The sequence below is a fragment of the Nicotiana sylvestris genome, chromosome 1 (genome assembly GCF_000393655.2).
Source record: "Nicotiana sylvestris chromosome 1, ASM39365v2, whole genome shotgun sequence".
NCBI classification, from domain to species: domain Eukaryota; kingdom Viridiplantae; phylum Streptophyta; class Magnoliopsida; order Solanales; family Solanaceae; genus Nicotiana; species Nicotiana sylvestris.
This window is the reverse complement of record NC_091057.1, coordinates 138,148,812-138,220,900: the sequence shown is the minus strand read 5'-3', so window position 1 is coordinate 138,220,900 and position 72,089 is coordinate 138,148,812. Positions and strand designations below refer to the sequence as shown.

The window sequence follows — 72,089 nt, the reverse complement described above, 5'->3', positions numbered from 1 at the left end:
TTTGCACACAAGTCGCATTCAACACAATGGACCTACTCCAACTTCCATAATCAGAATCCGACCTAGATATAAAAAATTCCACTACCGGTCCAAAACTCCAAAATTTTGACTTTCCCCATTTCAAGTCTAAATGAGCTACGGACCTCCAAATCACAATCTGGACACGTTCTTAAGCCCAAAATCACCCAACGAAGCTAACGGAATTGACGGAACTTCATTTCGGCGTCTTCTTCATACAGTTCCGACTATTGTCTGAATCCTAAGGCTTAAAACTCTATTTAGGGACTAAACGTCCCAAAACCCTCCATAAACCAAAATAAAACCTCCCGACAAGTCACAATAGCAGAAATGGATACGGGAGAAGCAGTTAATAGGGGATCTGGGCTCTAACACTCAAAACGACCGATCGGATCGTTGCATGAAAGAAGAAGGATATTGCTTGTAAACTATGTGGAGTAAGGTTTCTCAATTATGAAATTTGATGATGATTTTTTAATAATTATCAAGGCAAAAATTATATTAGTTGAGAAATTCATGATGCTTAAAAACATATAATTTGTGTGTATTTCATGGACAGACCAAAAAACTATATATTCCCTAGTTGTTTCTTATATCTTCTTGAGCAATATATATTTTTGGTGTCACAATTTAGGGGATTATTTTTTACTATAAAATCTATTTTCGTAGAATAATTGATATCTAACCAATCTATTTTCTTTAAAATTCTATTTTTTTCCATAACAAAATTTGATCGTAGAAAATACTGCTCAATGTATCTAAATTTAATAAAGATATTATATTATCTCGACTAGATTTATAAAAAATATTTTTTTTAAAATTTAATATATTTCACACACCACATGAAACATGCACTATTATACTAGTTTTATTTTAAAATATAAAGTTTATTTGACTTGATTCCAAGAAGTCTATTTAAAACCTTGTCGCTTCCGCATGTCGGACACCGTCGAGGCCGATTCTTTTTTTTTTCTCTTTTGCTAACTTCCAACTTTTTTCCTTTACTGGTGCCTTATGATTCTTTTTCTTTTATACTACAATCCTCTGAGTGATTTTCTTTTCTCAACTAAAATCTACAATAAAAATGCAAAAACACATTTCAAATTTAGTACTTGAATGATGCTTTAGAGATGAACTATAAAGCAAAATGACAAAGCTAAATATTATGTAGTCTGATTTAATATTTTTAATGCATCTACTCATTGAAAAATATTATTTACTTTTTAAGTTTGAACACCTTTAGCCAAATTATAGTGTGAGAAATAATCTGATGAACTACTCTGTGTAGGTTTGAAGGTCCTCAAGCCTTTTGAATCTCCTTATAAGTAGGTTGGAACTTTATTGCCTGTATTCCGAGAAAGCATATTCCTTCTAAATATATACGAGATTGTGAATTTTCTAAATAAGTCCAAAATCCTTGATTATAAGAGATATGAGGAGAGAAAACTTTCTTGACACTATTCACCAGATACTTGAAAAAAATTTCATCTTGAGCCCCAACAGTCAATGGTGGAGAAAAATATGATTTATCTAAAGAGAAGAGAGATATTATATGGACTTTGGGCCTAACTCAACCTCAAAAGCTAGTTCAGGAGGTGAGCATTGCCCAAGTCCATATAAGGAGACCACACATCCCCTTCATTATCGATATGAGACTCCACACCCTCTCACGCGCAGGACTGGACATCCGGAGCATGGACAATTATGGTGGCCCAACATTAGAAAATCGGGATGGGTCCTGCTCTGATACCATGTTAAATGGACTTTGGGCCTAACTCAACCCAAAAAGCTAGCTCAAGAGGTGATGATTGCGCATGTCCATATAAGGAGACCACTCATCCCCTTCATTGTCGATGTGGGACTCATTTTTTTTTCAAGTCTGATTGTCAATCTTTTTTTAAAAAATTTGAATGAGAAAAAAAGGAATGTGTTTACAAGTTATCTTATAAAAAGACCGGTGGATTCACCAACCACCTAAAAAATAGGAAATAACTTCCTAAAACTATTGGAATGAGAAAGTGGCCTACTACTAATAACTACTCAGAAATTATATGAAACATAACTAACAAATGCTAAAGTCATCTACTCCCTTAACTTGCGTCGTTTGTAGACTTCATCAAACTCCTTAACCTGCATTCCTTTTTCTCTATCAGGAAGACTCAATCTACAACCTTTAAGTTTCCAATTAGACCCCTTGTGATATACAATAGGATAGACCAAATGCATTCGGACCCGATTTTCAACATGGAATATAACCCCCAGTTTATCACAATTATTGACATCAATGTTGCTCAGATCAATTTTTTCTGTGTCACTTAGTACATTCACGGTCACCTTATCATTAGCATTTTTTCATCTGCGAAACCTCCACATCCAGGATGCACATGATAATTCCACAAGCATTGCGCCCTTTAACTTTTCTGAGCAATAAAGACCAATAACAAGAGTCTGCTTGTGGCACCACATAATGATGGTGTTGACCGTCTTTCAACTTATCTAGATTGATGAATCACTCACTAGTAATATCAAGAATCATTTCCCATTATACATATAACTTGTTATGTGAGGAGACCTTATATCCTTTAACTTTTTTGTAAGAAATTTTATGATGCTGAATATGTTGAGCTTGTTTTTTTCTTTTTGCCATTTGTTTTAGTGAAAAATTTATTTGGGTTAAGTCAAAAAAGAATAATTGAATTACATAGACAGTTTTCAACTTTCAAAAAAGCTATTCTACAAACTTTGGAGAGAATGGGGTCAATCGAATCGGTTTTATAGCTTGTTTTGGTCTCACTTCAGTTGATCAAGAATTTTGATTCTTCTAAAGAGTGTTTATTGAAATAGTTTCTTTAACTTTTAATAATAAGATTCACATATTTTTTATCAAAACTTGTTTATAACGATGGTGTTCGAGCCATCTTACAGGCATCTCTACCATTCATAAAAATTTATGTAATATTTTATAAAATATTCACTGTTAAATTATTGATGCACTTCTCACCAATTTCTTTGACTAACTTATTTTTTGTGCACTTCATTTTAATTTTAAAAAAGAGCATCTTCCTTTTGTGTCATACTTGCTTGCTCCCTTATAAAACTACAATTATTTTGCTTGTGTCTAATTCTTTTACAATTAAAATACTTGGGTTCCAATAAAAGATTCATCATGATTGTTTTTCTTGAATATAGCTCTAGAAAGGCCTCTTTAGTTATTTTGCATTTCTAATTGTCCTTATGTACTCAATAGTTGCACAGCGTTGATAAAATTATTAAAAAAATTATTTGATAGATCTTTAAAAAAAATCTAAAACTTTTTTAATAGTTCTATCTTGCATAAAATTGATAAAGATTTCAAAAAAACTTTTGAATTGAGAGGACATTATATAGTTGATGTTTTCAAACTCCTTAAAATGTACTACTATTTTCAAAGCAATATTTTTGAAAATTCTCACAACCTAGCAAGTTTAGTTTTTGACCACAGTAGAACATCAAAAATAATCTCATATAAAAGACACATGTCTCATCATTTAGTTAACTCAATTTTTCACCACTAAGTAGAATGTGTACATCAATATTAATAAATTACTTAAAAAGAACTAGAGACTATCTCTTTTTTTTTTAAAGCTCGTTTTAAATCCAATATATGCTGACCAACGCAAAGCACTTACCTTAGTTTATTAATGCAAAATTTATAGCCTTTATGTGGATGACACACTTCTAACATACTCTAATGCCATAAATTAACACTAGTGGAAGGTACACTCCCTTCTATTCTTAGTGCCAGATAGAAGATAGCGAGGTGCTTCCTATGCAACAAGCCATGTTTAAGGGACCTTTTCCAATGCGTTGGCGAGGCGAAGGACATGACTTTAAGTGGTGTCTTTCGACACTATTTTCTCGAAATATTTTTTATTATATATACATCTACTAATTTTCATGTGTTAACCTTCCAATGTCTCAATTTTTTTTAATCCAAAAAATCTTCATTCTTTCAATAAAAATAATTGCTAGTTGTTCTAGCTCACATATATGAAACAAAACCAACTAGAATATGAAATTTAGTTGATTATATTTTTAGTAAGGTCTCTAAGTTGACATTGCATTTCCTTTCAGCTAACCTTCTATGTTCATGTAAATACAAAGTTAGTTCTATACTTACTAGGGAAAGCATTTCAAGTTGCGTTGACCATGTTAATAGAGCTCATATTCTATGATTTGATATTCCAAAAACCATGGTTATAAGACTTCAATTAAAAGATGGAAAATAGTAAGATCAAAATACTTCCTTTTGACACACCAATAATGTTTTGGCCAAATGCATAAGCAATCCTTTAAACTTGTCCAATTATTTTAGACACATTCTTAACATGGTACTCAATTCGCTCAAAGAGAGTGGAATACCGTCAGCAAAATGTGTCTAATTGATATATTTTGGAAGAGTTTAGGTGTTCAATATGCACTAGCTTAACTTTAAGTGTCTAAATAAAATAATCAAACAAGCTTAAGGGGATGTGTATGTATTTGGTCTAAGCTCTTTGTTGAATGCGCAATGATAATTTTGTCGTCGCTACTGTATTGAAACAGAAATTAGAAAACTATTAGAAGAAACTGGAAAAACTGTAATGATAAGAAATATTCCGAGTCCACAATTTCCTTATGCGTCCTTAAGAAATTTTAACCCCCTCACAAGTTGCCAAGGTAATGGATTAAATCCTCCCAGGATGACACGGAATAAACCTTCCTGCAACAGTGGCAATACAAACTGCAGGATACCAACGAACTCAAAGAACGGAGCAAAATCACACCTACGAATTTAAAAGAGAAACTGCGAAGTAGAATGCTGGATATTCAGAAGGAAGTTCTATGTTTTCTCAGTATGTGAAAAAGGAAGTCATGCCTCGAAATTTATAGGCAATTGTCAGAGGTGTGATGTTTGTTCATAATGTGAACAGAAGGGAAAGCAGCGTTCAACATTTTTGGATTATACATTCCAGTTAATTCCGTTAATGAACTGACTCGCACTTTATTAATTCTTAAATAATCAATTAAATAAACTTTGTCCAAAAAATTAATCTCATCGATCGATCATTTGACAAATCCGAATCTGAAGCCGAGCCAAGCGACGACGACGGCGCGAGGCTTCATTCTCTTCAACTCCTTTAAGAGCTCTAAGAAGTGATCCTATATTTATACACACAAGTGTAGTTGTCTCTCACCAATGAGGGACAAAGTTCATTTGTCACAAATAAAAAAGCTCACTTAATTCAAATTTTTCATTTCCTTCCATTTTATTTCTCACCATTTCCCAATTCACACTTCTAGTCTTTAAAGCCCAATGGCTTAAAGTCCAATAATCCCCTACATGAATGGGAATGACTGTAACAAGAATGAACATATATGAAAGCTGTGTGATTTGTAAGTAAGGATTAATTGCATCTGGATAAGTAGGTTCCCTTTGAACTTTCCTTAGTGAGCATATGTCGGATATACTTGGTCAATTGGTAGATTTGATATCTTTGAACCGTCGAATGCTAGTGTATACCTAGACAATCATATGTCGCACAACCAACCCTTAACAGTCTTTTGGTTCTCATTGTTGTGTTTGTTTTAGCCATGAACACCGCCTGGTTTCATAAGTGCGTAGAGAATTGGCCTTACAGAATTCTCATTGAAGCGGCTTCCACTTCACACTTACAAAGGTGATTCCTAAATGTGTAATCCTTTAGATTAACACTATTTGATAAATACCACATCAAACTTAGGTAATCATTAAAGAACGTGTAAAGTTCTATCCTTGTTACTGAACATTGTCTTCATCACGAGAAGGGACCAAAGATTTTACTTTGACAATGTTGAACCGGTCAATCACAACTTTGTTTGAGCTCCTTGAACCTAGATCTCGGAATATCCAAAATTCTAGGTAGAGATACTGCCATGATGACTTGTCCTCGGCCATAGTCCCATTCCCTTAGATGATTTCTCAACTTCGTCTCTAGTTAGGCCTTCTGTAAGCGGATCTGCCACATTATCCTTTGATCTTACATAATCAATAGTGATAATTCCACTAGAGAGTAGTTGTCTAACAATTTTATGTCTTCGTCGTATATGACGAAACTTTACGTTATGCATAACGCTCCCTGCCCGTCCTGTTGCAGCCTCACTATCGCAATGTATGCATATAGGAGCCAAAGGTTTTGGCCAGAATGGAATGTCTTCTAAGAAATTTCGAATCCATTCAGCTTCTTCGTCGGCCTTATCCAAAGCTATAAACTCTGATTCCATTATAGAGCGAGTGATGCACGTTTGTTTGGAAGACTTCCAAGATACTGCTCCTCCACCAACAGTAAAAACATATCCACTTGTGGACTTTGTTTCTGTTGAGCCGGTTATCCAATTTGCATCACTATATCCTTCGATAATCGCAGGATATCTATTGTAGTGCAAAGCGTAATCTTGGGTATATTCCAAATATTCCACAACTCGTTTCATTGCCAACCAGTGATGTTTGTTGGGATTACTTGTGAATCTACTAAGTTTACTTATTGCACAAGCTATATCAGGATGTGTACAGTTCATGATATATATTAAGTTTCCCAACATACGAATATAATCCAATTGAGACGTGCTTTCACCTTTATTCTTGACAAGATAATGGTTTAAGTCAATTGGAGTTCTTGCACTTCTAAATTCCAAGTGTTTGAATTTTTCCAGTACCATTTTCACGTAATGTGATTGAGACAAAGCCAAACCCTGAGGAGTCCTCTGGATTTTAATTCCTAGAATTACATCGGCAACTCCTAAGTCTTTCATATCAAACTTACTAGCAAGCATACGCTTAGTAGCTTGAATGTCGGTAATGTTTTTGTTCATTATTAGCATATCATCAACATATAAGCAAACAATAACTATATGATTTTGAACGTTCTTAATGTAAACACATTTATCACATTCATTAATCTTAAAGCCATTTGACAACATTGTTTGGTCAAATTTCGCATGCCATTGCTTGGGTGCTTGTTTTAGTCTATAAAGGGACTTAACAAGTCGGCACACCTTCTTTTCTTTTCCCAGAACCACAAATCCTTCAGGTTGGTTCATGTAAATTTCTTCCTCTAGATCACCATTTAAGAAGGCTGTTTTTACATCAATTTGATGGATTTGAAGCTCATACAAGGCGGCTAACGCTATTAGCATCCGAATGGATGTAATTTTTATTACCGACGAGTATGTGTCAAAATAGTCAAGACCTTCTCGCTGTCTAAATCCTTTGACAACAAGTCTTGCCTTGTATTTGTCAATAGTACCATCATCTTTTATTTTCTTCTTGAAAATCCATTTAGAACCCAAAGTTTTGTTACCTGGAGGAAGATCAACCAATTCCTAAGTGTGGTTGCTCAATATGGATTCTATTTTATTATTGACAGCCTCTTTCCAATATTGTGCTTCTGAGGAAGACATTGCTTCCTTGAAGGTTCGAGGCTCATTTTCTAGCAGGAAAGTCAGAAAATCTGGACTGAATGAAGTAGATGTTCTTTGACGTTTACTTCTTCTCGGATTTTCCTCATTAGGCATACCATATGTTGTTTCCTCCCGAGGTCGTTTTGACTTTTGGTAGGACAATTCACTTTTCTTTTTATACGAATAAATAGTTTCAAAGAATTCAGCATTATCTGATTCTATTACCGTATTAACATGGATCTCAGGATTTTCTGATTTATGAACCAGAAAACGATATGACTTGCTATTGGTTACATATCCAATAAATACACAATCAACCATTTTTGGACTATCTTAACCCTTTTAGGTTTAGGAACTTGTACCTTAGCTAAACACCCCCACACTTTGAAGTATTTCAAGCTACGCTTCCTTCCTTTCCATTTTTCATAAGGAATGGAACGTGTTTTACTATGAGGTACACAATTGATTATTCGGTTAGCTGTAAGTATAGCTTCCCCCACAAGTTCTGTGGTAAACCAGAACTTATCAACAACACATTCATCATCTCTTTCAACGTTCGATTCTTTCTTTCCGCAATTCCATTAGATTGTGGAGAGTAAGGGGTAGTTGTTTGGTGAATAATGCCATTTTCCAAATATATTTCTTCAAAAGGAGATTCATATTCTCCACCCATATCACTTCTTATCATTTTGATCTTTTTGTTTAGTTGTGGTTCAACTTCACTCTTGTATTGCTTGAAAGCATCAATTACTTCACCTTTTACTATTAAGTAAGTAAACATAGCAATATCTCGTACTATCATCAATAAAAGTAATGATATACTTTTCCCACCGCGAGATGGTGTTGACTTCATGTCGCAAATATCTATGTGAATTAAGTCTAAAGGACTTGAATTTCTTTCAACAGACTTATAAGGATGCTTAGCATACTTTGATTCCACACATATTTGACATTTGGAATTAATGCAATCAAATTTTGGCAATACTTCCAAATTTATCATTTTTCGCAATGTTTTGAAGTTGATGTGACCTAGGCGTGCATGCCATAAAGTGTTTGACTCAAGTAAGTAAGAAGAAGCATTAACTTTATTGATAGGAACTGCTATTACATTTATCTTAAAAAGGCCCTCATTCAGGTAACCTTTTCCTACATACACATCATTCTTACTTAGTACAACACTATTAGAAACAAAAATACATTTGAATCCATTCTTGACAAGAAGTGAGGTAGACACAAGATTCTTGTGAATTTCTGGAACATGGAGAACTTGGTTTAGAGTCACAATTTTTCCCGACATCATCTTCAACGCAATCTTGCCAACTCCTTCAATTTTGGCTGTAGACAAATTTCCCATGAAAATTGTCTCGTCGGGTCCTGCTGGGGCATAAGAAGAAAATAACTCCTTGTTAGCATAAACATGGCGGGTGGCTCCAGAATCAATCTACCATTTTTTAGGATTTCCTACCAAGTTGCATTCAGACAACATGGCACACAAGTCCTCCATTTCTTCAATATTTTCAACCATGTTAGCTTGATTCTTCTTATTCTTCTTCTTTTGTACATCAGTCTTTGGTGCACGACAGTCCACGGCCTTATGCCCAGACTTTCCACAGTTGTGGCAATTACCTTTGAACTTTTTCTTGCTTGGGTAATTCTTTGGTCTAGAAGCCTTCTTACTCTTCTTATTTTGTAGCGCCTCCTCAACAATGTTAGCCCTTATTATTATCGAGTTGTCATGTGACTTCTTTTCAGCATTTTTGTTGTCTCTTCTATCCTCAAACGAACAATCAAATCTTCAAGTGTCATTTCCTTACCCTTGTGTTTTAGATAGTTCTTAAAGTCCTTCCACAACGGAGGTAACTTCTCAATGAAAGCGGCGACTTGAAAGGCCTCATTTATGACCATACCTTCAGCAAGGAGGTCATGCACAATGACTTGTAATTCTTGGACTTGAGTTATGACCGACCTAGTGTCAACCATCTTGAAATCCAAAAATCTTGCAGCCACGAACTTCTTAAGTCCGGCATCCTCAGTCTTGTACTTCTTCTCAAGCGCATTCCATAACGCTTTTGAAGTTTCCATAACACTATAGACATTGTACAAGCTATCTTCCAAACAACTCAAAATGTAGTTTTTGCACAAGAAATCAGAAGGTTTCCATGCTTCAGTTACAACAAATCGTTCGTCATCCGGAGTGCCTTCAGCCACGACCGGAGGATCCTCCTTGATAAATCGCTGCAAACTCAACGTAGTAAGATGGTAGAGCATCTTCATTTGCCAACGTTTGAAGTCAATACAGGAAAACTTTTCGGGTTTTTCTGCTGGTGCCATAGCATGAGTAGGAGTTGAACGGCTCAACGAGGTAGCAACACTCGTAACAGTAACACCCATTCCATTAGCATTAGTTTGGTCCTCATTTGCCATTTTTCTGTAAAGTTGGCAATAAACAAAACTTTTCAAAATCAGTGAAGGTTTTATATCTTCAAACTGAATACCAAACCACACATTCAAAACATAAATGGTGAAGTTTATTATATTCTTCAAACCGTATTCAAATTTAATACCCCGGTAAAGTTTTTATGTTCTTTAAGCTGGAGTAAAAAATATATCAGAGTAGAAAGCACCAAGGCTTTAGTTTCCAAACCAGTATACAAAATATATATCGCAGTTCAATATAGATTTCAACACAGAAACATTAATATAAAATTCCTTAAGCTTGTCGTCGCTACTGTGTTAAAACAGAAATTAGAAAACTATTAGAAGAAACTGGAAAAACTGTAACGATAAGAAATATTCCGAGTCCACAATCTCCTTGTGCGTCGTTAAGGAATTTTAACCCCCTCACAAGTTGCCAAGGTAATGGATTAAATCCTCTCAGTATGACACGAAATAAACCTTTTTGCAACAGTGGCAATATAAACTGCAGGATACCAACGAACTCAAAGAACGGAGCAAAATCACACTTACGAATTTAAAAGAGAAACTGTGAAGTAGAATGCTGGATTTTCAGAAGGAAGTTCTATGTTTTCTCAGTATGTGAAAAAGGAAGCCATGCCTCGGAATTTATAGGCAATTGTCGGAAGAGGTGTGATGTCTGTTCATAATGTGAACAGAAAGGAAAGCAACGTTCAACGTTTTGGATTATACATTCCAGCTAATTCCGTTAATGAACTGACTCGCACGTAATTAATTCTTAAATAATCAATTAAATAAACTTTGTCCAAAAAATTAATCTCATCGATCATTTGACAAATCCGAATTCGAATCCGAACAACGACGACGACACGGGGCTTCATTCTCTTCAACTCCTTTAAGAGCTCTAAGAAGTGATCCTATATTTATACACACATGTGTAGTTGTCCCTCACCAATGAGGGACAAAGTTCATTTGTCATAAATGAACAAGCTCACTTGATTCAAATTTTCCAAATTTTTCATTTCCCTCCATTTTATTTCCTACCATTTCCCAATTCACACTTGTTGTCTTTAAAGCCCAATGGCTTAAAGTTCAACAAATTTCACTCGAGCTCAACAAAGAAACCCTGACTCCATCGTGATGGTCGCAGGTTCCAAAATTTTCAAAGCAATCAGTGCAAAAAAAAATATTCCATTACACAGATACTAGTTCAATTTTTTTTTGGAATCATGATAATTATCTACCTAAATTACCTTTTGATAATTGAAAACTCAATAATTAGCCATTCTTAAATCCCAATCATGATTTAAAAGAATGCAATATCTGTTCAATAGGGATCAAAATATCAAAGTATATTTTCATCAACTTCTCTACCATCTCTCTTTAAAATTTTTAAAACCTATAATTAATCATTCTTAAATCATAATCATGTCTTAGGAGAATGCATTGCATCTGCTAATTAGGGATAAAAACCTCAAAGTATATTGTCGTCCACTTTTTACTACGTAGCAGCACATACTAGGGTGAAATAATCGTGAAGGGAAATATAGCTTTTGCTATAAATAAAAATAAAATATTAGGTCGGTCGTTTATTAGTAAATCAGTAAAGGGCATGAGAATGTATAACTTCACAGGAAGGACTTAAAAGTTAAACCAAACTTATGTGGGACATTGATTTTCAAGTGAAACATAGAAAACAAAAAATAGCTTATTTCCTACTCTAGTTAACTCAGTTGACTTGTAATATACACCCCCGTAACCCCGTCCTTGTTTTCTGCCATAATGCCGTGGCGCCACCTCTACTTCGTTAACCCATTTTACTGTGTTAAAGCGTCAAGACTCAAGAGCAACCACTACCTTTCTGCCATTATCCCATTTTCTCGGGGATTAGATACAATTTCGTCATGAAATTAATATATTGTTCTGAAAAATAGTTTAATAATCAAGAAGTCACAGCTGAAATATTAAACTAAAAAATCAAAAAAATAAAACCAAACTTACCAAGTGGGCTCTTTCGAAACGATTGATACTATGTAAAAATTGTGTGGGATAACTACTTTTTAAAGTGGTATTTACTTTTTATCCAACATTTTTAATGCTGAGCAAAAATAGCCACTAATCTACTAAAATTAATATAAAAAGATAGTGTTACCCTTTCTTCTGTCTCTTTTCTGTCCATGTTCTCTTCCTTGCCAGTCTCTCCGTCTCCCTTTTCTCCGGTGAAATCTTTCTGCTCAATGCTAAAAGCCCTAATTTTTGTTTATCACTTATGAGCTAGGCACATGAACCTTTAAAATTTACACATCGTCCATCAAAAATGCAGTTCGTGTAAATTTATTTCATGAAAATATTGATTGGCGATAAGTTGACACCCTAAAGAATACATAACAATCTTAAAGCAAGAGGGAAAAATTGAAAATACAGGATTTGTCATTTGTCTCAATTTTATACTTCAAAAAATAAAGACATGTAGTCTTGAACTTAGAGTTACAAGTTCAAAAGTTAAGGACAGGTATGTATAGGTCGAAATCTGAACAAAAGAATTTTACTTAAGGAAGAACGACCAAGAGTCGACCAAGCCGAGGCCACGTATAGGAAGCAATATACCGGTGAGTGATTCAGCTACGGCAGAGGTCGAGCCCTCAATACGGCCCGAACGGCTAGTTCAACACTTAGAGATTTTAGGAGAATATTCTACAGGATATTTCAAGAATTTAGGTACTCCGGTTAAGGACCGCTGGGTAAGGAAAGTGTTTGGTATAAATATCACGAGAGAGTGTAACTGAAAGGGGGGATAAGAGGAACACACGCACAGACATATACAGATCTCTAAAGATGAAAATGTATCCTTATCTGAGTCTCCTCGCCCAAAGGAGGAGAAAAGTGCTTAGAATCTCGGTATTCATCTGTAATCCAACTATATCAAATGTATGGAGGTCTGCCTTGTTCAAGAATGGTGACTCTTTTCATTTATGTATTCTTCATTATCATTTAATGTTGTTGGAGCAATCATCCTTTTCTTACATTATGGAATTCAATCGTAACTGTAATCAAAATTTATGTTAACCTATGCTTGTTCATTCTTATCTTCTATCTCAGATCTAGGATAAATTATCTTTGGCTAGGATTTGCCTCAAATCTTCTTATTTAATTAGTTTCACAAAAAGGCCTAATACTTTTTTGTCAAACAATTTGGCGTCGTCTGTGGGAATTTTCTAGCCAAAGTTTTAGTTCCCTCAAGATCTAAAGTCAGTCAAAGTTCCACTTCCCATTTGTCGTAGCTTCGCCCTCTCGCTACAAACACCAACCTGAGAAATTTGTAGGCAAGCTCTTGAAATAGCCGAACCAACCAAGGTCAGATCTTTGCAGGAAATTGAAATTATGTTTGATATCTACACGAAAGCCATGTCTTGCTGTAGGGATGGGTCTGGTATGTCGTGATTGTGAGTTGTCAGAGTAGGATTATGGCCACTACGCACTGAGAACGTTCGCAATCCTATTGCAATATTAAAGTAAGATAACAATCTATACTTTATGCACACTGCCCTCTCTTTCTTAGGAAGGGATGATAGCCTATTGTGTAATTCTTTGAAATAACAAGCTTGCCCTGCCCGTATGTTTGCGGTATGACTTGTGTTTACCTTATTTTTGTGCTCATGGGACTGAATCGATTCGGGACTCAAACTCAAGATCCCAACGGGCGAAGTAAATTGTCAGCCCGTAAGATGCCCAGATTTGACTAATGACGAAGTTAAGCACGAGGCCGAGATCAAATCTGAAGCCAACATTCGAGTACGGGGCAAAACGAGTCGTTCTACAGCGCCCCTCTCCACTCGTCAACAATTCAGGTCGAGGTAACAAATGATTTCATTGGGGTTTAACTTGCTATTTTTCTTTTTAAGTGGGATAGGAACATGAGCATTCTCCCAAATACACGAACAGGGAAGAAACGCCATCAAAACAACACACCAAGAGAACGTTTTGTGCCATATCATCCTGCAAGCAACGGTCAAGCGAAACCCCCCAATAAGTTGGTACTTAATGCCATAAAAGGAAAAGCCTGTATAGACTGGGATTGGGTCGCCAGTTCGAAAAACATACAAATCTCTCCAGCACGCAAACAAAACACAAGTGTGTGAAACTCACCCACGCGCTCGCCAAAGCATCTATGCGATGACACAACTAGCTAAATTTGATCTTGCCCATATATTAGGACGTCCTAAAGCTTGCGCGAGACATTCATCATCTGGTTTATCAATTGCCTCCCCAGGCAGAACAATGAAGGGATTAGATAGACTGGAACTTCTCGAATGTATGTACGTACCGTACAACAACATGTAGTCTTCTCCAATAAATGAGTAAGCAAAGCAGCATACAGAATTCAAACGTAACTCCATCAAGTTTACATATCACGCCAACACAAGAAATGTACATTCGACCTTGTCCGAATTCATTAAGAGTTAAATTCGACTTCGCTCGAATTGATAAGTCAAATTCGACTTCGCTCGAATTAGCAAGATAAATTCAACTTCGCTCTTCGCTCGAATTGACAAGTCAAATTCGACTAAGCTCGAATTAGCAAGTTAAATTCGACTTCGCTCGAATTAGCAAGATAAATTCGACCTCGCTCGAATTGACAAGTCAAATTCGACTTCGCTCGAGTTAACAAGTCAAGTTCGACCTCGAATTAGCAGGTCAAACTTGACCTTGTTTGAATTAATAAGTCAAGTTCTATATTGCCCGAATTAGTAGTCAAATTCGACCCCACTCGAATTAACTACCAAAAATCAGGGACTTATTGCGAGAAGATCCAAGAAATACAAAAAAAAGGAAGGAAAGGCCAAAGACATACAATCAAGGATGAATCGACTATTTCATTCAAAGGAAAAAATAACGTCTTACAAAGGGCCAAAAGAGGCCCCCACCCAACTAACTAAGTCCAAAAAACAGGAGGAAAAAATTAAATACGAAAGTACAAAAGCTTCACTCAGCATTATCCCCATCCACACCATCATCTCTCTCACCACTTGGTTCAACGACTTCACCTCCACCGTCACTCTCTCCGTCAGAATGTTCATCATCAAAGGTAAGCCCGTCCTCAGCCCCATCGTCTCCATTGGTCTCCGGTGTCGTGGGGTCATAGCCGTAGGCAAGCCGGGCCTCACGAGCTTTAACACGAACTTCATCAAAAGTGGCTTCGGTAACATTTCCTACTGCCAACAAGCCCTTATATATATCCCACCGAGCCTCGGCATGGATCCACATCTTGTACAAGTGGCGAGGAACGTCAACAGAGGCGCACACAAGAGGATTCAAAGCCAACAATCGCGCCCTCTCAGCCTCGATAGCGGCAATTTGATCACCCAGGCTCGAGACATCTCTTTCAAGCCCACCAATCTGCTCATCAAGCCGCGCCTCCTTCAGAGTGGTCGTTTCCATTTTAATTGCCCGTTCAGACCTGAGAACGCAGATAGAATCTTCCAATGTCGCGGCCCTTGCCAAGGCCGCTACTTGGGCTCCCTCAGCCCTCTCTTGCTCGGCCGCTTTCCTTTACAACTCGGTCACCTTCTCCGCCAATTCAACACTCAGACCAGCGACTCTAGTGGCACTCTGCTCAAGCTCCGCCCGCAAGGCCACCACCTTCGCCTGAAGATCAACGCACTCAGTTGTAACCCCCTTGCCCACCTCGAGCTCCTCTTCTTTAGCCCTAAGCAGCCCCTCGAGTTCACTGCATCTGCCAATGGACTACACCAGGTCATTGTCCTTTCGCTCCAAATCCTCCCTAAGGGACTAAAGATTGCCTCCCTCCCTAAGTCGTGCATGCATTTCGTGGCACTTGTCACGGTATCAGCAGTACTTCGAAACCATTTTCTGGAAAACGGCAGCCCGCCTCTCCTCGCGACGGATACTCTTAGTCTCCAAAATGGAAGTTTGAAGAAAGAAAAAGGGCCAAAGAAAAGTCAGTATGAGTAGAAGACGTAAAACGAAGAAAGCAATAAAGAACTCACCCTCAAAGCCATTCCGGCTATGCCCCATGACAGGCCAGCATCGCTAATCTCTTGAAGGGCCCTGTTTTCAGTAGCGTAACAAAGAAGGGAAAATTGGGGTACCGGGCTCACTGTGTACTCCAACAAATTGCAATCGGGGGAAATCTCGATCATGCGGGAGGAACTATCAGTTCCCGCCTCAACCCGAGTGAACCCCTTCTCAAAATTCTTATGACCTCGGGGTCAATATCTGAATCGGATTCATAGTCATTCACAACCACGCCCTTTGCCCTCTCGCTGGCCGAAGAAGGAGCACGTGCCTGTTGCAAAGTCGATGGACCACTCGGAATGATTGCAGCGGCCTCCGAGCTCTACCCCTCTTTTAAGGAAGCCATCTCCACGACCGAAAGAGGCACGGTTTCCACGCACAAACCAGTACCCCCGTCCGATTTGGACACCGCCAACATGGGTTCACCCCTCGAAGGCCCCTCAGTCTCAGCCACTATCCTCCGTCTCTTTTAGGGAGCCTCTTCATCTTCGTCCTCCAACGACTCGTCCACCAAATGAACTACGGGAGCCGGAATCCCCACCAGGGGAGCAACATCTGGGCAGCCAAGCCCGCGTGAGGCTGTAGTCTGCGAGATAGTGGCGGCCAGAGCAGACTCACTTGCAGCCACAACAAGTACGGGCTCGGCCGAGATACCCAACTAGTGAAAAGCAGGCGTATGAGCCATCACCCTCCTTGTTTCCCTCCGACCTGTAAACAAAGAAGAGAGATAAGAATATAGAAATGACGGTATAAAAGTCAACAATTAAAGCCAAAGGTGACTCACCGGCCGCAGGTCTACGCCAGAACCTCTCATTGAAGTGCAACCACTCGCGAATCCCCATAGAATGGGGCAAAACCTGACTCACCCAGTCGCGAATGTCAACAACTAGTAAAGGAGGCTCCCGCTCGGCTACTAATGTAGAAAGAGAATGATCAGATTACCCCAAAATAAATAACGGTCATTTTAGAAGGGAAACACTTACGAGCATAAATCCACTCCTCGGGGAAACCACTGGGGTTCGATACCACGTGCGTTGTCTTCACGTAGAAGAAATTCTCCTAAAAACGACAATTAGTTTTATCGTCCATCTTCACCACCAACCCCTTGGTCCCCCGATGGCGCATATGAATCATCGTGCCCTTGTGAAAACTTGGGGCGAAGAGGTGAAACACGCGGCGTAGAGAAATACCACGGCTGGATAGCTCCGCATATTTGATAAGCATGAGGAAAAACTTGTATATGTACGGAGAAAGCTGATCCGGGCACACATTGTAAAAGCGGCAAAAATCCACTGCCAAGGAAGGAAGAGGAAGCGTGTAGCCGACGACAAATGGGTACGCATAAAATGCGCAGTATCCTGGGCGATGTATTTGTACGACATCACTACCAGCGGGAATGATTTCAACATGGGTCGGGATTCGCCACTTAGTCCTAAATGCAGTAATCGTCGCCGCATCTATCGTAGAAATGACGGGTTCAGATTCATCCTCAGGTAGATTTTTGAAATCTGACCTAGCCTTCCCGGAGCGTGGGATTATCTCGTCCACGGTGAGGAAGTTTTCATCTTCCACCATGGCCACGCCTTCCTCATGAGGAAATGCATTCGCAGCCAACGTCACAGGGTCAGAGGAAGCACTGGCCATTTTTCTGATTGTGTGCGAAAATGAAATACAAAGATGAAGGAGATGACAATAGTAAAAGATACTGAAGGGAGAAAGAAAGCACAAAAGCTTGGAAATCGAAGAAGAAAAGAACTCAGGCTTCAAAGGCTCTAAAAATGCAACAATTCAATGAGGAGTGCTTATCCCTATTTATAAGAATATAGGCACCCCAGTCGAGAAAGCCCAAACGCCGCCTCATTAATTTTGAAACGGAAGAAGCGAGGGAAATGATGTAACGTATGGGGAACGTGCGTCATAATGACGCATGATGAAACAATGTCATTTCAAACTAACGTAATGGTCAGGTGTGGCTCTTGAAGCGTCACATCGCTACCTCGCCGACAAAAGGGAATCACTCGTAGGCCAACGTGCTTAGATTTCTCAAAAAGTGCAACTAGCGATGTCCGCCCACCGAGCTCTCCCACAGAAAACCCCGACGGGCGGAAGGACTAACTATATAGGTCGAAATCTGAACAAAAGAATTTTACTTAAGGAAGAACGACCAAGAGTCGACCAAGTTGGGGTCACGTATAGGAAGCAATATACCGGCGAGTGATTTAGCTACGGCCGAGGTCGAGCACTCAATTCGGCCTAAACGACTAGTTCAACACTTAGACATTTTAGGGGAATATTCTACGAGATATTCCAAGAAATTAGGTACTCCGGTTAAGAACCACTAGGTAAGGAAAATATTTGGTATAAATGTCATGAGAGAGTGTAACTGAAAGGGGAGCTAAGAGGAACACACACACAAACATATACAAATCTCTAAAGATGAAAATGTATCCTTATCTGAGTCTCCTCGCCCAAAGGATGAGAAAAGGGCTTAGAATCTCGATATTCATCTGTAATCCAACTATATCAAATGTATGGAGATCTGCATTGTTCAAGAATGGTGACTCTTTTCATTTATGTATTCTTCGTTATCATTTAATGTTGTTGGAGCAATCATCCTTTTCTTACATTATGGAATTCAATCGTAACTGTAATCAAAATTTATGTTCAGCTATGCTTGTTCATTCTTATCTTCTATCTCAGATCTAGGATAAATTATCTTTGGCTAGGATTTGCCCCAAATCTTCTTATTTAATTAGTTTCACAAAAAGTCCTAACACATTTTAGTCAAATAAGGTAGTCCTAAACTTAGAGTTACAAGCTCAAAAACTAAGGACAAGTAGTCCTTAACTTAGATTTACAAGCTCATAAATTAAGGACAAGACAGCCAGTCCTGAACTTACAGTACCAAGCTCATACGTTAAGGATACTTGGTCCTGAACTTAGAGTTGGAAGTTCAAAAATTAAGGACATTTGGTCCTTAACTTAGAGTTACAAGCACAAAAATTAAGGAAAGATAGTCCTTAACTTAGAGTTACAAGCACAGAAATTAAGGACAGGTAGTCCTGTACTTCGAGTTCCAAGTTCAAAAGTTAAGGACATGTAGTCTTGAACTTACAGTTACAAGCTCAAAAACAAAGGACAAGTAGTCCTTAACTTAGATTTACAAGCTCATAAATTAAGGACAAGACAGTTAGTCCTAAACTTACTTTAACAAGTTCATAAGTTAAGTACACTTGGTCCTGACTTTATAAGCAGAAGAGTATTTTCGTCCGGGCGGGTAAAAATTTATTAAAGCAGTAGCTAAAAATTAAAGACATTTTAAACAGTAGCTTAAAAGTAAATACATGTCTTATTACTGGCTAACTGTGCACTTCCCGTGATACTATGGCGAACAACCGCAATACAGTATTGGGTCCTAACTTGGACCGACCCAAAAGGTCTGAAATTAAACTCAACCTTAACAAGAGGTCAGATGAAACCATAGACTGTTCTGTATAAACTTGGCCGGAGAAGAAGGTTCAAAGACAGAGTACTCTAACAGCTGCTGAGATTGTGAAAACTCCTATGGTGGACGGAGCTGAGAATAATCAAGGATACAATAATCGGAGCTCGAAACTTAGCTTTCCAAGGATTTTTCCTAACACAGTATGAATTAGGCGAAACATCTCGCCCCTGTGAACAAAAGGAAGAGGTTGGTGTTAAGGTGGCTCAAAGAAAAGGAGGGACTTAATTCTTTACAGTTAGATGAACATAGGGAAATACAACCAATGTCCAGCATTTTTTTTTTTTTAATCTAAGGAGGCATTGACACTTTCAAGGTTCGGGAACTGAAACTTGGAAGAAGTTTTGACTTTCAATAGGCAGTGGAAAAAATGATTTACGCTTCAAACTGCTTTTACTCCAACAGGTGGAAGCATTTCATTTTGTGCATACAAAGGCTTGTATATCTCTCTCCTATAAGGTTTCCCTTGTAACTTCATATATTGCATGTTTAACTCACTGTCATATGTTGCATGTTAACTCACTGAATGCCTGTCATCCTAAAGAGAGAATGACCAAGAGACTATGCGTCAAGGACAGTAAAATGGTTAACTTTTGATGGAAATTTTAAGCTCATGAACATTGTAAGCTAGTTGGAATTAGATCAAACTATATACAAGCAAATACAGAAACAAAGCATGTGCACCAAAGCAAAGTCTGTTATAATATCTGAGCTCATGCAGGTTTTTGGTAAATCATGATCCATTCCTCAGAGTCTGCATAATATGTATCTGCACCTGTGCTACATACAAGTATCTTCTCCTCGTATGAGGTGTATACTATACACTGCAGAAATGTGCAAATTGGTAAAGTTCATTAACCCCTAGATAGTAGTACTTTTTTTTCCTAAGTAATCAGAGCCCCTAAATAGTAAATATTTTTGCTCTGCTAAATCCCTAGGTAGACACTGTCAGATATGAATATTGCCAAAAAGGAATTAGGAGCCTAACACTAAACAGCACCAAGAGAGGAGCCGCAAAAAATAGAGGGTGGGAGAGATCAGCAGAATCTTCACTGGCCTATAACACTGTCGGGGCTTTTGTTAGTGTTTTTCTGTTCCGTTTTCCTATCAAACTTTTCTGAGGAACTATCAAACACTATAATCTCGGTAAATATGTCACACTTCTTTACCCAATGTTTAAATTTGCACATCTGGACAGTAATTCCTGTAAGAAAATCCAAAATAAGTAATGTTATAAAAACTGTACTGCAGAAATACCAAGAAAGACCATGCAATTAACAATAAATCAAAATTCTGCAAGATCTTTGATATGTTGCGAGGAAAGAGAGGTTTCAGGCATGGTAGGATAATGTAGCATTTAAAAAGCTGTTACAGACGGTATATTTTGTCCTACAGCCCACATCTGTTATTGTTCTCAAAGACGCATCACGGCACCAGAACCAGGTCATACTGATGCTATCTTGCCTATTTGCTTTAGATAATCATGTGGGGGGAGAGAAAAATAAGTAAATGGAGGGAAGGAAAAACATCCAAAACTGAATAAATATATCCATGAAACACTTAGCAGCATATTTTACCCTAGACCCCACTTTGTGGGATTTTACTGGGTAGTTGTTGTTACTTAGCAGCATATTTTGGAAAACAAAAGAGAGAAGAAGATCAGAAACCAAAGGCCAAGGTGGAACAAAATAGCTTAATCATTCACAGTACTAAAATAGAACATTCTAATAGGCAGTTCGACAAAAAATATGTGAAGGTCACTGCAAAGTTGAGCCTAAAGCATTACGGATTCTACAGAGAAAAAGCTCACATGTAAAGTAAAATTGGTTCTGAATCTTGCTCAATCTGTCAATTCTCAAGTTATGATCACATTAAATATAAAGTCATTTTTTACTTAAGAAAAGAATCTAGGTTCACTTTTTAACCTGGATTAGGTTGATTTCATTGTCTAACCAATTTGCTTTAATCCTCATTTGGTTCCACTTGAAGGTTGATTATGACTTACAGACTTGGAAGTTACTAGCTACAAGGATCTTTTTCAGACATTCATTAATATAGATTAATTACAGACTCCTCATTTGATTACACAGTTTAACGACTTCATAATGTATGCTACACAATGAGCATACATTATTCATGCACTGAAAATTCAAGTACATATAAAGAGTATGCTGGTTTATGCACTAACTTTGATCATTTTTAAGTTTTCTCAAAGGATGCCTTCAAGAAAAACCAACCAGATGTAGTCTATACTTCAACAAAGTTGATCTCCGAAAAACTAGATATTTTTTTCCATCTTGCATTGGTAGGATTAAGAAAATAGAATATAACTTCTCCTAAATCTCATAAGTTCAGAAACGCTACCTTTTAAATTTCCACATTAAAAGATAGTAAAGAAACAGAACAATCCATCTTGATTTTCTCTAAGTAAAATATAGACAATAGTGGTGCAAGTTGTGATGTTTTGCATATTCAGATGCAATATATATTTGTACGAGGTATGCTATTTACTACCCATGCATCAAGTGTCTCACTCTTACCTAAAAGCAATAATTAACTTTATAACTAAAACAATTACCTAAAAGCAAGATAGTAGAACTAACATGGGTCACCTATGTTGCTGGTGATGGGACAAGATAGGTATGAAAAGCTAAAATCTATTGAGAGTGCATTTATATGTATTGATCTTTTAGCATATAGAGACTGATAAAAAGAAACAACCTGATATCTTGTTGAGTTGAGGTTGTTCTCAGCCTTCTGTTTTTCAATCAGCTGGCTTGTCATTTCACCAATCAACTTCAAATGCACAACCTAAAAAGAATTTTCAGTCCAGAATCACCAACTGGTCCACTAACTTTTTTTAGTTAAGTAGTCCATTGGATGGCATCAAGTAGATGAAATGAGTGGTTCACCAACATATTTTGTTAAAACGAAAAAGATTAGGTGACAGAAAAAATCACAGCAACCATTCTCTAGAAAATTGACATTTTTCAGAAGGATAGTGTTAGTTATTGGTTTCTAAATCAACTGCAGCGCATATGTATGAGAAGCACTTGGAGAAGTTATTCAAATACCATGGGTGTACACTGTTTCGCATGGTTTGGTCCATTTATGAAGAAGGTAAGATAAGAAGTGGAACAAGAATTTAGGGACATGGGTTAATTTCTGACATTTAATAGAACTAACAATTGAAAACGCGGATGTAAGGTCAGGCGAAATATGGTTGCTTGAGATCCGGAGATCAAGTGACACCGTATCATTAATATAGAAAGAGTTAAAACATACAAAGGAAGTTGGAATTGACCCATTAACATTGTAGGTTCACATAAATTTAAATAGCTACAAACATTTTAGAAAGATATATCAACTGCAAGTCTGCAAGACATCAGCAGACCCAGTTTTAACGAATAAGAGTAGTCTGCACAGACATAGAGCCAGAGACCACAAAGCCTATCTGAATATAACATCCACGACATAATTTACAAAACTGATAAACTCCCGTGCAGCTTCACTCACTTATTACTAACATAGAGAGGAAACAAACAACCATTCTTCCACCAAGTGACATTAGGGCAAAAGATACAGCTAAAAGGTATTATTCTTCTGAGACAAAAATATACTTGATTAATGGAATTGACAGCAGTACCTGAAGTAGCTTCTCTACAGAGGAAGGATAGAGGAACTGACTCAACCTTCCTTTTTCATCATTCAAACACCGTTCGACCTAACAGTAGCACCTTGAATTAGAATGATAGTAGAGAAGAATGGTTTATTAGATATAAGAAATTAAATGAAAGAAACAAATTCATGCAACACAAAGCTATTTTTTAAGACAAGATAAAGTATAGAAGACCTTCAATATATAATCTGCTGAAGAATAGCTATGGAGCCACTCCGAGGCAATTCGAGCATAGCAACTGGATGTATCTGTAAGCAATTTCTCCTCAAACATGTGATAGTAAGTTCCTTTTTTGGGCCCATCATTTTCCACAAAAAAGTTAGAGAGGCCCTGTAGCAGGCTCCTGTCAATTGGTTCCTCCCTTCGGTCTTGGCTTATCTACATGTGGCATACTGTAAATCACTAACAGCATAGTTGGAATCAACAACAAACTTGACATGCTACTTAACAGTACCAGTAAAAGTGCAGCATCAAAAATTTTTGGAAGGAGATCATTGCAAACCTGAAATGAACAAATGAAAAATCAGTATATTACGAAGTTTTTGTGTCTACAAATAATTAAAAGAGTGATAATTTCCTGTAAAATATACAGAGACATTTACCCCATTCTGGAAACAGGAAAAGGCAATCTCTTTAAGGGGTGCAGATCTTTTCTGATCGGTGCATTTTTTATCAAGGTAAAGGAAAAACCCTCCAAGACACTTTAACATTGCTTTGTAATTTGTCCAGATACGTAAGAATTCAGCTAACAGAGAGGTACCACTCTTATCTTTCAGAGAAGGCAGAACCTAGAAGCAAAGTAAAAAGTGATATTCAACACTAGGCATTAGCAAGTGCTAGTAAAAGAAGATGCAAATAATAGATAAACCCACATTCATTGCATTGCTTTACTGCCGTTGCAATTGAAAACTACTAAAATTGGATATGATTTTCAGGTTAGCCTGCAATGCATGGCCAAAGCTCAAGAGACAAGGACCAATATGTTTTCTTTTGCAAAAATAACCTCTGATCCTGAACTCATCATTGAGAACAAAAAGTTTTTAAATATTTTGGCACTCTCTCCATTACATACTGAAGAAAATGTTGTATAGGCCAAAGTATACAGAGGTAACTCAAATCACATTGTTATAACAGAGGCCGACTGTGTCAATGAGCACCTTAGATCACTTATTAAACCCTACCACTGAGTGTATTCTTAAACATAAGCTTAGGCCAATCAAATGGAACAGTGTTCTTTGAACAGCTGAAGCTCTGATATTAATTCTCATATTATTTCTTTTGTAAAAAAAAGTTTTCCTTAGCCAAGTCATCTTTGTAATTACAGAATCTTGGTTGCATTTAGTTATAATATTAGAAAGAAAATTCAATTTGTGAAGCATTTCATATCCAAATTAACCTGCAAATAGAAATGAATTGTACATCATCAGCATTCTACCCGTTTAAATGTGAGTGAAACCTATTACATAATCAAATGAAAGACAATAATACATACCCAAATGAAAGACAATAATATTTACATAGGCTAAATTCAGCATATATAGTTAAGACAACATTGAAGTGAAAACTTTGTTAGAGAAAATATGATCCCACTGTTGGTCCGTAAATTCTCACCTTCAAGTTTATACTCTCATCCAAGGTAGCATGATACCTATTAAGAAGTTCTGCTGATAAATCAAATGGGGGAGGTTGAACGCACAAGAGATAAACACAGCTATCAAGAGTTAAAGATACAAATTGCATGGGAATATAATAACACACTAAAGCTTATGGGGCTATAAAGCTTCCGAGGAATTAAACAAACAGGACAAGTAGAATGGCAGAATCAGAAATAATAAAAGTTAAACCTCCTTCTCTATAGTTCTTTCTTTGTGATTCACACTCCTTTTTCTTCTTATTTTTTTTTTGGGTGTGGTTGGGGGTGTTGGAATCAAAACTAACATTCACTTCCGGAAGCTATGCTAGCACATTACTTGGCACATTTGTCAAAAGATCATAGTCTTAGATCTAATTATTTTTGTTAGAACTCCAGCGTAACTAAAGAATATAATTGAAAATTTGACTTTCATGGTAGTTTCAAGTTAAATGACAGTTGCAAAAGCTGAAAACATATCTTAGCTAATATGATGGTAGAAGCCAAGCTGACACTGAGATACTGAAAATTTGGATGAATGCACATGCACAAACTTCTTTTGCCTCTCTGTTGTCACATGCCATGAAAATCAAAATGGTAATTCAGATGTAAAACAGCAATATTATTTTGATTAAACCTGTATGCATTTAGTTGAACAAGCCATTGTTGTTGTTGTACTCTCATAATTACCATCACATTTTGATGCAAACAGATTCTGCTAACTATAAAACAAATTAGAAAACCAATAAGGAAATACAAATAGAAAGGATCCTAATAACAGCGAAAAGGAAGGAAACACAATAACAGTAAACACAAAACCCAAATAGATCCTACAATGTCAACCCATGATATACGTCCAAATTGATTCACATAAAGAGAGAGAATATTCATCTTTGGTAATTAAAAATTCCAGCAGAGTTCATCAAACTAAAACCAAGAAACGAAAAGATTTGAACCATCATTAGCTGATTAAACCATCAGTTGCTGGGAACTAAGAAATCTTTTTGCAATTGAGCTACCAGAAATCTAATGCTGCATTTGGTTGGAGTAAGAAGATGAAAGGCTGGAGGACTCAAAATTTAAGGCTCATTGTCATTGTATGGCAAGGAAGTAAAAGAGAAAACGTGAAGTAAATGGGATTATTTACCTCACAATCTCAGTTTTTTCAATCCATCCAATATTGGACCAAAGAAGGAAGTTTATCACTTTTGCTTCCTTTAACCATACCAAACAACTAATTACCAATAAATCAACCATCTTCTTTCTCCCTAAAACTCCCCTCAAAATGGTCTTCACTGCTTTGGTCTAGTGGTAAGAGCATAACTTGTAATGTGTGTTAGGCGCACGTCATGGGTGCTAACCTTGCCGCAGATGAAGCCTGGTATTTAAGTGAAAAAAGTAGAGGCGCAGGCTCATTATTCACCGAGTTTTGGACCATCCACCACTTCCCTCAAGGATTCTCAGTTTGAAGGAAAAAAAAAGTATCTCCCCTCAAAACATAGAGTAATACTACTAGCAATAATGAATAAGGGGCAAAAAGCAAAGCAAGCATAACAAAATTGAAGGATACTCATAATATCTCATGTATTCTTCAGACGCGAACAGCTTACAGGCAGGGTAACCATCCAAAATAAACTTCACTTTCTTAATACCCTCCTCCAACGTCTTCATGCTCTCTTCCAGCTTCCCTCTGTTACTCATTCTCTCAATTCTTCAACCTATTCTTCCAATTTCTACAAATCAACAAAACCACAGCATTCAACTAAAACAAAATATGTAAAACACTAAAAAATACAAAAAATCACGCACAGGGTACTACATCGACACTTATCACCCTACACGATCATTCATTCATCAGTCCAGATACACCTCATTCCATTCAACACATAAATACTTTTATACGCTAGTATTTCACAATTCAACGTGCTATATAAACCTATACATACAACTGTATTATATTTATACATCAGTTTATACGACCATCACCGTACACATGTCATTTTTGGTTTAAAAAATTCACTAAAAATACAATGAACGATGAATCCGAGAAAATTTTAAAAGTACGTAACTAAAACAGAGAGGATTTTTTGCCGAATCAGTGTCTTACCGGTTAGGGTTTATCAGAGGGAATGGGAGGAAATTTTGTACTTTCCAGCAACGTCTGTTTCTATGTGATGAATGCATGAAAACTGGGGAAAAAGCGAAATATAAGTAAAGTTGAAAGCTGCCTCAAAAGCTGAATTTTCCAGTTGTATATCCGACGGTGTCGTTTTAGTAGTTTCATTCTCTGTTTTATGTTCTTTTTATTACAGCATATATTTGGTATCCTCATAATTATGGGATTTCATTGGAACATCCGGCGCATGCTAAAAATCTGTAATTAGATTATGATTTTGTTACACCTTAAATGAAGCAAGAATTATTCAAATAGATTAGCATGTTATCTCTACTCTATTGAGTACTAGTTATGATTATACCTGTATTAATGCATATAATGTACGTGCAGCATTTCTACTAAGTATAACTTATTGAGGTAAAATGTATTTTAAATAAGAGTACGTGTGGGGAGAGTAAAGAAAACTGAAAACATTAAGATTTTTTTAAGAAAAGGAAAGAACCCCGAATAAATGGAAAGTCGAAACTGAAAAATTATTTTATGATGGTTTGATTTAATTTACAGATTTGACAAATTGAAGAAATTAACTCAACCAAATCATGTGTACCACTAAAGATCGTACACAACTGCAAGTAAGTAGGCGTTTGGACATAAAAAACATGAAATTTAAAAAAATATTGAAGTTGAAAAAGAATAGTTAAAAATTAAAATTATGTTTAGATATGTATTTCAATTGAAAAAATATTAAAATTTTGTGCGAGAAAAATATTATTTACTTGAAAAAGAAGTGAAAACCACTTTTTCAAATTTGAAACTCAACTCCAAATTTTTCGAAACTCACCTTCAAATGTATAACCAAACAATATTTTAAAGAAGAGTTTAGAAAAAAAGAAAAAAATGTACACGGACAAAGAATTCCTAAGTTAATTGTTTTCGTATGTTTTTGAGATATTTTATTAAGTACTTATAACTATAGTTATTAATCTTAGGTTGAGTTTGAATTTGGTATAATACTAGTTCTATATAAATCTTGTTATGTTTTTACCCCTCTATCACGGGATTTCATCAAGAAACGCCTAGCTTACCAAGTGTAACGAGGTAGGAGTAAGCTGAGGCCCATTCCGACGTGTAGATCAATGTAGTTCTTGTAGAAAGAGACATCATGTAGCCACTTTAAGGACTGCTTTTCAAGAATTAACCAATGCGCCCTGAATTTCAATTTTTCAGTTCAAATTTTCAGGAATGATAGTCATAACAATAAAAAATCGAGAATGAGACTTGCAAGAAACAGTGAAAACTTCGATTCCACCTTCCATTCTGGTCCATCAACGAAAGAAGAAAACAAGATTTTGGTACAAAACCGCCAGAACAGAGAAAGGAACCAGATTTTATCAACAAGCTAAAATTACAATTCATTTGCAAAGAGTGCTAACGACAGTGCAAAGATGGGGGCACTTCCTTAAAGAACTACATCGTCTTCCGGCTTGACTTTGTCTAATAATCTTGATTCCACTAGCAAGTGCGCATAGGTACGTTGTGCTTCTTTAAGCTCCTTCCGAAGCTTATTAACCTGCAACAAACATATGATGATTTTCCATTTGAATCAGGTACTGCCTTCAACTACTGATGATTGAATAATTGACTTGCAACACTGAAATTTACTTAGGCAAAACGTTATTTAATTACCTTCCCATGAAGTTCTTCCTCCCTCTTCTCAAAATCCGAGCACCTGGGACAAGAACAAAGTAGTTACACATTAATAAAATTACAGGGGATACACAATGGTGCTGCAAACATAATGACACACACATTCTCTCTCTCTCTCTCTCTCTCTCTCTCTCTCTCTCTCTCTCTCTCTCTCTCTCTCTCACACACACACACACACACACACACATATGTATTTGACTTGATTGTAATTGTATTTTATATATTTCTATGAGATAACACATAAATATCCCCTATATAACTTGTTCCCTTTTTCAACTACACATTTCAACTTGGGGACCTATTATACCCCCCATAAATTTGTCTGAAACAGAGTTATTACCACCTAGAGAGACCAAAACTGGATCATCATCATGGCATTGAGACCAGAACTATTTTACCCTCATCTTCTCCTGCTTCCATCAACTTCTACATTGATTTTTCTGTAATAGTCATCTTCTTCACACTCCAGTGTTGACCAAATATTTGAAGACCAATCCTTAATTCTCTCACCTTTTCCTAGAAAAACATACCCTTTTATCCCTTTTTTTGACCGGGGAAACACCATCATTGCGGTGAAAGAAATGGTCTGTAACTCTCAAATGCTTAGACCTTGACCAAAGCTCTTCATGGTCGCCATACCCACGGCTTCTCGCTGATGGGTATGTATTGTGTTTTTTGGTATTAACTTGTAGTTTGAAGCAATGGGTTCTCTTAATTGGATACAGTGTTAAATGGAAAATGATCTGTGAGTTAAATGGATGGGTCTTTGGGGAGAGTGGGTATTGCTTGGTCTTTGTGCTTAAGAACTTGATGAGAACGTTAATATGTACTGATGTCACATACTGGCATGTTATGGAAGTTGAATTGTGTATCTTCAAATGATTTGTTTAAGACAAAATCAAGTGTACTCTAATAGCTTAATTCTTTAGATGAAAGAGTCACACAAGGTGTTAGAGCAAGGTAGGGGTCCTCACTGTTACCATCAACAAAAAAAGGAAAAAGGAGAACAGGTCCATATTTGCCCATGAACTTTGCAAAATGGTTTAAATTTGCTCTCATAATAGTTTGGGGTCAGATCTACCCTTGTCGTTATAAAAATGGGTTAGATTTGCCCGACTAGTGAGGTCAGATCTATCCTTGTCATCACAAAAATGGGCTAGATATGCCTTAATTAACTAACAGGAAAGGCGTTCCAAGTACATGAGCCTTTTTTACAAGGAATATCAAATTTGCCCCTGAACTTTGTGAAATGGTCCAAATTTTATTTTTCTCAGCCACTGTCCTTCATCCATCTAAATCGATCGCCACCAAAATAATTGATTCTCTCCGTTCTCAAGAATACCACTGTTACTCCACCACTTCACCCTAAGACAAGTGTAGAAAGAACAAATGAAAATTTCACTTAGAAACTACTCCATTCAGGCCACCCTCATCTTTACCACTTCCCCCGTTATCATTTTACCTACACTAGGAGACCACTAGCTCATAACCATTACAACTCCACCTTGACCGCCATAATATTGCTGCAAATGATTTAGGAGCTGAATATTGTGTACCTGAGTTTGTTTTAGCATTAGGGGATCAATTTGGAGATTTGTCCTCGTTATTGGTTATCTAAGAAGGATTGGTGATGGAATTGTGTCGATAGAGTTCCGGCAAAGGTAGGAATTCAATTTGATGGTGCAATTGATCATTGGTTGAGTTGCATTTGAGTTGATTTGAGGCTTGATGGTGGTTAATTTGAGCTTGGGGGATAGAGAGACCTCGCCCTTGGAGGTTCTGAGTGTTGAAGAAGACGATGTTACTGCACCGGAACTGTGATCTTCTTCTTCAAAGTGCAGGGAAAAATCTGGAGCATTTCACATAGTTCAAGGGTAAACTTGACCCTTTTCCCTCATAAAAAAGGCCCATGTGCTGGAAATCCTTGGTTGTTATCTAGCTCATTCTGGAATAGCAAGGGCAGATCTAATCTCGACTATTAATGGAAGGCAAATCTGAACCATTTCGCAAAGTTCAAGGGAAAATTCAGACCTTTGCCCAAAAATAAGAATTCACGTGTCTGGCCCATAAACAATAATCGAACTCAGACGTTTGGGGCGTGGAGGAAATAATTAAGTAAATAAAGTGTGCTTTCTCTAACAACTTAAGCTTTTAAATGAGATTGTAAGACACTTCAATAAGAAAAGCGTGGTTTTTCATGGCTTGGTACATCAAGTTTTCCTACTACTGTCTTAAACATCTCATTGCACAAGGAATTCTCTTCTAACATTCTTTGCTTATCTATGAAAAATGCTAGAGGAGAATTTCTCATTGGAAATTATATTTGAAAAAGACAGAGAGAGGTCACAATTATTGGAACAGAATTCGGGGTGTAAAAGTTTAAGTACAAAGACAGGAAAAAACAGGGGTAAAAGCTAGAGGAAAAAGTCAAGTGCCCGCTCCATAAGGAGAAAAAGCTGATGGAATGAGCATGAGAGTGAGCTGGAAGCCAAGTGCCTGTAAAATATGGAAGTTCCTTTGGAACTAACTGGGTGTGCATTTTCTTTTAAGGAAGCTTTATGTGTGTGTGTGTGTGAGAGAGAGAGAGAGAATGATACGTGAAGACGTGAAGCGGATGGCCGTTAGTCACGTGATGAAGAGGAAGTGATGAAGCACAAAGTTACTGGAAATGACTTTTTCCTATAGGACTATTGATATACTTTTAACCCAAACCAGATTTTGAAAATGGAGAGAGAAAGAAGAGGAACACCAAACTTTTGGCCTTCATTTTTCAACTTTTCACACACCTCAGTGGAGGTGCATACAAATTCTTTGCCATGTCAGCGCTCAAGGGTGCAAAAGATTCACTCTGGACAAGCACAGGAGAGTTATAGTTCGCCTCAGCCAAAATTGAAAGGCGAATTCATGTATTATCCCTTTTTCTATAATGTGTGTGTGTATACATATAAGGAGAAAAGAGAAGTTGTCAGGCTACATAACTTTTTTGTCATACTTGCATTTCCTTCTTGTAAAAAGGCAAAAAGAATAATTTGGAACTTGCATTAGATGACAGACTCATTAATGAAGTATATACTTACTGGGCACGGAGCTTTTGATTCTCTTGAATAAAGTGGGAAGCCTCTTGATCTTGTAAGCCACTTGAAGTGGGAGTCTACAACAGTCAAAAGACATGCAGATATTGAAAAAAGAAAAGAAATAACAGTAGAATATTTTCTTATTAATGCCCAGTTCATTATGTCTCATCTTTGCGACCAATCTATCGTAGTTCTGTAGGCAAAGTAACTTATATGCAAATCAGCGATTAAGGCCAATAACAAGATCTTGACAAAAAGATTGAGGAGAAAATCCACATTAACCTGTACTCATTAAAATAGGCAATGAGCAATGCACCCGCCGAGAAAAGCTCTTCTAACACAAAAGCATGAGGTTTCTTTCAGATAGTATGTAGCTTCTTTTTTTTTTCGGATAACCGGAAATATCAAAGGGCTAGTGGCGCACAGTTCGAAACTTGGTAGGTAATAGACCAGCCCCTCTACCCTTTTCCACTTAAATATCCGGCTTTTGCCTGTATTATGGCTCAAGCCGATGACTTGCACATCATGCACTGTGCTTTTACCACTAGACCAAAGCCTTGGAGGCTTCTGGCAGTAAGTAGGTTTTTGGCATGTCAAAATAATTATAAAGAATAAAGATAAAGGAACTTAATCATTTATATGGAAAAAAATTACTAATTAAACATCTTCCCTCATAGTCCCTTTTTAACAAGTATTGAGTTCATTCACAGCAGGGGAAGCGCTACCTCTTAAACTTAACATGAGATCCAAGAGTAAGAACTTCAGCTAATCAAGTCTATTATTCTATAGATAACATGCAGTCGATATGGTAAGTAGATTTATTCCTTCTTCAAGCTATAGCGCACAATCAACATGCAGTCAAATGCCAAAAGCAAACTAGGTTTGGCGGAGAAATAAGATGTGGAAAAATCCCAAAACAAAAATCTTTCACAAGCCAAATCCAAAGTTCAAATTTCTGATTTCAAGATACCTAGGGATAGTGATGCCATATTTTTTTATGGATGCAACTAGTGGTGACAAAAAACAGTTATACATCCATATTATCCACTAAAAATGGGTTAAATAATGAACTCTTTAAAAATAAGTCAAATATGATAAGATCCTTATTAACCACTAAAAAATGGATAACCAATGGGGTTTTCCTTTACATTTGCAATAACTCAAATTGGGGGTTCCTCAAGTTTGGGAGACTAGGAATTCTCCCAAAAATGATTATATTCAAGAAGCCACGCATAATATAGATATCCACCGGTTAACCTATTTACTATCCGTATTAATATGGGTCGGGTAGGATAATTTGTCCGTTTTTGTATTACCCATTTTCTACCCGCACATATCTGACCCGACTCGCCCGTTTGCCACCCCTAGATGCAATTGTACAAATCAATACTAGTGGAAGGAGAGCATAATCAATAATACATACCAGAATTTGTTGACTTCGCCCACCACCAGTTAAATCAACTACTAGTCCAGCTGTCCGTTTCAAGCTTTCCTGTTCTATTGGACGATCAACTTCTTTCCTTTTTGAAGCTCCTGAGGTTCACAGCAGACAGTATTGTTGTCAATGGTTGAAAAAGGTTATACATAGAAATCTAATGTCAAAAGTAAAAGATGGTGATTCATCTAATATCAAAAAGTAAAAGATGGTGATTCATACAACCAAGCAGGCAACCACACACAATTGCACGAGTGTTTTGGGGGAATTGCCACTCCTACCTCAAAACTAATGACTTCATAGTAACTAAATCATTGACAACCTACAGAAATGACAAACGGAAAAAGAGATCCATTGTACCAGAGCATGTGATCATCCTTTCTTTCTCCTCAGAAATCAAAACCTGATTTTATGCCGACGCGTTGGAGATACAACGTTAACATGGTGAAGGAAAACATAAACCAATACTTGTATTCCCCTAACATTACAATGGAAAAGAGATATCTCTTCATAGCTGGAGAAAAATCATTTTTTGTTGTTGTAGGGAGCATGCAAAGGTACATATGGACTGAAAGGAGGAGGAATTTTGTTAACAAAATAGACACAGGGTGAAGAATCCTGCTGTGGATATGATGCGAGATATTGTAACGATTTGGGAAACAAAAGGGAATGTCTAAAAAAGGGCAAAATTCAAAGCAACTTTATGAATATTTGGTTCCTCTAAATTTCAATGACCTTGTCAGATACGTCAGAATATTGGTTTCAAGAAGGTAGAGAAGAAACTTCATAGTTGTACCAGAGGTCACAAAAATGGAGGTTGGAAAGATATAGCTGGAATGTTTCAGATATTTGTTGAGAAGAGTGGTGGTCCCCTACCACCTATGACAATGAACTATGCTGAGGTGAAGAAACAGGAAGAATGGCCAAACTGTAACACCAGAGCATGGAGGAAAGATGGTTAAGAAAACTATTGAGATGAACAAGCGCTATATAGAACAATGCCTGGTCGGACCTAAGTATGTGGCCTAGCGTCAATGAGATGGGATGAAAATCATGGGAGATCAAGGTTCAAATCCCAGCATAGGCAAAAAAATTAAGTGACTTCTTCCCACCTGCCTAAGTCTTGGTGAGCAAGTTAAACGGTATGTATGCTAGTGGGAGGTAGCAGATACCCGATAGAACATTTGAGGTGCACGTAAACTGACTCGAACATTACCATTAACAACAAAAAACATTGCATGTATGGAGCTTTGGCGAAAGGACACCCAAAATATCAGGCTGCGCTAGAAATTAGTGATTGGGCTCGGGGGAGATAGAGAACTATGGTGAAGAAGATGATTGGGATTTTTTTTCTCTTTGAAATTCTTTCTTTTCATTCTACTTAGATGGATCAACATGATCTCCCGACAGAACATAAAAGGAGACGACAAGACCCGTGCGCGAGAATATGGTCATTAAACATGAATATTAAGGTCATCTATACATGATGTTTGACAATTACTTAGTTTAATCCAAAGTTCAAAATTAAAAAAGAACAAAGTTTTTCATGTAATGCGCTATCAAAATAGGTATGCAAAGAAACAGAAAAGTCGGATACTATTGCTCGAAAGAGAGGCCTCAAAAGTAAAGCTAGATTTCCAAAAGAGGAAAAAGAAAAGCTCCATTCTGGTTATCAAGGCCGTTAAAAATCCTCTCAGCCATGAAATACTAAGCACAATGATCTAGGACAACTCCATTATAGAGGTGAGACATAGCTCTCATTGACACATTACCTTGTCTAGAGTTATTTTGAAAGACTGGTGTTACAGTTCCGCGTACTGTAATGTTTGAACCAACAGCACCAGAGTGTTTACCCAAGAAAACAGGTTTATATGAACAATGTTGTTGCCTAGATTCCAATGAAGCCTGAGGAGTTATTGGTCCAACAGCACTAAAGGAGTTTTTACCCAAGAGAACAGGTTTATATGTGCCATGTTGTTGTCTAGATTCAGATGAAGCCTGAGGAGTTATCGGTCGCTGAGGTTTTTTCTTTGGGTGGTAACCAATGAGCCCGCAGTGATAATCCCTGTCAAAGGATTAGCATTAAGTGAGGAAAATATTTAGGTAGTTGATTATGAAAAACTTAGCTCTGCCTTTCCCATCTAATCCATGAATATACAGGGAAAAAACTGCATGATTTCTGGTAAACAAGAAATTGATGACTACGCAAGCTAAAAGCATCTTTTCTATTTCCTAGATACCTGCAAGTAAATGCTGCCTGAATCTATGCAGATAAGACAAAAAATCAAATTGGCCAATGCTTGCAACTTACCTCCAATCAACAACAGAAACAGTTCATTGGCCTTTTCTTAATTTCAAGTAATTACTTACCAGTACTCCCATGTCATCTCCTTTAGGCGTACTTCAAGCTTTTGAAAAAGAGGGGTTTTCTCGAAGTCCTGCTTATTATGAGTTGGCTGAATAAAGTTTGCTTCTAAAACACCTGGAAGGCGAAGGAAATCATTAATTAACCTCTCTAGCCAGGTTAAGGGGAAAGTCATACAAGCATAAAGAATAGTCAAACAATGCAAAGATGTTCAGAGGCTTCTTACCAACAACTCCTCTGCCTCTACTATCAGAGTACCTTACAACATGCCAAAATGGCTGCAAAGTTACAAAGATGTAAGACTTTAGGAATTAGGAGAAGGTCAGTAAAAAATGTTTACTTATTGAATCAGTTCATAGAAGAATAATCCATCAAAATTTAGGTCACTGCTAACCCAGAAAACAATCCTTACAGGATAGAGCAGGTAAAGTAAAGAACAGACCAGAAGAAGAAAAGAAGTGGAAATTCTTAAATAAAACATATTTACAGCTAGATTTTTAAATGCTTGATTCACTTTCCTCGAAAAGAAGAAGGCCATCAACTTTACGCCCTAGCCTGCTTTCTAAACGTATATGATGAAGGAGAATAATGCAACATGGACGATAAAGAGTCCTCAAGTCTCAATAAAGTAATCGCATTTGAAGCTTACCACCTTAACAAGCTTTTTAGTTTTGTATTCTTTCCTTATCTTTGCCCGGTAAAGTGATTGCCAAGCAAGTGAAACAGAAGTTAAACTGTACAATCAATCAGATTAATATCACCCATCATTTAAGCAGTTTTCATATTATTCATGACATTAAAAATCTCGAGGGTAATGGGCAAACTCCAAGATCGTCCTTATAATCCAGTTTTCGAACCTCACTAGCTACTCAAGCATTTGGATGTAGGTGGTGCACACTTAGAAAGTGTTATACTTCTTATAGCTCATGAATATTCCTTTCATTTTGTTGTATTTTGCACCTGTTATGTTACCTAACAAGGAAACTATCTCATGATCCGTCAGTTTTTCTATATTTGGAATTATTTGACGCTAATCCAGCTACCTTCAAGGTTTGGGGATAAGTACAAACAAAGCCAATTTTTCTCAGAAGTTCAAAATCACAAATTCTTAAAAATATAAAGCAACACAAGAAGCTAGTTACCAGTATCAAACGATTTTTGTGGTAGACATTGAACCCATGAACGTTCACCACTGGAGCTTCCTTTAGGAAGCCAATTGTAGTAATGACTGAACCCTGCGACCACCAACAGAAAGGAAACTTTCGGAGAAGTTCTGGAAATATAGGAACTTAATATGTTACTAGCAAACTTTTGGAAAGCAAAAGTAATTTGATAGTCAAAGGTCAAGCATTATAAGTATCTGATCCAGTTTGGAGACAGCTTTGAGACGAAGGAAAAACAAATGCTATAGTATGGAGCACTTAGAATATAAGACTTCATAATTACTAACTCAAAATGTGAACAATTCCAGATTTTCCTCAACTGTCTCGACCTCTAAAACCCAGATCAAGCTACTCTCTCTATAAATATCGAGAAAGGTAAAGCAATGTAGATAGGAATGCTGATAGTTAGGCCAACTGTATGCATATCTTTTAAATGGCCTTTGTACTTTAAGTTAATAAAACTTTATTACCTATCAAAAAAACCTATGCGTACAATTTTAAGAAGAAATTATGTCTACTGTGCAAAAAGTGCCAAACTATAAGCAAGCATATAATGGTTTAACAAATCAAGAAAAATGAAATGTTCAGATCCATCTAATCAGTGTGAAAATGTGTAACAATTGCTCCCTCCCTCTTAGCATACTCAAAACATACTTTCTGGTTTTCAAAATTCCAATTTGAATAATGTTTTGCTCCTGATATAATTTTACAAGTTAAAGTTCATATAGCAATCCAAGTTTATTAATTTAAAGCATCATAGAATGCATTCCAATATACAATAATGGCAATGTTAACCAAGTTCTAAAGGTTGAGATACAAAAAAACCACCGCTTTTCTTTTGAATCACTTTGCACCAACGTTTCAGTTCACACTTCTCGGAAATGTCATAACCCCTTGCTTTGCTTTTAACAACATCGACATTTACTTGTACTACCACCAAGATTACATACAAAAGGAATAAATTCTTAATCTTCATAACTGCACTGTTGCCTCATGAAAAGGGATGGAGTGTGTAAAATATATTATAATATATCACACCAAAAATTACCACTCACATTAAAGGCAAACTCTGATACATACCTCTTTGAATCCAACTGTTTGAGGCTTATACATGATAAATTCAGGATACTTGAGATCCTTAGCAATGTTATGGCATTCAACAATCCGTCCACGCAACAGAATACAGAAGTTGTCTGGGATCCGCAAGTACAACACTGATAAATATGCCTGTTCAGTATGGGAACACCAAGAAGATAATGACCAGTAATCCTCTGAATTAAAAATGGAAGTATCAAGTGGAAACTACAAGGAAGATAACTTACACGTAGTGAGTAACGAAGACGGTTAGCAAGATGCAGGTCACTTGCTGAAATACGAGAGCCACTCTTCTCTTTATCGTTTGCATCCCCTGAAAGACGAATATCCTGCAGTTAGAGAAATAGAAGTCAAAATACAGGTATAGTTCATGAAACAATCAGAAATACGAAATCTTATATAGGTAAGTCAAACCAAACCTCAGGATCTGCCTCAAAGTCGAGCTCCATTTTCCCTTCATCATTAAACCACAAATTATAGACAATCACCTTTGTGCCATGATCACCAATGTCATCAAACTGCAAATTAGATAGAGGGGGGGGGGGAGCCAAAGTCAATATTGGTAAAAGTTTTGGAATAGCCTCACAGGATTGTAAATGCAACATAGCAAGCTTTAATAGAAAAGAGGGAATTGCCACCGAATAAAGATGAGAACTATATTTGGTTTGACAACTTCAGTAGGTGCTAGCCAAGGTTTCGGTGGCTAAATTTGAATGTCTGGAAAGCCGCGTGAAATTTTTTTTGTTTGTTTTTTGAGAAAGTTATTTTGAAAATCGCGTGAATTTTAAAGATGTTTGACAACTTTATGTCACCAAAACCTTCTGCTAAATCTCAACTTTGGAGCAGTAAAAATTTTTATTTTAATTTTTGATAGGATAAGTAAATAACTTTGGAGCAGTAAATTACTGCATGCTGGAAAATTCAAAATGAAAGTTAACTAATCGTAGGCTAAACGGACAACCATGACAAAACAAAAAAAAAAAGACAACCAGTAAAGGAAATTTAACTACTCAAAAAACAATTTCAAGTACTTGGAAAAAGATTGAAAAATTTCAACTATAAAACAACTACGCCTCAATCCAAACAAGTTAGTGTCGACTATATGAATCCTCATTAACCACAAACAGTGTTATCAAAGGCGAAAGGCGCAAAAAAGCTCTAAGGTCGGTTGGGGCTTTAAGCGCAAATAAAGCATGGGCTTTAACGAAGAAAGGCGCAAATGGAGAAAAACGACAAATATTGTGTAGTCCAAGACTAATATCTATAAGCGGGAATACCAAATATATGGACAAAAAAATTGAAGAACATTTATGATAAAGTGAAATATCAATTGTTTAGTGTCGCCTCTTCAAGATTACGCTCATTCCCAACCTTGATGACAATATTGAAGCTCCCGCTAAGTGAGGCAAAGCGCTCAACATGTTTCGAGCCTCGCTTCAGGGCTTAAGCGTGCTTTAAGAGCGCCTTTGATAACACTGACCACAATTTAAACTATAAAATCAGCTAAAAACAACTTAAACCATTCCACTCGTGACACTCAAGGACTTGCTAGATTTAATAATCCACATCATTATTTAATGCATGAGGCATGAATCAATTTGCCTATTCACACACACCATCATGCATCGTTTTGAAAATGGAAGTGCTATAAAAATAAATTAAGGAAAATGGAATAATCCCTATATAAGGTCTTTTCTATATTGGAAAAGATTACCCAGTCTGACTTGTACTTGACAAAGAAGGAGACCGTTTTCCTCATTACTTGGTTCAGGTGGCTAAATGTGGGGTTGAAAGAAGTTTCAAATGCTATTTATCTATCAAAGTAATACTGGAAGTATGCCTGTCAGCAGCACCACAGTTAGATCAGAATATCAGTAGAAAAAGCAGCATTATCATTTTGAAATAACAATTTGAAGACAAGTTAGAAACAAAATCCAATGCCTTTATGTTGAACCCAGAATGGACTTTTGGCATGCAAGATTTGGAATACTATACCAATGGTTATTTGGTAGACAATTTGGACAGAAAGACACAACAGAGTTTTTTAAGGCAAATGGAGGAATATACATAGCCTTAAGCACAGATGTACTTTTTGCTAGCTTTTTGGTGCAACCTTGTCTATGAAAATGATGTTGATTCCTTGTTTGGATTTTGGAATGACCGTGGACTTGTTTGAATATGTAACTTTTGACGTACTACCTTAGAGCTGTCTATATCTTTTATAAAATTCACCCTCATAAAAAAAATAATGCCTTTATATCTCCATGAATATTTTTCAGGTCCAGTTAAATACCCAGGTATACTTCCAATGATGGTGAATAAAATATGAATATAACTGACACTTCAAAGGAGGACTTGGCCGATGAATCTAATATAGATCATCACCACAGAGTGATTCGTAGGTTGACAACATATTTAAGAATGAAGAAAGAAGTTAGATTTATATCTATAATTGCTTCTCTTTCTTTCTTTCTTTTTTTTTTTTTTGGTTCGTATTCCCCAGTAAGATGCAAGGAGGAGAGCTCACATGAAGAAAGAAAGCCAAGGAAAGAAAAGAGGTTTATTATAAAAAGGTTAAAAAAAACTGACAGAAAGAAGGCAACAACCTTGAAAGCCACCAAAACTTACTTGCTTAAGAAGCTCTGCTTCTGTTGCAAATGGAGACCAGCGCAACAACAAGGAAAGGTTACTCACAAAATGCTGTTCACCATGTAACGAGTTCCATTTTCCAGCTGCTGAACTGAACTCAAAGTCAATCTGCATCACCAGAACGAATACTTTAAGGCATACAGCATGAAGGTTGGAAGGAGAATAAAAAAGCAAGAACTATAAGTCACCAGCAGTAACTGATGTTTGGTTACTGTTATTTAACAACTTATGATCACATGGGCAGAACCCAGGTAGCACCCCACCCCACCCTCTATGTATGAATGTATCTGATTTTGTCTTCATTTTTCTTTCAGGGAAATAGGAGGAGTTATCTAATAATGAGACATGCATAAGAAAAATTTGGAGACCCAAGTTAAGCAAGAGACCATCAGACAAAGGTAGAAATCAACATCAAAGTCATAACTGATACAACACCTGAAAACTCTAATATATCACAAGAAGCAAATTATAAAAACCACCTAAAGGATAAGGATAAAAGCTACTCTGTTAATAACTTTACATACTAAAACTAGAGTAGTGGCAATGTTACTGTTTTTTATGGAGAGAAAGCACATATCCATCTGATGTTAAATGAAATAGGAGTAGTTTAACATATTAGTTTGACTTTTTGTACCATATTTGTGAAAGAAGAACAAGATATTGTAGCTAAGAAGTTAAAGGGTGATTGGGAAACCGCCATATCATGGTTTGAGCTATTAAGACGATTTAAACTCAATTGCATACTTAGTCGAGGAAAGGAAAAAGGCTCACCAAAGGAACCACTATTCTGTCAAGGCCCGCTCGGGACAGAAATGTCTGAGATAGAAGCCCAATGCTTTGTGTCAATTTCCTGGTCACAATAGCAACATATAGAAGATTAGATGGGGTTACCTGAGCATAGACCAGTGCCTGGGTGAGCAACTGATGTCACAAAAGAAATAAACCTTCCACGTCTTCTAGTTTAAATTGGTTTTACTTTTTCTTTTTTCTTTGGGGGAGGGGGGTTGGTAGTTGTTGGGCTAGGCCTAGAGATTTTAAGGCAATGCCCCCTCCCTGAAGCTATATGCATTAGATAGATTGTACATCTTTTTAAGGTGGAGACAACTCTGCTAGAACAGGAAACTAAAGCAGCTTAAAGGAAAAAGAATAGAGAAACGCAGAATATGAAAAGAAACTGTTGTTAGCTCTTCTACATGTTGTTAGCTCTTCTACAGGCAAAAAACTAATGTTCATGAAGGTTCACAGAAGTCCTCAATCGACATCTAAATTGTGAGTCTCTAGAAGTACAGTATAAACAAGTAGGTCAAAAAATAACATTTCTCCATTCAACTTTAATTGCACATGCTCCTCAAAATGGAAACCAAGCCCCTCAAATTATATTTACAAAAACCTCTGAAGTCCTCCGCAAGATTCTCCTATAGGCTATAGTAAGCAAAGATCAACATTGATAACCTAGAAAGATAACTAATAGATCTGCAAGATCACGTGACAGTCTAGGACAGTTTTTGATCAAGTAATGACTGTATCACTCAGCATCCAGAGGATCCAAGCAAAATACAAAGGAGTTGATCTCCTGATGATATGATCATCATCTCTGAGCTAATGCTGTGCTTCTAAACAAGACATAAGAAGCTACCAAGACCCAAAAAAAAAATTAAATTGTTTACATAAGGACTTGGGCAAAGCATGTTTCAGTCTATGGCTTTCAAAAGAATTAATTTTAAACATGGCAATTTGTTTTCCATTAATAAAAGGTCACTTTGGCAATACTGAAAATGAGCTGATTCTACTCGATCTCCATCGGCATTGTATTTTCTATATAAATGTATGTGTGTGTATATTAAATACAATATCGATAGTTCTCTACAAACCTTCAAAGCTAGACTAATAGCATTTAGACAAAAAGTAGGAGTTTGCGTGTATACATACAAACTCAAAAGCAGAACCAATCTTAATCTGTGAAATGCTTCTCTTCCCCTCAACTATTCAGCTTTTGGGAGAGGGAACTCATGAGAAGTCCACCAGAATAAAACCTTCATTTTTCATGCACAACATACCTATCACAGAGAAGCAACTTCTATAGTTGATTTTTCTTGAGTTTGGCATGTCAAGATACATACAACACACAAATATGTATACGAGGAGATTTCCATACTATCTTGTTTGGACCAGCATGACCAGTTCACACCTATTTTTCCATTATCACCAACAAGCAGTCGTAACCATGTAGACATATAAGGGACACTCACAAAATACAATAACCATGCCTCAGTCCCAAAAAGTTGGGGGAGTCTCACAAAATACAAGTCAAAGAAATCATCAAGGCTCTTTAGAACTGCTAACAGGCTTGTAGTTGCTTTTACCAGAGAAAAAGGAAAAGAACTAATCAAACAGAAAGGGAGAAAAAAGTAAAGATAAACCAGCACATGCAAGAATTAACTACCACACCTGTTCTTTGTGCAGCGGCTAAAGACAATAACATCTGCCCCAAGTCTCATTGAACTGGTCTTAAAACCATTTCCATCTAAAATGCTGAAAGTTAGCAATTAACAAGACATGACACAAAAAAGGACACCATGATAATTAACATGCATACACTGTCCAATAGCTGAAGTTGACTTCTTATCCGAAAATCCAAAACTCATACAACGACGTATGGCTTCTGGGTCCATTCCACCGCCATCATCTGGAACAAAGATTAGAAATAATTACAATCTCATATTCTAACCTTTTTCTTCAACTGAAACCAGAGCAATCAAAGCATCAGTATGAATTGCTATTCACTAAGCACGAAAGAAATGGAATACCTTGAACCAATAAAGCTGAACTTCCATTCCTTGGATTCAAGGTTTTATCTACAATAACAAAGGTGGCTCCATTTTGTATCTAACCAGTGGAAGAAACAAGGGTGCAAAATAGAAAGTGAAAGCATTAGCATGAAGGTTTGGACAAAAGGGTTGCAGTATCTCAGCATTGCTGACACCTTAAAAGGCACATTATCATCAGGGCCAGGGGATCCCAGAATAAACTTTATTCAGCAAGACAACCTACTCCTAGCCCAGATTTTGAACATATACATATCCCATCCAGAGGCCTGGAGCATTTTACATTGTCCAATGTATTACTCCCGTTAGATTAAATCTTATTTTTTATTTTTATCCTTTTTCCGATGACGGTGTAGTCCGGGTGGGTCAGCTTGCGCACATAAATTAGATTTTCTTCATATTTCACTGTCACAGAAAAGTTTACCTATTTCCTTGAATTGTATTTTTTTATTGCTCCAACAACTCTAAATAATATATAAATTTTATTACTTTATACTATTCCAAACTTCTGTGACATTTCACTAACTACTCCATTTCTTCACATTTCAAACTATTAAGCATCTACCGAACTTTTTGAAAATTAGCTCCTAATGTATCCAGTCCAATATAAGGAGCACCTATTATACATTATTAATCAAGTCATAAGAAGTTTTTCTATTTTTACAATGTGCCCTCCTTTCTGATAAATAAGTTAGTTTTTATTAAGAACAAAGAATGGTAACCCAGCATCCAAGAAAGAGCGTTATAGAGAAGAACTAGCTCCTACTGTATCCAGTCATCTATAGAGACAGGGATTTGCTAAGTGCTCCAAAAATGCTCTCTGTGGGGCATTGAATATTCCTTTCCCAAAGACGCCTTCCTCCCAGATTGCCCAAAATATGGCATATGGAAAGGCCTCACCCATTCTGCTCATACTTTGCAGCATTCTCAGCAGTATCCAGCATTTCAAGAACTCGAAACCTGCTTCTGCCCTGTTAACCTAATAGATCCTACTATATGAGTACTATAAAGCTTTATTTTTTTGATAAGGTAAATATTTTTATTAACAATTGAGGACTAACCCCGTATACAAGCCGTATACCAAAAAAGAGAACCTACACCAAAATATAGTTCTCAACAAAAGAGATCCAATCCTCTATACAAATAGGGACCTCATGAGCAGTGGCGTATGCAGAATTTATTATAAGCGGTGTCACATTTTAAAGAAGTAAACAAATGACCTTTCTACCGATGCGATACAATTTCTATCTGAAGTAGTAAAACTTTAAGAATTTCTAATTAAAAAGTAAAAGAGAGAAGGACGAAAAAGTAGGTTCGATCCATACATGATCTTCAAAATAAGAATGAGGATATAATAAAAATAAAATTCAAGGCAGGTTCGATCCCTCAACCTAGCCTAAAGAGTTGGGGCGCCTGACCAATTGACCAAAGAAAGGGTTAATGCAAGTGGTGTAACTTATTACTATTTTTATTGTATCTCGTTTTCCAGATTATTTTATACATATAAATAGCAAAAGAATTCGACGAAGCGGTGTCAGCTGACACCGCTTGGACCTTAGTGCATCCGCCCCTGCTCATGAGTACACCAAAAACAAACTAGGAACAAAAAACTACTTTGCAATTTCACAAAATCTTGTTCCATCCCTTCAAAAGCCCTCCTATTTCTCTCTTTCCATATCACCCACATGATTGCTAAGGGAGCGACACTCCATGCCCTTGGACATCTCTTTCCACTCATGTGAACCCAAGTATGCAACGGTTCCTTCACTGTACCCGGCATCGCCCATTGCACCTCAAACAAATTAAGGATCACTCTCCACAACTGATTAGCCGCTTTACAATGCAATAGGAGATGATCTAGCACCAACTAACATAGGTGATCCTTCTCTTTCCCAGGTTTTCTGCGGTCAAAATCGCTCCCCTCGCCGCCAACCACCCAAGAGTATAAAGCTTTATTTCACCCGAGTATAAATTTATAAGAGTATTGACTAGTTAAGTTCTCTCAATAAGGTGGACTCCACACCATCTCCCTTTATTTCTCCACCTAACTCTATTTGTTCCTTCTCCTTTATATCTATCTTTACCCTACTTGTTCTGCGACTTCTTCTTCAGCCCGCTGTAACTTTTTCTTTCTTTTCATGTATTATAGATACCATAATTGTTCATAGTGAACAATCGTCTCTCCATGTTTATCATTTTTGGAAATTTTCAGCTATCACGATGATAATTATGTGCCCCTAAAATAGGTATAGCCCACCAAAAGTGGAAGACAGTTGGTGCTATAAAGAAAGTAAAAGAAAAAAGGAGAATAAGCTTGAAAAGAGGCTTACCTCATCAACAGCATTGTCAAGAAGCTCCGCCAAGGCTTTAGACACCATAAAACAATAATAACTAAGTTAAAACTCGGGTAATAGCATTTGCAATACATGTAAACCTATCACAATGTAAGTATATGAAAACAAAAAATCAACCAGCAATTGCACATACCACCAAATGCCCATTTATGGGAAGTTGCATTTGAGTGAAGGAACTTGGGGTGAATGTGAAGGAAACTGGAGCCCTCTGTAATGCCACAAATTAGATGGCAACAATCTTTAGATTAAAAACACATACTACTTGAATTACAGTTAAAGAATCAGGCTATAAGGCAACACTGAAGGGTAAGCAAAATCAAGAAAAAAATTGACCAACTACTCAGCAGAACTCACTTAGCAGGCATGGTTAATCAACTAGTGGTAACTTCATATGGTCCTTTTACCCAAATGAACATAATGATCATTTGCTAAAAGTAAATTTAAAAAAGTAAAATTAAGTACTTCAAAGTATAATACTTTTAAGGGTGGACTTAGTAGTAAGCCCCTCATCATAATTTCCAGCTCTCCAGAACTGGCGAGATAGGGGTGCTGGACATATTTGTGATGTAGAACAAAGACTTGAATCATCTATTGGAGACTGATCTTGATCCAAGACAGTGGTGCCACTCTGCTCAGTAGTTGCAGAATCTTGCCTTCCACAATTGCTTGAGGTATTTTGGTATGGCAAGGGGTCAGCTTCACAGTATTCCATTTGTGGTATTGAACTTTCAACCAATCCTGATTCCAACTTAACAGCCTTTGTCTCCACACCTCCAAGATTGTTACTACACAAGCCAACCATATTTGTAGAATTCATCCCAGGACTGATAAGAAATTAAATAAGGGAAAGTAAGTACAAATAAATAGGCTAAAATAGATTAGAGAACTAGAGGGCAAACATGATAGAACTTTGAAGAAGAGTGAAAGCACAAAAGGAACATTTTCCCACGGAAGCAGATAAGCAAGACCAGTGATAACTTCGGACTCGTTTGGTTTGAAAAAAGGTTATCCTGGGACTATAATCCCACATCCAATATGGGATAGATAATACCAAGACTTTGTACAAAATATTATAGTGGTATTAGCTAATACCAATAACCAAACACTGGACAAATGTAATCACATATTTTATACGACGATTTTTACTCCAAATCATATAATTTAACACTTAGCAGTTAAAAATTAAGGTGTGTGGCCTAGTGGCCAAAGAAGTGGGCTGAAAACCCTGAGGTCTCGGGCTCAAATCCAGTGGAGGCAAAAATGTTAGGTGATGTCTTCCCCATTTGCCCAAACCTTGGTGCACAGAGTTACCTAGTACCGGTCCACTGCCATTATCCAAAAAATAAAATATATCACTTGGTTAAGTGATAAATGTGTTGGTTTGATGTAAACACAAGGTGCATGTAAGTCTAATGTACATCTCCTAGGTAAGAAAAACTCAATAAAAATAATGGCATCGAAATCAAACTTCTTGAAGATAACGCCAGACCTGATGAAAGGAATTCAAACAGTTTCCGGAACAAAATTTCCTCAAACCTCAGAGCAGTAGAACACCAATATCAAACTTCAGTTTTCACAGCATGAACAGCCATTTTTGTGTCCCCACAACTGCTTCATATCGGACGCAACAGCAAGTTCTAGGTTTTCAAAATTTACTCTTCAATTTCTTGCATCCACATTCAACTTCCTTATTTATTTTCCCCTCTCCAACTTAGAAACTCAAAAAAGACCCTAAACGTTAATTTTGCAGAAACTTCACAAGTGACTGCTTGGTTCAATTACAGCAGTCAAATGCGAACAAAAATAAATAAATAAATAAATAAAAGATATGGTGGGTGTTAATCTGAGTGAAGGAATTAGGGATCTAAAATAACAGGAAAAATTGGAATCTTTTTGAAGAGGAGGGAAATAATTCAAGAAACAGTATTGACAGGGAATCTGGGGTTAAGATTTCAAAAAGGTTGAGGACTAAAACGGCAAAGAAAGATGTTTCGAGGTCCCTCCCTTTTGGTCCCTGTGGATTAAAGCTCCAAGAGCTAGGGCTGAATATGACGAGACCTGTTGACGGACACCAATAAATAAGGCGTTAAATTCGTTGAAGCAGCCGTGGTTCAGTACGTTGTGATTTCGCCTTTTGAAAAAAAAAAAAGAGTACGAGAACATGACAAAAATTGTCCTTTATGTTTGGGTTAGGTTGATAAATAGCCCCTTAAATATATCTTGAGTAGGTTTGGTCCGCTGAAAGTGAATATTTAACAAATTCTAATGGTTAGATTTAAGGTGCTTGGAAAAAATTTCAGCAAAAACTCACATTTAGATGTTTCTGTTATAAAATATAACGCAAAATAACAATATAGAACAAGCAAAAACAAACTAAGAGATATAAAGAGAAAGAGAGGAAGAGAGATTCTTATTTATTCTTCAATTGCGTGTATTTTTCTATCTATTACAAGGCCTTTATATAGGCATAAAAAGTGAAGAAAATATGTCATGGAATATGTCATTGAACATACAAAATATGTCATTGAATATGTCATTAAGCATTTGAGATGAAGATTATGGAAGAAGAGTAGACATCCACCATATTTATCATAACACTCCCCCTTGGATGTCCAAAGATAATGTGCCTCGTTAAAACTTTACTAGAAAAAAACCTTATGGGAAAAAAAATCTTAGTGAAGGAAAAAGAGTACACATGATTAGAAATACGCCCTTTTATTGCCTCGTTAAAAACCTTGCAAGGAAAACTCAATGAGACAAAACCTTGTAAGGGAAAAAGAGTACAACGTGTATTAACTCCCTCTGATGAGAGCATCAACTCACATCCTTGAGCCTTCGCATCCCAATTTTGTACACCAGTTTCTTGAAGGTTGATGTTGGTAGAAATTTGGTGAACAAATCAGTCATATTATCACTTGAACAAATCTGTTGCACATTGATATCACTATTCTTTTGAAGATCATGTGTAAAAAATAACTTTGGTGAAATGTGCTTTGTCCTATCTCCTTTTATGAATTCTCCTTTCAATTGGGCTATGCATGTTGCATTGTCTTCATACAAAATTGTGGGTAGTTTTTCACACTTCAAACCACATTTGTCTCGGATAAGATGTATTATAGACTTCAACCAAATACATTATCGACTTGCTTCATGAATAGCAATTATCTCAGCATGATTAGAAGAAGTAGCCACGATTGATTGCTTAGTCGATCGCCAAGATATGGCAGTGCCGCCACATGTAAACACATAACCTGTTTGAGATCGAGCCTTATGCGGGTCAGATAAATATCCAGCATCGACATAACCAACAAGATCGGAATTGCAATCATTGCCATAAAATAAGCCCATATTGGTAGTCCCTTTTAGATATCGCAATATGTGTTTGATCTCATTCCAGTGTCTCCTTGTATGAGCAGAGCTATATCTTGCTAAGACATTAACCGAAAAAGTTATGTCAGGCCTTGTAGTGTTAGCAAGATACATTAGTGCACCAATTGCACTAAGATATGGTACTTCAGGACCAAGAAGCTCTTCATTCTTTTCTTGAGGTCGAAACGGGTCCTTATTCACATCAAGTGATCGAACAATATGAGAATTACTCCAAAAAAAATTAAAATAAAATGATTTTCCTTGGTGTGCAATTTTGAGAATTTTTGTGACATTTTTGGATAATTATTTGTATTTGTCTGTGCATGTTTATTTGCTAAATTAATAAAAAATACAAAAATATGTTCGCATTTTGCATGTAGGATTTAATTCTACAATTGTTAGTAATTAAGTTTGCTTTACAAAAACTGAAAATTACAAAAATAGGCATCTTTTGCATTTTTAGCATTTAATGTCCAATTGTGCAATTTTATGCTTAATTATTACTTAATTGTGCGTTAATTATTATTGGGAGTTAATTTGCGCTTTTATAACTTAATTTAGTTCTTAATAATAATTTAAGTATTTTTATAATTTAGTTTTAGAAAAATAAAAGAAGAAAAGAGAGCAAAAATATAAAGAAAATCTGAATTAGGCATCTTCTTCAATCTCAAACCACAAGCCCAAATAATTGCCCAACCTTCCCCATGACCCGGTCCATCTCCACACGGGTCGACCCGGTCCATAACCCAAATACCCAACACCCCATATCTTACATTTGACAAAAAAAAAAAAAAAAAAAAAAAAAAACCTACACTACCCATCCGCCCCCTCCTCTCTTTCCTTCTTCTTCCTCAAGCTTCAAGAAAGCCAACAATGGCCACCCTCTCTTCTTCTTCTCCAAGACTTCACCATCCCCAAACCTCAGCCAACCATGGCTGCCCTCTCCTTTCGTCTTCATCTTCTCCAAACAACCCCGCCATGGCTGCGTTTTCAAGCTCTTCAAAATGAGCACGAGATTCCGTCGAGATGCTGCCCGCTTCTTCTTCTTCTGCGACCAACTGCTGTTACTGTCTCTTTATCGCTGCTGACCGTTGTTCTTATTCCCGTTGCTGCTGCCCGTGGTTTCTTCTTCTTCTTCCCGTCGCTGCTGCCCGCTGCGTCTTCTTCCCGTCGATGCGGACTGTTGCCCACTGCTGCTTCTTCGTTGTCGTTGCTGCCATGGCAGCTTCTTCCAGCTTCCAAATCGCTGCTGCCCGCTGCGTTCTTCACGTCCAAGTGTTGCTGCTGCTCGCCATAGCAACTTCCACAACTACATGCACACACACGGAGGAAAAGCAAAGCAGTCCGGTTAAAGTCCGGCGAAGTTCTGTCAAAGTTTCGTTTGGTTTCGTTTGAGTCCGTTCGAGTTCATCGTTGGTCATTTCCGGTCAGTTGTTTTAAGTTTCATTTCTTCCGTATTTTGTTTGATATTTTCGGATTTGAAATAAGTATATGTTTGATTCTTTTCTTGTTCATTATTTATCATTTCTTGATTATTCCTTCATTTTCGTTTTTATTCATTTGTTTTGGTTTAGTTTTAACATAAAGGAATGTTAGTTTGATCGCTTGAATCATCCATCTTTGTTGTTTAGTTTAGATTTAATTCGTGTTCATTTTTTGTTTTGTTTGAAGTTCGTTTTTAATTCGGTAATTTAATGTGAGTTTATGTCTTGGTTTTTAATTTTTTGAATCATGTATTTTTGTTATAATTTTATTGGAGTTAATTAAAAAGATCAATTGATTATTTGAAGTTTAGTGATTTGAATATGTTTATTTGTTTTGTTTAAGCTTAATTCGAATTTGAATAAAACTTGCTTGTTATTGTTGTTGAAACTTTTCATTTATGTTCATACTTTGTTTGATTGTTCTTGAATCCGAAATTAGTATAAGTTTGATTTTCTTGTTTGTTGTTTATCATTTATGATTATTTCTTCAGTTTGCTTCATGATCTTGTTTAGTTTTAATATAGAAATTGTTGGTTGTAATGTTGTTAGATTTAATTTTAAGTTCAAATGATTATTGAATTTAGAAATCTGAATATACATGTTTGTTGTTGTTGAATCTGAAAGTAGGTTTGTTTGTTGTTAAAAATATTGTTTAATCAAGATAATTTTAGTTGTTTCTTTGTTGTTCATCATTTAGTTTGAATTTGTTGTTAAAAATTTGTTGAGAAATTGGTCATATTGGCTATATTTTGGTTGAGATTGATTAGGTGAATTGGTTATAGCTGATGGGGTAGTTTGGTAAATTGCAGTACGTTCAGGGGTAAAATGGTAATTGCAATAAGGTCGGGGGGTAGTTTGGGAATTGTACATTTTTGTAATTCTTTATGTTAAGCATGGGGGACAAAATGTAATGGGGTGTGAGTGATATAATTGTTTATGTTAGGCATGAGGGACAAAATGTAATGAGGTGTGGGTGATATAATTGTTTATGTTAGGCATGGGGGACAAGAGGTAATGGGTTGGGGTTTGATATATTTATTTAATATAGTGGGGACAAAACATTAGGTAGTGGATTTAAAAGGGGGATGAGTGGGAAGATAATGGGTTTGGTAGGAGAAAGTGGTTGATTTTAATTGATTAAAGAGTTTTGGGATGGGATATAAATAAATGAACTTGATCAGATTTTTGAAAAGACAGAAAGAGGACGGACAGATAGAGAGAGAAAAAAAAAGAGCTGAATATTTAAGAGAGAAAGAAAAATATTAAAACTTTCAAGAAAAAGAAAAGAAAAGAAAAAATACAAATAAAAAGGAGTTGGAAATTAGAAGAGAGAGTAATACACACCTGATAAATATTCTGATATACGAGTTTAGAAATTAAGGGTTAAACATTAATTAGCCTTTCAAATCTGAAAATTCCCTTGGTTTCTGTCCGTTGTTTGTTGTCTGTGTTTCTGGATTTTATTTTGATTTTCAAATCTGTTCCTGGGCTGTTGTTGTTGTGTTGTATTGTTATTGCTGCTGCTGATTCTCATCTTCATCTTCTTTTGCTTCCAATATCAGGTACACAACTGACACGCTGGTTATTGTAAACCGAAATATGAAGCATGAATACGAAAATGAAGAGTTGAAATTCTAAATTTAATTTAATTATATTCTGAATTTTATTTGTATGTATAAATTATTTAGCTTGCAAAAATCAGAATCATGTAGCTATTTAATATATATAGTGGAACATCCGACGATAGCTTAACAGATGAACTATCTATATATTGCCTAAAAAATAAATAAATGGTGTAGTAACTCCGCCTAGTCAAAAAAAAATCAAACGAATAGGTCATTTAGGAACTTGGTAGGAATATTGTTTAGTTAAATAATATTGGTTAATTTCAGCATGTAAATGGTCTAGGATTAAAATTAGATTGCTAAGTTTTTTTTTAATTTGATAAATTGAGAACATGCCTAGTATAATGTAACTAAGTAGTAACATGTGAATAAGACGGTCCAGGTCTAGTTTTATGTCATACACGTTGGGCCTGGGGCCGCAGTGGCAACGGACTGTCCTGTTTGCATCATTTTCAGATTTTATGAATCATATTCGAAACCCATCTATAACAACTCAAGCATGTAAATAAATTAAGACATTTTCTCTTTTATTTTGTAGAGACAAATTTAATAAGAGAAAAATGTAGGCATTTTAGGACTGTCCTTTAAAAATAAAATGAGATGAGCCTCGCCCAATAAAATGCACCAATTGCGGGGCCCTCAATAAATGTTTAATTGAATATTTAGAATTCGGGATGGACTGTTTAGTGAATTCCACGGTCTTACCCAGAAATAATAATACGCTAATCGCTTTAGGCACGATTTTAATAATAATACATTCCTAAACACGGGTGTGCATTTCATGCGACCCAAATCCAAATCCCAAAACATCAAATAAAATGTGTTCCGGATTGTGGGTGCATTTCATGTGACGCAGTCCAAAGACGTGTTTTAAGCGATGTTCACATTCTTTTAAAAATAATAATAATAAAGTGGTAAAAAGTTAAAATTGGCACATCGGTTCATAATTGTATTAAAATCAGATAAATAAGCCGAATATGATAGTTGAGTGACCGTGCTAGAACCACGGAACTCGGGAATGCCTAACACCTTCTCCCGGGTTAACAGAATTCCTTATCCGGATTTCTGGTGCGCAGACTATAATATTGAGTCATTCTTTTCCTCGATTCGGGATTAAATTGGTGACTTGGGACACCCTAAATCTCCCAAGTGGCGACTCTGAAATAAATAAACAAATCCCGTTTCGATTGTCCTTTAATTGGAAAAAACTCATGTACCCCTCGCGGGGCGGAAAAAGGAGGTGTGACAGCTCTGGCGACTCTGCTGGGGATTATCCCAGAATCTCTAGTTCGGGGTTCAAGAATTCGAGTTTAAAATAACTGTTATGGTTGGCTTTGTTTGTTATCGGATTTTTTTTACGTATTCATGCTTAATGTGCTAAATGTTGCTTTTTACCGCTTTAATATTATCTGAATTGTGTATATAAAACTGCTACGAAACCCTCCTTCCTTCTGAGTCTTTTTAATTTATGGTGCACACGTGCGCGTGGCCCACCTTTCTGTTAGAAGTCATACCAAATAAGACGAAGTTGGGACAAGTAACTAGGCCGGGTAGACTTTCGGGCTCCCGGTACGTTGCCCCCACTTCGGCTCAAGCTGTCCGTTTGGGTAAGCCAGATCTAGAACAATATGCCTCAGGTTTTGAACATAGAATAACATGACTTCATGCCGGATCCCTAGTAGGAACGATTATTTGCATCATGTTGCATTTGGCTTAGGGGACTCAACACAGGGGTTGGGTCTGTCTAGGACTAACAACCTGAAATGAAAAAGACCATCTTGATGCATCTTATGTGCTACATGTTGCATTCCTTCAAGGGTAAAAGGGTCATTTGGTGGACCAATGATAATTGAGAGTGAATGAAAAGGAAAAAAGGAAAAAGAGAGGGTGAAGTGCGAAGATAAAGCAAATAGGGCCCGGTTATGTTTTGTTACATTTTTATTTTTTAAAAAAATGAATTCAAATAAAAAAAACTTTGCACTTTTTATCATTTTTGAAAAATCAAAAATAAAAAAAAGGGAAAAAGAAAATCCAAAAGATTTTACATGTTTCATCACCTTTTAAGAAAAAGCAAAAAAAATAAATATGTTTTCTCTGAATTAGTTATTTTTTATTTCGCACCCATATCCAATCTACCCGAACTACGCGGGTTTGATTCTCACCGGATGTGTGATACGTAGGCAACCCTCGTCGGGTCCAACCCCCCTTTGCTAAAATAGCCAAAAACAAATAAATAATAAAAAAAAACATGTCAAAATTTTAATTCTATCATAAAGAAGTCGGGTGACGATGTTTTGTCAAAACATAGCCGAATGTTCCCGAAAGGGACGCCGGAAGGCTGACTTTGCATAAACAGCCACCTTTGGGTCGTTTTTTAAGATTTGGTCCAGTTGACCCACACAGCCTTAAAAATCTTCGTCCCCGAGACGTTGAAAGGCCGCGTTTGCAATATTGAGTTTTCTAATTTGAAAAACGATAAAAAGAGTCGTAAATAAGTCAATTGATGTTGTTTTGTCATAAATAGCCGAATGTTCCCGAAAGGGATGCCGGAAGGCTGACTTTGCATAAACAGCCACCTTTTGGGTCATGTTTAGGATTTTTGGTCCAGTTGACCCACACAGCCTTAAAAATCTTCGTCCCCGAGGTGCTGAAGGGCCGTGTTTGCAACACCAGGTTTTTATTGTAATTTGAAAAGAAAAAAAAACAAAGAGTCAGCGGTCAGGTGAATACCCTTTGGATTTTTAGTCAAAAATAAGCCGAGCCAGCTTCGGCCGCGTCTTAAACCGTTCTTGCCGAAATAGCCTTAGAGTATCTTTCAGTTGTTGAAAGGCTATTTTCGTAAAAGAATGGGCAAGTTTGTAAAGTGTCATAAAATAATCCTCCTCGGCCTCAAAATTCATGTGAAATTTGGAAGGGGCCACATTTGCAAAAATAACCGTTTGGTTGCATTTGTCAAACGGAGAAAGGAAGCTGGCCATTTGTTTTTGGAGTTTGTAAACCTTTTAATTAGAATATGTGGGTTGTTTGATCTTCGAGTTTGTAGGTCATCTTCAAACCTTTGAAACCCAGTTTGTTTTAATATAAAAATTGAAAAAATTGTTGTTTATCTTTATTTGGTCCGAACTACGCAAGGTCTGATTTATGCGGGGTCATGATACGTAGGCAATCTCCATAAGATTCGACCACAACAAAAAAAATTGAAAAAAAAATTGAAAAAAAATCGAAAAAAAGGAAAAAGATGTTGCTAGTAATAAGAACCGACTGAGTCAATTCTAACATGTTTTGTTTTGAATTGTGAAGAAAGTTGAGTTGGTCGGTTTGTGGTAAGACGGAAACACAAGATCCAAAGAAAATGATAACTGACATCAAAGTTGTTACAAATGCTCAAGAGACTCAGAGTCAGAGGGTTCAACAAGAGTCTACTGTGCCGGAGAAAAATAGAATACTGAAACAGCAAATGACCGGAGTGTGTCAAGCATGGGCCAGTGGGCAAGGATAGCCTCGTCATGAGTCACAATTTGCGACACAACAAGAGCAATACCACTCTCCTAAGTACCACCCGTACTCGTTTGATCTTCCTGCAAAGATTGAAGAGTCTACCCGAAAGATGGTACAAGAAGAAATGACCCAAAGAGTGAAAAGCTTAGAACAATGGTTGAAAAACAGGCAAGGGTTGTCTGGTCAAAAGAGCGTTGCCTTCAAAGATTTATGTATGTTCCCCGATGTCCACTTGCCGCCTGGTTTCAAGACTCCCAAATTTGAAAAGTACGATAGACATGGAGATCCCATTGCCCACCTGAAAAGGTATTGCAATCAACTGAGAGTTGCAGGAAGAAATGAAGAATTGTTGATGGCTTATTTTGTGGAAAGCCTTACGGGAGTAGCTTCCGAATGGTTTATGGATCAAGACACGTCTCGCTGGTATGTCTGGGACGACATGGCACAAGCATTTGTCAAACAGTTCCAATACAGCATCGACATTGCCCCAGACCGCATTTCCCTTTCAAACCTGAAGAAGAAACCAAGTGAAAGTTTCAGGGAATATGCCATTAAATGGAGAGAGCAAGCAGCTCGAGTTAAGCCACCCATGGATGACCACGAGCTAATAACTGTCTTCCTTCAAGCGCAAGAGCCAGATTACTTTCAGAACATGATGTCCGCAGTTGGCAAATCCTTCTCGGAAGCAATCAAAATGGGAGAAATGATAGAGAATGGTCTTAAGACAGGAAAAAATATAAGTCAAGCAGTTTTTAAAGCTGCAACTCACGCTGTCCGGGTTGAGTCTGATAATTTTTGCGACACAAATGAGAAAATTGAAGAAATCATGATGACATCAGGGTCAAGAAGAGGTCCTAGGAGAACATCTCGAAGGTTTGAGCAGCCTCCTCAAGTTTTCTATTAATCCCCTGAGCAATATTATCCCCCTCAGAACCCACAACACTCTATTGTTCCACCTCAGTATGTTGCCCCGCCACCAAAACACCCTAGAAGGCGAGCACGAGCGTCACAAAATCTCCAGAAGCCTCCACATAACTTTCAGGTGCCCTATAACCCACATCCAAGCCAGAGGTATAAAGGGGAACGAAAGTTGAAAGATAATTTTACACCAATAGGAGAGTCCTATGAAAGCTTATTTGGGAGGCTAAAGCATCACGACATGATTGCATCTATTCCTCCAAATCACGTGGACCCACGTGCAAGAAGCTTTGACCCATCTAAAAGGTGTGAATACCATTCCAATGCCCAGGGGCACAATGTTGAAAGTTGTCGGGATTTGAAAAGAGAAATAGAAAGGATGATCCAGGAAAATCTGATTGTGATCCAAGATAGTGACACCCAGAATATCGCGCAGAATCCTTTACCTGCACATCATGATGCACACTTTATGGGGAGGATGCCTGGTGACATGGAGTTTGAGAGTCATCCCGGGAAGCTGCTAACTGATGATAATGATATTGAAGTTGGTAATGGTCTTGGCAATGATGATGCAGAACTCAATGGCTAAAATATCGTGTTTGGCAATTGGAAAGGCGCTCCATCTCCTGGTCAGCCAGAGAGGAGTTTTGGTGGTTTATTTTGTTGTCATTTCTGTCGTCCGGATTATTTGGGTTGTAATTCGGATATTGTCTTGTGTCAAACCTTCTTATCTTTCCATTTTGTCATAGCGGTTTGTTTAAGTTTTGTCCAGGTTGTTTTAGGATTTTTTTCTGGTTTGTTTCGTTTGTTTTATTATTCAAACCATTTCACCGGTAGTCTAATACAAAATCCGATCTTTTATTTCCCGTCATCTTTTGTTTGGTCCTTCTGTCATTTTTGTTCAGCGCCGATTCTAGTGACATGACATGTGCGCACAGTTGGGCCTGATCTTAAAAGATAATCATAAAACCATTGGGAGGTGATCGGAACATTTAAAAAGAATAAAAATGGTTTGAGATTATTCGGAGCTCGAGTCATGTGGAACTGGGGCAAATAAAACATAAAGAAAACCATGAAATCAAGTGAGAGAATTGCCCAGTGGTGCTTTAAAAATGACAAAAGAAAAAGGCAAATGTTTGCATATGGTTATCAAGTTCGGCACAATCAGAAGATGTGGCGAATATTTAATGGTGTTGTTTGTGCTTGGCGTGTTTTGAAGATTGGAATGACGAAGGCATTTTGTTCTGCTACCTAAACACTTTATCCTTCGTTACCCTTTTTGAGCCTTATTTATTTTCTTTCATACCCCTCGTTCGGAATCAGTAGCAAAGGTTAGAAACACAAACGTGGAAGAAAAAAAAAGAAAAATGATAACAAAAAAACAAAAGAAAGTCAGAAGAATACAGAGGAATTGGGAACTGCGTTTGACCTGATTCCTCAAAGAGGATACGTAGGCGCCTCACGGCTCGGTCATATGGTGCATAATATGCATAGTGTAACATAGTATAACAAAAATAAATATCCCCAAACTAAAAACTGGGGCAAGAGTTGCGCTTGTTGTAAACAAATATGGTTCCGAAGGTTGTAATTTTGAACCCCAAATTTATTTTTGAGCCTTTAATACCCTTTCTTTCTAGCCTATCCAAAACCCACATTACGGTCCAAAGAAAGACCTTCTGATCAGTCTTCAAAAGATGTCAAGTCAGACAAATGAGAGTCTTGCCGGTGAACATAACACTCTGTTCCACAGCAGAAAGGACTTTAATCCCCAGCAGAAAGAGTCATACCGGCAACACTCCAAATCCCCAGCTGGAAAGTGATACAAATGAGAGAGTCTTATCGGTGAAAATCTTTACGGACACCGTAAGGCGATGAAAGTTGAGAGAAACACTAAAATGAGAGAGGCTTGATAGTGAAAACCCTTCGGGCACTACAAGTCGAATGAGATTGAGAATCAGATGGGGAATTTCCAATTATAGGTCTTGAAAGACGATTGACGGCGGAGGATAGGCCACATATGCATGTCATGACCATTAAAGTCGGTATCTGCATTTGATAGGTTTTTATTTATAGTTTCTTTTGTTAAAAAGTCATCTTTTTCCTTTGTCTTTTATTCTGTTCCTTTTTATCTTTATCCTTTCATAGAAAATTCCCCAGTAGAGTCTGTTTGTTCAGAACAAGTGAGAAATGACTTCAAAATAGGCCATCAACTTTCCAATCATGCAAGATGAGATCTGACTAGTACATCCAAGTGGTATAGTCAGGAAGGAACAAGCGCGAGGCCAGTGTCAAGAAAGATATCTCCAGCAAAAGGAGATTGACAAAAGGATCAACGAGTGTCAAGAGGGATATCCTTGCCGAAATCAAAGGTTATAAACCTCAAGGCCAAGGCCTGTGGACAAATCAAGAAGAGCAATGGGCATGATTTGGGAGATTCATGCAAGACTAAAAGGTCGGGGAAATGCCAGTTTCCGAGATATGCCACAAAAGAAGAGGGATATCCCCAGCAGAAAGAGATTATCCCCAGCAAATAATATCATCCCCAACAAGTTGTGGAACGCAGAGCAAAGAAGGAGAAAGGGAAAAGCCATCCCAGTGGAGTATCACAACCAACTACCGTGCTTTAAACTAACAAATTTTGTTTGATTTGAAACAGGTAAAGGAAATGGCATTGATGTCGGAAATGCATGCCATAAGGGAGATTGTCAAAGTGGGGCAGAAAATTTTCCTTTCATTTAGAAAATTTTCTGGAAGTCAGGTACCTATTCGGGGAAGAATAAAGATAACACCAGTCTCAAAGGAAGTGGTCTTTGAACCAGTGTTGCCCCCAACACAATAAGTTTTAATAAAATGAGTTGTATCCCCCAGCGGACAGAACCAAAGAGATGAAACTGGTGTTTAGAAAAAGCAAAAGCCATTATCATCCCCAGCAGCTTCCAGAAGAATGAAACATCGATTTGAAGGGATAAAATTCTCCAGCAGCGTTATCCTCAACAACGTTATCCCAAAAAGATAACACTTTTATCCCCAGCAGTGTTGAGAGAAAAAAAAAATTGAAGGAGGGGAAGAAAGGAGACTCCCTCAGTGGTATTATCCCTAGCAAGCAAGAACAAAGCAGCGCAAAGGAAAAAGAAAAGAAAAGAAGAAATTACCAAGGTAAGTTTCTCAAATCATTGATCTTTACATTTTCCTCCTAGGATAAAAAGTCCTAATCTGATGAATTTCCCTCCCGATACAATCTTAGTCCGATGAATTTTTCTCGGTAAGTTTCTCAAATCATTGATCTTTACATTTTCCTCCTAGGATAAAAAGTCCTAATCTGATGAATTTCCCTCCCGATACAATCTTAGTCCGATGAATTTTTCTCCTAAGATATCAAATCTTAGTCCGATGAATTTTTCTCCTAAGATATCAAATCTTAGTCCGATGAATCTTTCTCCTAAGATCACAACAAAATGGACCTAGTTTGACGATTTATCTCCTAGAGTCACAATCTTGGTCCGATGGAATTTTTTCTCCCAAGATAAGATATCAAATCTTAGTCCGATGAAATTTTCTCCTAAGATACCAAATCTTAGTCCGATGAATTTTTCTCCTAAGATAGAAATCTTAGTCCGATGAAATTTTCTCCTAAGATATCAAATCTTAGTCCGATGAATCTTTCTCCTAAGATCACAACAAAATGGACCTAGTTTGACGATTTATCTCCTAGAGTCACAATCTTGGTCCGATGGAATTTTTTCTCCCAAGATAAGATATCAAATCTTAGTCCGATGAAATTTTCTCCTAAGATACCAAATCTTAGTCCGATGAATTTTTCTCCTAAGATAGAAATCTTAGTCCGATGAAATTTTCTCCTAAGATATCAAATCTTAGTCCGATGAATCTTTCTCCTAAGATCACAACAAAATGGACCTAGTTTGACGATTTATCTCCTAGAGTCAAAATCTTGGTCCGATGAAATTTTTCTCCCAAGATAATATAATAAAATCTTAGTCGGATAATTTGAAAGAAAAAAAAAGAAGTTTGAAATTGAAAAAAAGGGAGTCATTTTTTAGTTTTCTTAAGATTATCAATGTTCAGTTGTTGTTGAAATCAGGAGCCCGCCTGAAGAGAGGAAAGACGTTTTATTTTTAAAAAAATTGTTGAAATTTCGCCAACCTAAAGAAAGGAATGACATTTTTATTTTTCAAAGTTGTTGTTGAAATCAGGAGTCCGCCTGAAGAGAGGAATGACGTTTTATTTTTAAAAGTTATTAAAATCTCGCCAACCTAGCAAAAGGAATGGCATTTTATTTTTTCAAAGTTGTTGAAGTCAGGAGCCCGCCTGAAGAGAGGAATGGCGTTTTATTTTTTTGAAATTTCGCCAACCTAAAGAAAGGAAATGGCATTTTTATTTTAAAGTTTGTTTGAAGTCAGGAGCCCGCCTGAAGAGAGGAAAGACTTTTTATTTTTAAAAGTTATTGAAATCTCGCCAACCTAAAGAAAGGAATGACATTTTATTTTTAAAGTTGTTGAAGTCAGGAGCCCGCCTGGAGAACGGAGGCTGAATTATTTTAAAAGTTGTTGTCGAAGTCAGGAGCCTGCTTGGAGAACGGAGGCTGAATTATTTTTAAAGTTGTTTGTTAAAGTCAGGAGCCCGCCTGAAGAGAGGAATGACGTTTTATTTTTAAAAGTTGTTAAAATCTCGCCAACCTAGGAAAAGGAATGGCATTTTATTTTCAAAGTTGTTTGTTGAAGTCAGGAGCCCGCATGAAGAGAGGAATGACGTTTTTTTTTTAAAAAAAAGTTGTTGAAATTTCGCCAACCTAGAGAAAGGAAATGACATTTTTATTTTAAAGTTTGTTTGAAGTCAGGAGAACGCCTGAAGAGAGGAATGACGTTTATTTTCAAAGTTGTTGTTGAAATCAGGAGCCCGCCTGAAAAGAGGAAAGGCGTTTTATTTTTAAAAGTTGTTGAAATCTCGCCAACCTAAAGAAAGGAATGACATTTTATTTTTAAAGTTGTGGAAGTCAGGAGCCCGCCTGAAGAGAGGAATGACGTTTATTTTAAAAGTTGTTTTTGAAATCAGGAGCCCGCCTGAAGAGAGAAATGGCGTTTTATTTTCAAAGTTGTTTGTTGAAGTTAGGCGCCCATCTGTATAACAAGAGGAATACTTTTTAGTCTTATACTGCAGATTTTGAAATCAGTAACCCCACCAGAAGGCAGAAGGTTACAACAGGAATCCCCAGCAGGAAACAATAAAAATCCCCAGCACCGGGAAGCAGAAGGTTGCAACAAGAGGTCCCAGCACAAACTCAAGTGCATGTGTCAAAAGGAAGAAAAGACGCATTTTGAAAGACGTGGCATTTGAACATTAAATCATGCCCAGCATAACAAATCTAATAAAGAGAGTTGTATCCCCAGGGGAACCGCCGAAAAGCTTAATGAAGAAAGCCATGTCCCCAGCGGACCGAACAAAATGATGAAAACTGGTATTCAGAAAAGCAAAGGGCCAGAAGTCTCGGAAGAAAAGCACCGGAAGAAACGCAAACAGACAAGAAAGCAAGGCAACAAGAACAAGTTGCAGTCTAGCCTAGCTTCTTGTTTTCTTTTAAGCACGGTGTAACAAGGAGATCGGTAAGCAGTGTTAATAGCATGCAACAGCAGTAACCTTGCAATCCCACGGTAGTCCCAGCTACCAAAACTTCCCTAACTACATTGACCTGATTCCTGTTTAGCCCAGGATATGTAGGAAACCTCTGAAGCAAAGGTTCGGTCAAATCTTTTTCAAAAAATGCTTCACACGGAGTACTCGGATGGGCAAAAATCGCTCACTTTATCTTTGCACGAAAATCCTTCGTGTCTTCGGGCAAAGAGGGGCAGCTGTAAGCACGTGATTTTTGCCCTATATGAGAATTACTCCCAAAAAAATTCAAAATAAAATGATTTTCCTTGGTGTGCAATTTTGAGAATTTTTGTGACATTTTTGGATAATTATTTGTATTTGTCTGTGTTTGCTTATTTGTTAAATTAATAAAAAATACAAAAATATGTCGCATTTTGCATGTAGGATTTAATTCTACAATTGTTAGTAATTAAATTAGTTTTACAAAAATTAAAAATTACAAAAATAGGCATCTTTTGCATTTTTAGCATTTAATGTCCAAATGAACAATTTTATGCTTAATTATTACTTAATTGTGCGTTAATTGTTATTGGGAGTTAATTTGCGCTTTTATAACTTAATTTAGTTCTTAATAATAATTTAAGTATTTTTATAATTTAGTTTTAGAAAATAAAAGAAGAAAAAAGAGCAAAAATATAAAGAAAATCGGAATTAGGCCTCTTCTTCAATTTCAAACCACAAGCCCAAATAATTGTCCAACCTTCCCCATGACCCAGTCCATCTCCACATGGGTCGACCCGGTCCATAACCCAAATACCCAACACCCCATATCTTACATTTGACAAAAAAAAAAAAAAAAAACTAAACCTACACTACCCATCCGCCCCCCTCTTCTCTTTCCTTCTTCTTCCTCAAGCTTCAAGAAAGCCAACAATGGCCACCCTCTCTTCTTCTTCTCCAAGACTTCACCATCCCCAAACCTCAGCCAACCATGGTTGCCCTCTCCTTTTGTCTTCACCTTCTCCAAACAACCCCGCCATGCCTGCGTTTTCAAGCTCTTCAAAATGAGCACGAGATTCCGTCGTGATGCTGCCCGCTTCTTCTTCTTCTGCGACCAACTGCTGTTACTGTCTCTTTGTCGCTGTTGGCCACTGTTCTTCTTCCCGTTTCTGCTGCCCGTGGTTTCTTCTTCTTCTTCCCGTCGCTGCTGCCCGCTGCATCTTCTTCCCGTCGACGCGGACTGCTGCCCACTGATTCTTCTTCGTTGTCGTTGCTGCCATGGCAGCTTCTTCCAGCTTCTAAATCGCTGCTGCCCACTGCGTTCTTCATGTCCAAGTGCTGTTGCTGCTCGCCATAGCAACTTCCACAACTACACGACACACACGGAGGAAAAGCAAAGCAGTCCGGTTAAAGTCCGGCGAAGTTCTTTCAAAGTTTCGTTTGGTTTCGTTTGAGTCCGTTCGAGTTCATCGTTGGTCATTTCCGGTCAGTTATTTTAAGTTTCATTTCTTCCGTATTTTGTTTGATATTTTCGGATTTGAAATAAGTATATGTTTGATTCTTTTCTTGTTCATTATTTATCATTTCTTGATTATTCCTTCATTTTTGTTTTTATTCATTTGTTTTGGTTTAGTTTTAACATAAAAGAATGTTAGTTTGATCGCTTGAATCATCCATCTTTGTTGTTTAGTTTATATTTAATTCGTGTTCATTTTTTGTTTTGTTTGAAGTTCGTTTTTAATTCGGTAATTTAATGTGAGTTTATGTCTTGGTTTTTAATTTTTTGAATTATGTATTTTTATTATAATTTTATTGGAGTTAATTAAAATGATCAATTGATTATTTGAAGTTTAGTGATTTGAATATGTTTATTTGTTTTGTTTAAGCTTAATTCGAATTTGAATAAAACTTGCTTGTTATTGTTGTTGAAACTTTTCATTTATGTTCATACTTTGTTTGATTGTTCTTGAATCCGAAATTAGTATAAGTTTGATTTTCTTGTTTGTTGTTTATCATTTATGATTATTTCTTCAGTTTGCTTCATGATCTTGTTTAGTTTTAATATAGAAATTGTTGGTTGTAATGTTTTTAGATTTAATTTTAAGTTCAAATGATTGTTGAATTTAGAAATCTGAATATACATGTTTGTTGTTGTTGAATCTGAAAGTAGGTTTGTTTGTTGTTAAAAATATTGTTCAATCAAGATAATTTTAGTTGTTTCTTTGCTGTTCATCATTTAGTTTGAATTTGTTGTTAAAAATTTGTTGAGAAATTGGTCGTATTGGCTATATATTGGTTGAGATTGATTAGGTGAATTGGTTATAGCTGATGGGGTAGTTTGGTAAATTGCAGTACGTTCAGGGGTAAAATGGTAATTGCAATAAGGTCGGGGGGAGGGGTAGTTTGGGAATTGTACATTTTTGCAATTCTTTATGTTAAGCATGGGGGACAAAATGTAATGGGGTGTGGGTGATATAATTGTTTATGTTAGGCATGGGGGACTAAATGTAATGGGGTGTGGGTGATATAATTGTTTATGTTAGGCATGGGGGACAAGAGGTAATGGGTTGGGGTTTGATATATTTATTTAATGTAGTGGGGATAAAACATTAAGTAGTGGATTTAAAAGGGGGATGAGTGGGAAGATAATGGGTTTGGTAGGAGAAAGTGGTTGATTTTAATTGATTAAAGAGTTTTGGGATGGGATATAAATAAATGAACTTGATCAGATTTTTGAAAAGACAGAAAGAGGACAGACAGATAGAGAGAGAGAAAAAAAAAGAGCTGAATATTTAAGAGAGAAAGAAAAATATTAAAACTTTCAAGAAAAAGAAAAGAAAAGAAAAAATACAAATAAAAAGGAGCTAGAAATTAGAAGAGAGAGTAGTACACACCTGATAAATATTCTGATATACGAGTTTAGAAATTAAGGGTTAAACATTAATTAGCCTTTCAAATCTGAAAATTCCCTTGGTTTCTGTCCGTTGTTTGTTGTCTGTGTTTCTGGATTTTATTTTGATTTTCAAATCTGTTCCTGGGCTGTTGTTGCTGGGCTGTTGTTGTTGTGATGTATTGTTATTACTGCTGCTGATTCTCATCTCCATCTTCTTTTGCTTCCAATATCAGGTACACAACTGACACGCTGGTTATTGTAAACCGAAATATGAAGCATGAATACGAAAATGAAGAGTTGAAATTCTAAATTTAATTTAATTATATTCTGAATTTTATTTGTATGTATAAATTATTTAGCTTGCAAAAATCAGAATCATGTAGCTATTTAATATATATAGTGGAACATCCGACGATAGCTTAACGGATGAACTATCTATATATTGCCTAAAAAATAAATAAATGGTGTAGTAACTCCGCCTAGTCAAAAAATCAAACGAATAGGCCATTTAGGAACTTGGTAGGAATATTGTTTAGTTAAATAATATTGGTTAATTTCAGCATGTAAATGGTCTAGGATTAAAATTAGATTGCTAAGTTTTTTTTTTAATTTGACAAACTGAGAACATGCCTAGTATAATGTAACTAAGTAGTAACATGTGAATAAGACGACCCATGTCTAGTTTTATGTCATACACGTTGGGCCTGGGCCCGCAGTGGCAACAGACTGTCCTGTTTGCATCATTTTCAGATTTTATGAATCATATTCGAAACCCATCTATAACAACTCAAGCATGTAAATAAATTAAGACATTTTCTCTTTTATTTTTGTAGAGACAAATTTAATAAGAGAAAAATGTAGGCATTTTAGGACTGTCCTTTAAAAATAAAATGAGATGAGCCTCGCCCAATAAAATGCACCAATTGCGGGGCCCTCAATAAATGTTTAATTGAATATTTAGAATTCGGGATGGACTGTTTAGTGAATTCCACGGTCTTACCCAGAAATAATAATACGCTAATCGCTTTAGGCACGATTTTAATAATAATACATTCCTAAACTTGGGTGTGCATTTCATGCGACCCAAATCCAAATCCCAAAACATCAAATAAAATGTGTTCCGGATTGTGGGTGCATTTCATGTGACGCAGTCCAAAGACGTGTTTTAAGCGATGTTCACATTCTTTTAAAAATAATAATAATAAAGTGGTAAAAAGTTAAAATTGGCACATCGGTTCATAATTGTATTAAAATCAGATATTTAAGCCAAATATGATAGTTGAGTGACCGTGCTAGAACCACGGAACTCGGGAATGCCTAACACCTTCTCCCGGGTTAACAGAATTCCTTATCCGGATTTCTGGTGCGCAGACTATAATATGGAGTCATTCTTTTCCTCGATTCGGGATTAAATTGGTGACTTGGGACACCCTAAATCTTCCAAGTGGCGACTCTGAAATAAATAAACAAATCCCGTTTCGATTGTCCTTTAATTGAAAAAAACTCATGTACCCCTCGCGGGGCGGAAAAAAGAGGTGTGACACTTATTCACATCAAGTGATCGAACAATCATCGGAGCACTTAATAGATGTGCTCCATTCATGTAAAACCGTTTCAATACATTTTTAACGTAGGCAGATTGATGAACAAAAATCCTATTTGTCAAATGTTCAATTTGCAAACCGAGACATAATTTGGTCTTTCCGAGATCTTTCATCTCGAATTCCTTCTTTAAATAATCAATTACCTTTTGGAGTTCTGTAGGAGTTCCAGTAAGGTTTATGTCATCGACATATACGGCAAGTACAACAAATTCCGATGTTGTTTTCTTTATAAAAACACATGGACAAATGGCATCATTTATATAACCCTCCTTTAATAAATACTCACTAAGACGGTTATACCATATTCTTCCTGATTGCTTTAGACCATACAAAGATCTTTTCAATTTGATTGAAAATATTTCCCGTGACTTTGAATTATGTGCGTTAGGCATTTTAAATCCCTCGAGAATTTTCATATATATCTCATTATCAAGTGAGTCGTAAAGGTAGGCTATAACTACATCCATTAAATGCATGTCAAGCTTTTCATGGACAGCAAAACTAATGAGATAACGGAATGTTATAGCATCCATAACAGGAGAATATGTCTCTTCATAATCGATGTAAGCACGTGATTTGCCGTGGGAGTCTGCTTTTACTCCCGTAAACACTCCCTTTAGGAGTTTACTTCCTCCAAAACTGCAGGGCACAACATTGCATTGCCTAGGGCTAGCCTTTAGGGCTGTTGGGGTTTGGTGGAGGGTACTGCTTTGGCTGCATGAATCCATGGTCGTCTTGTACGGGTTGTAGGCCTGTGGTTCGGGTGCATGGAATATAGGCTCAGGGGGATAGTATTGCGTATCAGGAGCCAGGGAAATCACCAAAACCGGGGCAGAAAATTTTCTGCCGATTGTCAAAAATTTTCTCGGAAGAACGAGGAAACAATTTTAATACTTTTCAGTTCTAGGTCGCCCACCAGTAAAATGCGGGAATACTTTCAGTTCTAGGTCGCCCACCAGTAAAATGCGGGAATACTTTTCAGCTCTAGGTCGCCCACCAGTAAAATGCGGGAATACTTTCAGTTCTAGGTCGCCCACCAGTAAAATGCGGGAATACTTTTCAGCTCTAGGTCGCCCACCAGTAAAATGCGGGAATACTTTTCAGCTCTAGGTCGCCCACCAGTAAAATGCGGGAATACTTTCAGTTATATCTGTGTACCTATTTTTTTTCATTCCTTTTGCGTACAAAGACCCATTTATAGCCAACAGGCTTAACACCATTAGGTGTTTGGACTACAGGCCCAAAAACTTCACGTTTTGCAAGTGAACTTAACTCTAATTGGATTGCTTCTTGCCATTTTGGCCAATCAAGTCTTTGTCGACATTCTCCAACAGATTGAGGTTCAAGATCCTCACTTTCTTGCATAATGCTAGATGCAACATTATATGCAAAGATGTAATCTGCCACTATATCCATTCGATTCAAATTTGTCTCAATATCGATTGGATTTATTGATAGTTCCTTATTTTCTTGAGTCTCAGGCTCATTGATTTCCTCATGAATCTCAGGATTGGTTAAATCATGAATTTCATTATGAGACTCTTTAGTAGTGTCATCTTGATCATTTGTTTTCCTTTTTCTAGGATTTAGATCCTTAGAACCTAATGGTCTGCCACATTTTAGGCGTGCTTTTGACTCATTAGCTATGACACTAGAAGATTGTCCAATAGGGACATCAATACGGATTGGAACATTCTCTGTAGGGATATGTGATTTTGTTATCCTTTTCAGATCCGTAAATTCATTTGGCATTTGATTTGCTATTTTCTGCAAATGGATAATCTTTTGCACCTCCGTATCACAAATAGAGGCATGTGGATCAAGATGAGACAATGATGTATTTTTCTACAAAATTTCACGTTTGGTTTCAATAATTTCTCCCCCTAATTTTGGGAAGAATGTCTCATCGAATCGACAATCTGCAAAACGAGCAGTGAACAAATCTCCCGTTAGCGTTTCAAGGTAGCGAATAATGGAGGGCGATTCAAACCCAACATATATTCCTAACCTTCTTTGGGGACCCATCTTGGTGTGATATGGGGGTGCTACAGGCACATATACAACGCATCCAAAAATTCTTAGATGAGATATATTAGGTTCATGACCCAAAACTAATTGCAACGGGGAATATTTGTGATAATTTGCCGGTCTGAGACGAATTAGCATTGCTGCATGCAAAATGGCGTGACCCCAAACAGAAGTGGGCAACTTCGTTTTCATGAGTAACGGTCTTGCTATCAATTGCAGACGTTTAATTAAAGACTCTGCAAGGCCATTTTGAGTGTGAACATGAGCTACAAGATGTTCCACTTTTATCCCAATTGATAAGCAATAATCATTAAATGCTTGGGATGAAAACTCAGCAGCATTATCAAGTCTAATAGACTTAATTGGATTATCGAGAAATTATGCCCGTAATCAGATTATTTGTGCCATTAATTTTGCAAACGCGAGGTTGCGAGATGACAATAGACATACATGAGACCATCTAGAAGATGCATCTATTAAGACCATAAATATCTAAACGACCCAGTAGGTGGGTGAATAGGTCCACAAATGTCCCCTTGTATACATTCTAAAAATGCAGGGGACTCAATCCCAACCTTTGTTGGTGATGGTCTTATAATTAACTTGCCTTGATCACAAGAAGTGCAAGAAAATTCATTATTTAAAAGAATTTTCAAATTCTTTAATGGATGCCCAATTGAGTTTTCTATTATTCGTCTCATCATAATTGATCCAGAATGGCCCAATCGATCATGCCAAAGTACAAAAGTATTGGAAGCAGTAACCTTTTGGTTTAAGGTAGAATGTACCTCAATTGCATTAATTTTTGTCCAATATAGGCCACAAGATAAAGATGGGAACTTCTCAATAATTCTTTTCTGGCCAGAGACATTCTTGGTAACGATGAGATATTCCATATTATTCTCATCTATTGTCTCAATATGAAATTCATTTCTGCGGATATCTTTAAAACTCAACAAGTTCCTCTTGGACTTGGAGGAGAACATTGCATTCTCTATGATAATTATTGTTCCCATAGGCAGAGTTATAGTAGCTCTTCCAGAGCCTTCAATTAGATTACTACTACCGGAAATTGTAGTAATATCTACATTACACATACTTAAATGAGAGAAATATTTCTTCTCTTTGAATATTGTATGTGTCGTACATGAATCAATTAAGCAAATATTTTTACAATTGAACTTTGATCCAAGTTTTCTTTGAAAGATATCCATATTTGCTTCCCGTAGATTGACATACAAAAGAAGTATATGAATAAATATTAGTATTTTTAGAGAAAAATGAAAAAGAAATAAAGTTAAACCAATAATTCAATATCAGCCTTTAATGCATTTTCTGGCAAATTCTAATTATTATACAAATAATTACGCAAAAAATAATACAAATACGCATATGACTAATACAACTACAACAAATTTATTTATATGTATAAATTATTTGCATTTTCCTACACATTGTATGAAAAATAATTGATTCGTGTAAGAAAAGAACATACTCATAAAAAAAATTAAGGGTGAAGTAACAAAAGTTGTTCCAGGGTGCTTGTAAACCTTTTCTTAAAGAGAATTAAAGCAACGTAAAGGAAAGTTGAAATTGTTAAAAGATCACTGAGACTAGAATACTAATTAATATGATATTACTCCTTGTTTGTGAAATTTATAAAATTTCAGAAATAAAAATATTCTTAAGAACTACATAAGGATAATTATAAAGTGCAATAAAAATTACGAGATGTTTATTCATTACATACTACGAGTAAGAAGGCATAAAAATTAAATTGCTCAATCATCTCTAACCACAGATCACCGATCAAGTGGTTTATTTTTTATCAGGGTGCTCAAAATAATCTGTCACATCCAAGTGGGTGATGTCAAATTCATTGTCATAGACAAGATTGGCTTTAGGGCCTTTATTCTTCAGAGATGCTTGATAAAGCTCAACCAAATGTTTTGGTATGCGACAAATTTTTGTCCAATGCCCTTTTCCACCGTAACGATAGCATTTAGTTTCTGAACCCTCTGCGTTTCGCTTCTCATCTTTCCCTTTCCATTTTTGGAAGTTATTTTTCGGTGGAGGATGATTAACACCAGGAAATTTTCTTCCTTAGATATGGCCACGACCACGATCATGAATATGACCACGACCTTTTCCACGATTAGTATAATGGGAATACACCTCATCCTCTTTAGGCAATGGTGTAGACCCAGTGGGTCGATTTTCATGATTTCTCATAAGCAATTCATTGTTTCGTTCAGCCACAAGTAGAAGAGAAATCAACTGAGAGTACTTTGTGAAGCCTTTCTCTCGGTACTGCTGTTGCAAGACCATATTGGAAGCATGAAACGTTGTAAACGTTTTTTCAAGCATATCATAGTCACTGATATTATCTCCACAGAGTTTCAATTTAGAAGTAATTCTAAACATAGCAGAATTATATTCAGAAATAGACTTAAAGTCTTGGAGCCTAAGATGAGCTCAATCATATCGTGCTTGTGGAAGAGTGACCAACTTTAAGTTGTCATATCTTTCCTTAAACCATTCCATAAAACAAGTGGATCTTTTACTATGAGATATTCAATTTTCAACCCTTCATCAAGGTGATGGCGCAAGAAAATCAAGGCCTTAACACAGTCTTGGGTAGATGCTTTATCTTTATCTTTAATGGCGTCTCCAAGACCCATTGCATCTGAATGGATTTCAGCATCCAATACCCATGTCATATAGTTCTTGCCCGAAATTTCAAGGGCAACGAACTTTCTTTTCATAATATCAGACACAATTAAAAAAATACAAATTTGAGAAAAATTATACCTTAATTTTCTCAAAGATCTTCTTGAGATGGTAGAGCCTCGTGCTGATAACGTGTTATAAAATATAACCCAAAATAACAATATAGAACAAGCAAAAACAAACTAAGAGATATAGAGAGAAAGAGAGATTCTTATTTCTTCTTCAATTGTGTGTATTTTCCTATCTATTACAAGGCCTTTATATAGGCATAAAAAGTGAAGAAAATATGTCATGGAATATATCATTGAACATACAAAATATGTCATTGAATATGTCATTAAACATTTGAGATGAAAATCATGGAAGAAGAGTAGACATCCACCATAATGTGATATTTATCATAACAGTTTCGTCTTTTTAATTTTTGCTATTTTTTGTCCATTTTATGGTATAATATTTTTAAAGGTAAGTTTTATAGAGTAGTGGTTAGGTCTGCCATGTTGTATGGAACTGAATGTTGGCCGGTAAAGAACTCACACATCCAGAAGATGAAAGTAGCAGAGATGAGGATGTTGAGGTGGATGTGCGGGCATACAAGGATGGATAATATTATGAATGAAGATATTCGAGAGAAGGTGGGTGTGGCCCCCATGGAGGACAAGATGCGGGAAGTAAGACTCAGATGGTTCGGGCACATTCAGAGGAGGAGCACTGATGCACCGATGAGGAGGTGTGAGCGACTGACTGTAGTGGGCATGCGGAGAGGTAGAGGAAGACCTAAGAAGTATTGGGGAGAGGTGATCAGACAGGAC

General features: G+C 36.8%; 2 protein-coding genes across 3 annotated transcripts; both read right to left on the bottom strand.

Annotated features, from left to right (window-relative positions):
* Positions 1-20,108: 20,108 nt before the first annotated feature.
* LOC104239087 (cullin-1-like) lies at positions 20,109-26,927 on the bottom strand. 2 transcript variants are annotated; one of them, XM_009793615.2, is made up of 9 exons: positions 26,846-26,927; positions 26,309-26,471; positions 24,720-24,819; positions 23,711-23,896; positions 23,563-23,610; positions 23,283-23,486; positions 23,076-23,153; positions 22,151-22,240; positions 20,109-20,633 (listed from the first exon to the last, which is right to left on the bottom strand). In XM_009793615.2, exons 2-9 carry the CDS (start codon positions 26,437-26,439, stop codon positions 20,595-20,597), a joined length of 876 nt encoding a protein of 291 aa, XP_009791917.1. In that variant the 5' UTR covers positions 26,440-26,471; positions 26,846-26,927; the 3' UTR covers positions 20,109-20,594. The 2 variants fall into 2 exon arrangements, with proteins under 2 accessions (XP_009791917.1, XP_070024524.1); XM_070168423.1 differs by lacking the exon at positions 20,109-20,633 and having other exon boundaries at positions 22,150-22,283.
* A 1,205-nt stretch (positions 26,928-28,132) lies between these two features.
* Positions 28,133-47,639, bottom strand: LOC104239089 (protein MICRORCHIDIA 6). Its single transcript, XM_009793619.2, has 20 exons — positions 47,011-47,639; positions 45,999-46,345; positions 45,655-45,729; positions 45,498-45,532; positions 43,150-43,228; positions 42,939-43,028; positions 42,791-42,866; positions 41,114-41,192; positions 40,322-40,450; positions 38,113-38,211; positions 37,921-38,022; positions 37,679-37,825; positions 36,578-36,670; positions 35,662-35,713; positions 35,441-35,552; positions 34,843-35,135; positions 33,059-33,168; positions 31,639-31,712; positions 28,541-28,583; positions 28,133-28,424 (listed from the first exon to the last, which is right to left on the bottom strand). Exons 2-20 carry the CDS (start codon positions 46,336-46,338, stop codon positions 28,314-28,316), a joined length of 2,139 nt encoding a protein of 712 aa, XP_009791921.1. The 5' UTR covers positions 46,339-46,345; positions 47,011-47,639; the 3' UTR covers positions 28,133-28,313.
* Between the last annotated feature and the right edge of the window lie 24,450 nt (positions 47,640-72,089).

Bases quoted from the DNA above. Each gene is read 5' to 3' on its own strand.
- LOC104239087 (XM_009793615.2), bottom strand. From the start codon at position 26,439: ATGAGTAACAGAGGGAAGCTGGAAGAGAGCATGAAGACGTTGGAGGAG. The intron at 23,487-23,562 runs GTACTGTTAAGT...TGCCACATGTAG, and splicing joins TTGATGCTGCACTTTTACTG to ATAAGCCAAGACCGAAGGGA. The intron at 20,634-22,150 runs GTTGTTTCTTTT...ATTTTCTTACAG, and splicing joins TCAACTCAACAAGATATCAG to GAATTACTGTCCAGATGTGC.
- LOC104239089 (XM_009793619.2), bottom strand. From the start codon at position 46,338: ATGAATTCTACAAATATGGTTGGCTTGTGTAGTAACAATCTTGGAGGT. The intron at 43,029-43,149 runs GTATTCCATTTC...TCTTTGTTCCAG, and splicing joins TTCAGCTTTATTGGTTCAAG to ATGATGGCGGTGGAATGGAC. The intron at 38,212-40,321 runs GTAAGTTTTGGT...TCTAATTTGCAG, and splicing joins AAGCAGAGCTTCTTAAGCAA to TTTGATGACATTGGTGATCA.